A 72,089-nucleotide genomic window follows, 5' to 3' on the forward strand; every position below is an offset into this window, starting at 1 on the left:
CAAATCTATCAAGGTGTCTGCCTGGAGAGAGTCTCCTCCATGAATGGGGAAGTGGTGTATTTATCCTGGGAGACACCGGGCCCAGGTGTCTCCCATGTAGCTGACGACCCTCCCAACTCCGCCCACCGACATCCTAATAAGGAAACAAGAACAAAGAGAGAATACGGCAGACAGAGTGGGAGGGTCGTCACATTGCCCCCCATAAAACCGGGGACCAACAAGGACCCCGGAACAACGTACCAGCCTCTGCGTCCCAAATTGATGAGGGGTTACGTGCACACTTCCAATTTGCCCCAGCCAACCTCCTCCTCCCCAGACCTCAGCAACCTTTGCGCACGGGAAGCAATATTTAAGAGGAAAGAAGACTCCCCAGAGTCTAAGCCTACCGCGTTAGCTGCGCCAGTTCATCAGTTCACTCATGACTCATTGCCTCAGGTCCAGGAGCATTTGAAAGTACATATTGATCCAGACTATTTACCTTTCATTACGGAAGGTTTTGTGTCTATGTTAGGAAGTAAGGACCTAGTGCCAGTGAAGATCCTGAGAGACACAGGTGCCTCTGAATCATTTGTGTTGGAGTCTGTGTTACCCTTTTCTGCTGAGACTGATTCAGGAAATAGTGTTCTAATTAGGGGAATAGGTTTGAACACTCTGTCAGTTCCATTGCATAAACTGATGTTGGATTGCGGGCTGGTGAAGGGTGAAGTTGTTGTGGGAGTGCGTCCTTCGTTGCCTATTGAGGGTATCAACGTTATCCTTGGGAATAACTTGGCTGGTGATCGTGTGTGGCCTGTCGAGGTTCCATCTCTAGTTGTTTCCATAAAGCCGTCAGTTGTTGAGATTCCTGATGAGAGTGTACAAAGCTCCCCAGAGATGTTCAGTGCGTGTGCAGTGACGCATTCTATGAGCCGCGGCGAACTGGTCACTGTGCCGAATAATGAGAATAACACAAAGAAGTATGCCACTGCTTTCCCTGTTATTCCGTTATCTGTTACCCACTCAGATCTAATCAATGCGCAACAGACTGACCCCACATTAGAAGAGTTGCGTGACCAAATTGTGCCTGTGGAACAGTTGGGAGATGTTGCCCATGGCTATTTTCTCCAAGAGGATGTCCTGATGAGAAAGTGGGTGTCTCATGGTAGTTGTTTTCTGGGGGAGGCGATTAGTCAGGTTGTGGTACCAGTAAAGCTTCGTGAGTTGGTGTTGACAACTTCTCACAATGATGTTGCTGGACATATGGGTGTGAGGAAAACATACCATCGCATATTAAGACATTTCTTTTGGCCTAGATTAAAGAGGGATGTCTCTGATTTCATCAAAACTTGTCATACCTGTCAATTAACTGGTAAACCTAATCAAGCTATTAAGCCGGTACCACTGTTTCCTATTCCTGTACTCAGCCAACCTTTTGAGTATCTGATCATTGACTGTGTGGGTCCTTTGCCTCGTTCTAAAAAGGGAGAAATGGCTAAAGAGAAGTTATCATCTTCACAGGAGAGGTTGAAGGGCATATTTGATCGCCGAACTGAGCCTCGTCAGTTTACTCCGGGTGATCAGGTTCTTGCTCTGCTGCCAATTGTTGGTTCTCCTTTTCAAGCCAAGTTTCAAGGTCTATATACAGTGGTGCGTCAGTACACTGAGCAAAATTACCTAGTTGCCACTCCAGAACGGAGGAAAGCACACCAGCTGTGCCATGTAAATTTGTTAAAACCCTACTATGCACGTTCCTCTGAGATTGAACAGTGGGAGTCTACAGAGGACGGTAAACCTGTTATTTTGGCTGATACCGTTGTTTCCTTGGGCTCTTATCATGCTAGATCTGTGCATGAGGAGGAAGATGTGCCTGGTCCTGACTATGGTATATTGCAGGGTAGATTGAAATGAGTAGTCTGTTACGTTGGGAAGTGGCTATGAATCGTTGGGAGTTGTTAAAAAATTAAGGACCTTGTTCTTTTCGTTGGAGTTTGTAGCTGATGTGGTCTCGTGCGCCCTGTTATTGAATGGTTGTATTGTCTGGTTCTGTCTTTCCTGTCTGTTCCCTCCTGGTCTTGTATTCTTCTTTCCTCTTAAAAGTTGCTTCCTGTGCACTAAGGTTGCTGAGGTCTGGGGAGTCTTTCCTCTTAAATGTTGCTTCCTATGCACTAAGGTTGCTGAGGTCTGGGGAGTCTTCTTTCCTCTTAAATAGTGCTTCCCGTGCGCAAAGGTTGCTGAGGTCTGGGGAGGAGGAGGTTGGCTGGGGCAAATTGGAAGTGTGCACGTAACCCCTCATCAATTTGGGACGCAGAGGCTGGTATGTTGTTCCGGGGTCCTTGTTGGTCCCCGGTTTTATGGGGGGGAATGTGACGACCCTCCCACTCTGTCTGCCGTATTCTCTCTTTGTTCTTGTTTCCTTATTAGGATGTCGTTGGGCGGAGTTGGGAGGGTCGTCAGCTACATGGGAGACACCTGGGCCCGGTGTCTCCCAGGATAAATACACCACTTCCCCATTCATGGAGGGACTCTCTCCAGGCAGACACCTTGATAGATTTGTTTGTGTTTCTTGGTGGTTTTTTGGTTGTTTGTTTTAGCATCTTTCAACACCCTGCATTATCACATTCATGCATGCAAAACACTCACTTACACTACTGATTACTGATTACACACACCATTGTATATTATACTTAGTTACTTTAGTTAATAAATATATATTTTGTTACTCCTTTTCTCCACGTTGTCTCCCTTTTGTTACGGGCTTTGAGCCGGTTAATAAAGCAACTAAACAGAAAAGGTAAAACAATGATCAGAGATATGTACTCAATACATGTGCTTATGATACTGTAATAAAAGTACACATGTAACAGAGTTGAATTGGTAAATCTCACTCCTCAGCTTGAAATACCACCACACACGCATCGAACTGTTAGCTTTTTGGTGACGCAGCTGACTAAGAAGTTGTCAAGAGGGCGGTCTTGTGTGTTTAAGAGACAGAGGATCCATGACTCACCAACAATGAGTTGAATGACGGTTTCATGAATTAGACTGTTCGGTTCCTGAACTAGAATGTAACACATGTAGTTGCCTTCATCAGAGAGTTTCACTCTGGACAGTTTTAAGGAGACGTTGCCATTCTTCAGTTCTTTAAACAATGACGTCCTTCCCCTGTAGGATTCATCCTGATCCACATTGGAGTCACGAGCGTCACGGTAAAAATGGACAACCTTGTCTCTCCCAGTTGTGTCTTTCAGGTCGGATCTCGACCATTTCACTACCAAGCCAGCACTCTTGGTGAAATTCAACAGGGAACATGGTAGAATGACATCATCAACAGCAACAACGGGATCAGATGAAACAACATGAGATGTCTCTGAAAAGATTAAGAACAAATCACATCATAGGATACTTTAAAATTAACATATTTACAGTCACTCTGTCAAGTAGGCCTGCCTTTAACTGTGATTGTTATCTATAAGTAAATCATTGGGTAAAAACTCAATTAAATAATGATTCAACTTAAAATAAACAGCAAACAGCACAGCGTGCCAAAAAAATATGTGAAGTAAATTTTATTCTAAGATATAAACCATGCTTCTAAAACCTGTAGCCTACATGTCACGTTCTGACCTTAGTTCCTTTTTTATGTCTTTATTTTAGTTTGGTCAGGGCGTGAGTTGGGGTGGGCATTCTATGTTGTTTTTCTATGTTTTGTTCTATGGTTATATTTCTATGTGTTTGGCCTAGTATGGTTCCCAATCAGAGGCAGGTGTCAGTCGTTGTCTCTGATTGGGAGCCATATTTAGGTAGCCTGTTTATCATTGGTTTTTGTGGGTGGTTGTATCCTGTGTTAGTGTTTTCACCATACGGGACTGTTTCGGGTTGTTTGTTCTTTTGTTATTTCGTTCAGTGTTCTGTTTGATTTATTAAATATATCATTATGGACACTTACCAAGCTGCGTATTGGTCCGATCCTTGCTACTCCTCGTCAGACGAAGAGGACGAAACCCGTTACACTACAGCAGGCCCTACACGCATTACATTATATTGATTTAGCTCGAAAAGCCGCTGCTTGCCGTCGTTTCATCTTTGTGCTACTGGCAGAATACTAGCCATAAACTTAGGCTCTACAGTGCACTCGGAAAGTATTCAGACACATTCACTTTTTCCACATTTTGTTACATTACAGCCTTATTCTAAAATTAATTAAATACATTTTGTCCTCATCAATACCCAATAATGAGTTTCTCCCATTCTTCCTTGCAGATCCTCTCAAGCTCTGTCAGGTTGGATGAGGAGTGTTGCTGCACAGCTATTTTCAAGTCTCTCCAGAGATGTTTGATCGGGTTCAAGTCCGGGCTCTGGCTGGGCAACTCAAGGACATTCAGAGACTTGTCCCGAAGCCACTCCTGCATTGTCTTGGCTGTGTGCCTAGGGTCATTGTCCTGTTGAAAGGCGAACCTTCACCCTAGTCTGAGGTCCTGAGCGCTCAAGCAGGTTTTCATCAAGGATCTCTGTATACTTTGCTCTGTTCATCTTTCACTCCATCCTGACTAGTCTCCCAGTCCACATTGCTGAAAAACATCCCCACAGCATGATCCTGCCACCACCATGCTTCTCCGTAGGGATGGCGCCAGGTTTCCTCCAGACCAGACGCTTGGCATTCAGACCAAAGAGTTCAATCTTGGACCAGAGAATCTTGTTGTCTGAGTCCTTTAGATGCCTTTTGGCAAATTTCAAGCGGGCTGTCATTGTCAAGGATCCCTCCGGTACTGTTGCTCATTCCGTGCACCAGTTTCGGAGGTCTACGTCACCGGCCTCTAGAAACTGAACTGTCATTACGCACACCTGGTCCCCATATTCTCCCCTGATTAGTAATTGTATAAGTGTGCCCTTTGTTCACCATTGTCTTGTTGATTATTGTTCCAATGTCCTTTGGTCGTGTGAGTACCTGTGCTGTGTTTTGGCTTTCGTGCCGCTTGTATTGCGCAGATGATTACGGGTCTCGTCCCGTGTGGTATCATTGTGTGAGTGTATGTTACGGGTCTCACCCCGGTGTATTTATTCGAGGTACTCCTCACTCTTTTGTTTGGGTTTCAACCCTGTGTTTTGTATACGTGTTTTTTTGGTCTTCGCCCCGTGCCTTTACATGGCACGCTGTAATTTGGGTAAATAAAAACCCCTATTACGCATTCCTGCTCCTGACTCCCGATCCCTTTATACCAGCGTGACAGTCATGTGCCTTTTACTGAGAAGTGGCTTCCTTCTGGCCACTCTACCATAAAGGCCTGATTGCTGGAGTGCTGCAGAGATGGTTGTCCTTCTGGAAGGTTCTCCCATCTCCACAGAGTAACTCTGGAGCTTTGTCAGAGTGACCATCGGTTCACCTCCCTGACCAAGGCCCTTCTCCCCCGATTGCTTAGTTTGGACGGGCGGCCATTCTTGGTGGTTCCAAACTTCTTCCATTTAAGAATGATGGGGGCCACTGTGTTCTTGGGGACCTTCAATGCTGTAGAAATCTTTTGGTACCCTTCCCCAGATCTGTGCCTCAACATAATCCTGCCTCGGAGCTCTACGGACAATTCCTCCGACCTCATGGCTTGGTTTTTGCTCTGACATGCACTGTCAACTGTTAGACCTTATCTAGAAAGATGTGTGCCTTTCCAAATCATGTCCAATCAATTGGATTTGCCACAGGTGGACTCCAATCATGTTGTAGAAACATCAAGGATGATCAATGGAAACAGGATGCACCAGAGCTCAATTTCGAGTCTCATAGCAAAGGGTCTGAATAATTATGTAAATGGGGTATTTGTTTTTTTGTTTTAATACATTTGCTAAAATTTCTGAAAACCCGTTTTCGCTCCGTCATTATTGGGTATTGTGTGTAGATTGATGGGAATAAATTATAATTGAATCAATTCTAATAAACTCCCCATTTGTATTCTAGTTGTGCTACTGGTGCGTGTTTTGTTATTGAACTTGGTGACGTGGAAACCCCACACCCTTGAGCCTGCTACAGGCTGTAATGAAATGTGGAAAAGGTCAAGGGGTCTGAATACATTGTATATCACATCATTGTCCCATTATGGCATCTGTAAGAGCACGGGCAGGGCCATTGAGGCCATCTTCATGAGTTGGCAAACATTCTGAAAGGGTACATACTGCCACCTGGAGTGTGTCGTTTTAACAGGTATACAGCCAAGGTTGGCGATTTACTGCCACCTGCAGTAATGGAATATTTGCTCACAAGTATAATTCATTGGCTGATCCCTCCTGGTGACCTGGATGGAATTATGTGATCTTCCTTAACCCATAGGAAGTCCCACCCAGTTGACTAGCCTAAATCCTCAATGGAAATGCCCATGCTAAATCAGGCTTTTCGATCTCTATGATACTAGCTACTGTCGTGACTCGGGACTACGGGTTTGTTGGTAAATTCCAGAGGTGGGACCAAGTCATTGTTTTACAAGTCACAAGTAAGTCTCAAGTCTTTGCACTCAAGTCCCAAGTCAAGACAGGCAAGTCTGAGTCAAGTCTCAAGTCAAGACCGTTAAGTATCAAGTCAGGTCTCAGGTCCTAAACTTTGCGTTTCGAGTCCTAAACAAGTCATAATGTGCTCTTCACCAAATGTAATAACATTTCATATTTAACAAGAGTAATAGTATATTAAATTTACGCAAATCATAAATGCTTTAAAAATATATATTTATTACTTTCCAAATAAACTTTATATTTCCATGGAAATACATGGCTAGCCATGAGAAAGACACATCAATATGACAACAAAAACAAAATATTGTAGTGCTCTCTCGCTCTCTCTCCAGATATACTCTAGACACCTAAAACAATCCTGCCATAAAGTTACAATCATTTATTAAAAGGTACATCAAATCAACTGATACTGAACTGAGGCCTACAATTTGAACACTGGCCTGAATGTCTGAGAAAAAAATACAGATCCCAAAGATGGGAGATAAAACCTGAACATGGAGACTACGTGTGTGTGTGTGTGTGTGTGTGTGTGTGTGTGTGTGTGTGTGTGTGTGTGTGTGTGTGTGTGTGTGTGTGTGTGTGTGTGTGTGTGTGTGTGTGTGTGTGTGTGTGTGTGTGTGTGTAATGCATGAACAGTTTCATTTTTTCTCTTATCTCAGGGCCCTATGATGCATTGCATTTGCAAAAGACCAAATTCGATAAAGGTCTGTCAGTCATTTGTGCACGATGAGGCCGCAGTATGATGCCACCATGGCTGAAGACACGCTCCACCGGCGCACTGGAGGCACTGCCAAGACCCTGATGGCCGCTTGGGACAGTGAAGGAAGAGCCTTCCTGTTCATTGCCCAGAACAAGAGGGCATTTTGTCCTTTGCATATGTCAAGGTAGTGACTTAGCTGTAGTGCTGGAGTGGTCCCAACAGCTTTCTTCTGCCTCTTACAGTATGCTGCAAACAGCCCTTCTTCTTGTCCAAGACTATGGTCCTCTTGCTCTTCCTCATCAACAAGAGGCACAGCTTGCTCAGTCCCTGCAGCATCTTGCAGAATCAGCTCTGGCAAAACATGTAAAAGCATAGCAGAAACAAAAAGGCCGGTATTAGAGTATTGGTGATGCAGTGGGTTAAACTGAAAAAGTATTATTGTTGCAGTCAATTGGATTAAATTATGAGAAAAAGTTACATTAAAATCAATAATATTTACCTTTCACTCTTTGTGCCACCTCCTCCTTGACCTCCTCCTTGACCAGCACATGGTGCTCCACCCACATCAGAGAAAAAGGCGGATCCAAGGCAGCTGCTTTGAGGTAGACTGGATCTGAAAAGAGGGCAGTGATTCCATCTTGTGTCCTGGCCATTTTCACATTGATGAAGATTCCAAGAAATCTTTTGTTCAGGGATGCCTGGAGACTTCTGACCAGGCCGCTCAAGAAATGGACTTGAGGCTTCCGCTGCTCCAGGTGGTGATTCAGGGACAGGACCGAGGGAACAACAGAACTGATTGTGACTATCTTCTCCTCCTGTGTCATATCTGTTGCTCCAAATGGCTTCAGGATGTCCACCAACTCCTTCAACTTATTCCACTCCCGTACTGTGAACAACAACTCCTTGTGCCCAGCCTTTTCTAGAACATGACAGAGCTTTCGATGGTCACATTGGATAACTGCCTTCACTTGTCTCAGTGTTGAGTTCCATCTTGTGTTGACAGCAGCAGGGATGCCTCTTTCCCCAAACTCAGCCTCAAACACCTCTTTGAATGTTCTGCTTGTATGTAGCAGTGAGCTGATTTTTGATAACTTTGAAAGAGGAGTCATCACCTTTGTTTCTTTCAAGCCGTCTCCCACCACCAGCTGGAGAATGTGGGCAAATCACTGCAAGTGCTGTTTTTTGCAATAGCAGCATCCACTGTTTGCTGGTCTTCCAGGGTTAGGTTATTCCAGAGCTCTGGGTCATCAAGGTGATCTTCGTCATGTACTTCATCTTCTTGTTCAATGGGGAAGCACACCGTGAATGATTTTCTCATGTAGGCAGCATTGTCACTAATGATATAGTCCAATTTATCTTTAGCGCTGTACTCACCACATATGGCCTCAAATTGCTCACAGATTCTTTCGGCCGTGTGTGGGCCTTTGAAGCGGTCACAGGCCAAGAGATTGGACTTGAGCTGAATCCTCTCTCCATCTTTCTCCATACAGTGCACAGTGACACCAAGGAACCCCCTCATCTTTCGGTTGGACCAAATGTCCACTGTGACTGAAACATGGTCTGTGTTGCTCAACTGAGTTCTCAGTTTTGAACGTCTCTCTGTAGCGAGGTTCTCTACTTTTGATGTCAATGTTCTACGACACACTGGGCTGTACTTCCTGTCAACCACTGACAGAGAGTGACGAAAACTCTTGTTTTCCACAATAGACAGAGGCAAGTTGCAATCGATAACCAGGTCGGACAGTATTGCATTGTTGATCGCTTTCTGCTGTGCACTTGCAAACTCCTCATCATGGAAGTATACAAGTGCACAATTTGGGAGAAGGGAGGAGAATCGGTCATAACTCAGCAACATGACAGTAACTCTGCAACAAGTCCAATTCATTTGAGTACTGCCTATGAGGAGAAGGGGTGCTTCAGACACTGTCTGTGTATGACACAATCACTGCTAAGTAATGACAGGTAATGACTTGCAAAATACAGTACAGTATCTACCTCTATGCTCGCAACCTCTGCCTCCTATCTATACATGTAGTAGTACCCAATATGGATGTTTACTTGTACATGTCCTACATGTGCTCATTGCTCAGTGAAGATGCCCTCCAGTGTTGTCCGCCTCTACTCTCCTGCAGTCACATATGGAACTCCTAAACAGACAGATGGCCACAGACATGCTGAGACAGACTGACTGAGAGACACACACACAGTGTGAGAGCTGGGCCTAAAAAAAGAAACAAAACCTAAAGCAACATTACACTAACAACATTACACTATATAGTCTGATAGTTTCAGATGCTTTCAGATAGGTCCTTTGTTTTTGAAGTCACATACCATTACTGATCCCTTCTAGAGTAACTTTAGTGCATCATAGCTTGATAGTCATCTGTGGTAGAAAACAAATAACCATGCTAGCTATTCAGCTAATTGTTTCAATGCAAACAAGAAAATCCACGTATTGTACCTAAAGGTGTTCTACGATGTCTTGTTGTGACACTAGCCAGTAGTGCCTCTTCATAGCCATCTAGCGATCTAACCTACCGATAGATCGCTACTTATAATAGCCAATTAGCCTTATTAGCTACCTACTAGTAGCTCCCTGTGTCCCCTCCACTGAGCTTTATAGTCCCCTACAGCGAACTCCTCGCACACACTGGCTGTTCTTTTTCTTCTTCTGTGTGACTACACACTGGCTGTTCTTCTTCTGTGGGACTATACACTGGCTGTTCTTCCTCTGTGGGACTATACACTGGCTGTTCTTCTTCTGTGGGACTATACACTGGCTGTTCTTCTTCTGTGGGACTATACACTGGCTGTTCTTCTTCTGTGGGACTATACACTGGCTGTTCTTCGTCTGTGAGACTACACACTGGCTGTTGATCTTGTTCTTCTTCTGTGGGACTATACACTGGCTGTTGATCTTGTTCTTCTTCTGTGGGACTACACACTGGCTGTTGATCTTGTTCTTCTTCTGTGGGACTACACACTGGCTGTTGTTGCCAGGACAGCCTAAAAAGTGAATGTTGCCAGAGTCTTCGTCTTGGATGAGGTTTAACGGCGGTTGGCATCCAATAAATGTTGCATTACCGCCAACAAATAAACTGAAGTATAACTCCCTTCTACTTTGCTTTAAAAAAGGACAATAAATCAAATACCCTACCATCTAACCCTACACTCATTTAAAACTCACCACCCTACTCCACTAAATCTATATAGTCGTACCTCAGGCCAACAGCACAAAAGGACGGGACACCACCACTCAACACACCCTGTAACTCTTCTGACGTCAAATCTCATACACCCAAACACTTCTCTGCAGCTGCCACCACAACCTCTATTTTCTGTGACTTACCTTCCATCCCTGCAGTACAGTTGATAACCATTGCTATGAACGCTAAAAAGCCAATCTTACTGAAGCATATACAGTTGAAGTCGGAAGTTTACATACACCTTAGCCAAATACATTTAAACTCAGTTTCTCACAATTCCTGACATTTAATCCCAGTAACAATTCCCTGTTTTAGGTCAGTTAGGATCACCACTTTATTTTAAGAATGTGAAATGTCAGAATAATTGTCACGTTCCTGACCTTATTTTCCTTTGTTTAGTCTTTATTTAGTTGGTCAGGACGTGAGCTGGGTGGGTATTATCTATGTTGTCTATTTCTATGTGGGGTTTTCTAGTTTGGCCTGATATGGTTCTCAATCAGAGGCAGCTGTCATTCATTGTCTCTGATTGGGAACCATATTTAGGTAGCCTGTTTTCACTGTTGGTTTGTGGGTGTTTGTTTCCTGTGTCAGTGTTTGTGTTTGTGCCACACGGGACTGTTTTGGTTAGATTTACTTTTGTTATTTTGTATTGTGTCTTGTTCAGTTGATTATATTAAAACTATGGACACTTACTACGCTGCGTCTTGGTCCGATCCCTGCTACACCTCCTCATCAGACGAAGAGGAGGAAATCTGCCGTTACAATAATAGTAGAGAGAATGATTTATTTCAGCTTTTTATTTCTTTCATCACCAGTGGGTGACAAATGGGTCAGAAGTTTACATACACACAATTAGTATTTGGTAGCATTGCCTTTAAATTGTTTAACTTAGATCAAACGTTTCGGGTAGCCTTCCACAAGCTTCCCACGATAAGTTGGGTGAATTTTGGCCCATTCCTCCAGACAGAGCTGGTGTAACTGAGTCCGGCTTGTAGGCCTCCTTGCTCGCACACGCTTTTTCAGTTCTGCCCACAAATATTCTATGGGACTGAGGTCAGGGCTTTGCGATGGCCACTCCAATACCTTGACTTTGTTGTACTTAAGCCATTTTGCCATAACTTTGGAAGTATGCTTGGGGTCATTGTCCATTTGGAAGACCCATTTGCGACCAAGCTTTAACTTCCTGACTGATGTCTTGAGATGTTGCTTCAATATATCCACATAATTTTCCTCACTCATTTCGCCATCTATTTTGTGAAGTGCACCAGTCCCTCCTGCAGCAACGCACCCCCACAACATGATGCTGCCACCCCCGTGCATCACGTTTGGGATGGTGTTCTTCAGCTTGCAAGCGTCCCCCTTTTTCCTCCAAACATAACGATTATGACCAAACAGTTCTATTTTTGTTTCATCAGACCAGAGGACATTTCTCCAAAAAGTACAATCTTTGTCCCCATATGCAGTTGCAAACAATAGCCTGGCTTTTTTATGCCAGTTTTGGAGCAGTGGCTTCTTCCTTGCTGAGCGGCCTTTCAGGTTATGTCGATATAGGACTCGTTTTACTTTGGATAAAAATACTTTTGTACCTGTTTCTTCCAGCATTTTCACAAGGTCCTTTACTGTTGTTCTGGGATTGATTTGCACTTTTAGCACCAAAGTACGTTCATCTCTAGGAGACAGCGTCTCCTTCCTAAGCGGTATGGCGGCTGCGTGGTCCCATGGTGTTCATACTTGCGTACTATTGTTTGTACAGACTAACGTTGTACCTTCAGGCGTTTGGAAATTGCTCCCAAGGATGAACCAGACTTGTGGAGGTCTACAATTATTTTTCTGAGGTGTTGGCTGATTTCTTTTGATTTTCCCATGATGTCAAGCAAAGAGGCACTGAGTTTGAAGGTAGGCCTTGAAATACATCCACAGGTACACCTCCAATTGACTCTAATTATGTCAATTATCCTATCAGAAGCTTCTAAAGCCATGACATAATTTTCTGGAATTTTCCAAGCTGTTTAAAGGCACAGTCAAATTAGTGTATGTAAACTTCTGACCCACTGTAATTGTGATACAGTGAAATAATCTGTCTGTTAACAATTGTTGGAAAAATTACTTGTCATGCACAAAGTAAATGTCCTAACCGTCTTGCCAAACCTATAGTTTGTGAACAAGAAATGTGTGGAGTGGTTGAAAAACAAGTTTTAATGACTTCAACCTAAGTGTATGTAAACTTCCAACTTCAACTGTATTTTCATAATTTATACTTTTTAGCTTTCTTTGGATGATGACATGTTGGATGGGTGGGGTTGGGGGAATGGGATGGGAGATTGTGAGTGGAGGCTCACTTCCTTTTGGTTATTTTCCCTTACGTACTAAATCTATTATAACTTTTTAGCTCTGTAATGATCAAAATGATCAGTACTTTGTATACTGAACAAAAATATAAATGCAACATGCAACAATTTCAAAGATTTTACTGAGTTACAGTTCATATAAGGAAATCAGTCAATTTAAATAAATTCATAAGGCCCTAATCTATGGATTTCACATGACTGGGAATACAGATATGCATCTGTTGGTTACAGATACCTTTAAACAAAGTTAGGGGTGTGGATCAGAAAACCAGTCAGTATCTGGTGTGCACAGACTGTTTTCTCTGCTACTGCACGGCAAGCGGTACAGGAGCGCCAAATCCATGTCCAAGAGGCTTCTAAAACAGCTTCTACACCCAAGCCATAAGACTCCTGAACTTCTAATCAAATGGCTACCCAGACTATTTGCATTGCCCCCCCCCCCCCCCCTTTTTCTACGCTGCTGCTACTCTCTGTTATTATCTATGCATAGTCACTTTAGTAAGTCTACCTACATGTACATGTTACCTCAATTACCTCGATTAACCGGTGCCCCCGCACATTGACTCTGTACCGGTACCCCCTGTATATAGCCTCGCTATTGTTATTTTACTGCTGCGCATTAATTATTTGTTACTTTTATTTGTAACTTTTTTAAGGTATTTTCTTAAAACTGCATTGTTGGTTAAGGGCTTGTAAGTAAGCATTTCACTGTAAGGTCTACCTACACCTGTTGCATTCGGGCATGTGACAAATAACATTTGATTTGATAGAGTTCATCAGGCTTGTGTCCTGTGGAGTGTTGTCCCACTCGTTTCCAATAGCTGTGCGAAGTTGCTGGATATTGGCAGGAATTGGAACACGCTGTCGTACACGTCGATCAAGAGCATCCCACACATGCTCATTGGGTGACATGTCTGGTGAGTATGCAGGCCATGGAAGAACTGGCACATTTTTAGCTTTGTTTCAGAACATTAAATCCTCTGGCAATTCAATTGCACACTCCCTCAAAACTTGAGACATCTGTGATATTGTGTTGTGTGACAAAACTGCACATTTTAGAGTGGCCTTTTATTGTCCCAAGCACAAGGTGTACCTGTGTAATGATAATGCTGTTTAATTAGCTTCTTGATATACCACACCTGTCAGGTGGATGGTTTATCTTGGCAAATGAGAAATGTTCACTAACAGGGATGTAAACTAATTGTGTGGACAAAATTTGAGAGAAATACGTTTTTTGTGCCTATGGAACATTTCTGGGATCATTTATTTCAGCTCATGAAACATGGGACCAACACTTTATATGTTGCGTTTTTATTTTTGTTCTGTGTATTTATGTACGGTACCTTCAAAAAAAAGTTTACAGGTACATATATGTGGAAAATAACAAATGGAAAATAATAAATGGAAACTGAATTAACTGAATATTAAATTATGTTAATTTGTATATTGTATCTGTGACCCCCCCCCCCCCCCCCGCCCCCCAACACCACACTGAAAATAATTTCAAAAATTACATGATTATAAATTAATCATTTATTTGTTGTAATGTTGTAATAATGGTGTTATAATTCCATAACATTCCCACTGGGGTCATGTATGTATGATACTTTAAATATAAGTTTAACCTAACAACAGCTCTAGGATCAGATTACTCTACCTACAATCCTGACCTGAACCCTGCATTAGAGGGATGATAAATATCTGACCCTGTTTTCAGGGTCAACTACCTGAAGCTGAGGGTAATTAGCAAAGGCTGGTAGGTAAATAGCACCATCTGGTAGTGATCAGGAGTATGGCAGCGAGAAGGCAGAGAGATAGCTAACCCCCATGTGAAGACCATTAATTCACCAAAACGCGAATACTGTAGTCGGACCCTTCTCTGCATGCCACTCTACCTGCTATGCATGAGCAATACCAATATGTGGCAGCTCGATTTATCCTCATCTGACTCTGATTTATATTTAATCAAATATGGACTTGATTGCCATTTCTGTCATATTGTGATTTTTTAAATAATGAAGCTGTAGCTGGATGGATACGTATACTTTTACTTTCCACACATTTTAAACAGCTACATTCTTGATCGTTGTGAAACTTACCTCATATCGCATCTCATAACAGAAACACTTCCCATTTTTGTATCACACCATTGATTCACATTTGGGAGGGGGTTGTAAACTAGGTTCTCGATATCAGACGTCTTTATTTATCAATAAAAGTGTATACCACTAAATATTGTAAATCTTTAAAAGATAGCCTACTGTTTTTAGCAAAGTTGTAACTAAATGACCCGTAAAAAACATTATAGATCATAAAAACATTCGGAAAAACACCCCTTGTCTACTTTTTGAAACATCCCAATTAGGTTCAGCAAGTGCGTTGGGCGTGACTTTTTGACAGTCATTAGTTTCAACTTTTTTTTTCGTGCACTTGAAGCGGGGAAAGTTTGCGCGGCAGTGTGTTTAATTTATTCTGTTTTAACGGTTTTAGAAATGGTGAGTATTTAGCTAAGTCTGTGTTTTGGCAATGATCCAACCACAATATTTATATATGTTAGTGAACAAATGAATGAATTGCCCGGCCTCTACTACGTCTAGTGAACAGTTTGCTGAGACGCGGATAATGTTAGCGAACTGATATTTTTTTAGCTGTCCAATTTCTCGCACAAGCGAGCTAAAGTTCCCTGACTTTAGCGAACTTGTAAACTACAAGTGTAACATTTCTAGGTCATTATCTAAAAGACTAACTAGCATGCTTGATTAAAACCAGCTGATATGCCAGTTTATTACAAGGTTAACTATGTTTATAGCTAAGTAGGTAGTTGACATGGCTAGCTGCCAGCTCTGGTGATGGTGGTTGCCTCGTGCCTCCTAGTCTAGCTAGCCAGGGCCCTGGCACTAAAATATAATCGTTCATAAGCTGTCTAGCCAGCTAGTTGATGTGTCGAAGTTGTAGTTAGCACAGATTAATACAAATTTGTTAGAACTAATCAGTTTTTCTATTAAGTGGTTGGGAACTAGCTACCTAGCCGGGAACTGTCGGACAATATCCTGATTGCTGAACTATGATTGTCAACGATTTCCCGCTTGCCTTTTTGAAATTCTATTAGAGTGAATGAGCTCATGATGAGCTATCCAGGATATTAGCTAGCTAACGCCTTTCATCTGTGACTGAACTAGCTAGCTAGGTCAGTAGATTAAAGTTATCTATCTGATGATTGACGCCTACTCTGGTACTGGCCACAATAGATGCCTACATTAGTTGGCTAATATCTTTCAGCTAACTTCTTCAGCAGGCTGTTGTGGTTGTTTATAGAAAAGTGGCAGGCAAATGAACTAGTGACCAATTAAATATTTACTTTATTCTCTTTATTCCAGGATATTCAGAAACAGAGAGATGGATTTCAGACATCCCTAAATTTGAAGCTGTCAAATGGTTATATTTTACCTGAAGGTAGAATGACACCAAACACACTTTTTGTTGGAGGAATCGACATGAAGGTGAATAACTAACTGCTATAGTGTATATTCTTGTTCTTTCTGCTGGCATTTCCATTTTCGATTTTTTAATATTTTTTATGCATACTTTTATTGACTTTTTAATATTGATAATTTTTTATTTAAATTTTTTATATTTTGATATTGACCCCTGCACTGAGCTTGCAAGTAAGCATTTCACTGTACCGTTGACACCTGCTGTATCCTGTGCAAGTGAAAAATAAACTTTGATTTGATTACTTATTATGCAGAGCCTCCACATGGGGAAGTCTATGATTAAGTGTGCTTTGGAGGGGGTGAGAATGTTTCACTGGGATAGTCTCTGTTCATTTGGCCTGCTCACTGGAATTAAACTGATCCTTAACCAAAAATAATTCCCTAATGGATACAATAAAGTCAACATCTAACTTGCTCATATGGCCCTTTTTTTTAGGTGGATGAGAATGAAATCCGGGACTTCTTTGCGAGATTTGGCGCGGTGAAAGAAGTGAAAATCATCACTTACCGCGGAGGCATCTGCAAAGGGTGAGTCACAAATTAGTAGGCTGTAGTCAAGGCAATTGGATCCATCCAAATAAACCTTGCCTTATATGGAACAATGTCATTCTTTGTGTAGATATGGATTTGTTTACTTCAATGAAGATGTCGACATCCAAACCATCGTTGAAGTAAGAACCATTTATTTAACATAATGCATCTTAAATGGAGTCAAGTCTTTAAAACTTTGCCTTCATTCTAATCACAAGCGAATGTTTCCTCTTCACCGTGTTTACTCTGCAGCAACAGATCAGTTTTAAAGGACGGAAACTGAAGCTGGGTCCAGCAATCATGAAGGAAAGGAGCTCACGTGAGTGTTGCTTCACTTATGTTCATTTTTTTAATCTGTGTGTTTGTAGTAGCTATTTTACCTTGTCTTTTGTACTCTATTGCCACTGCTGAAGTCTGGGTTCTGGCTAAACATGTACCAGTTCAACTACATTGCAGATGTTGCATAGCATCAACCAATGGTGGCGTGCCAGGTCATCGACTGCAGTCAGACATCAAAATTGCTACATCAAATGATGTGGTTAGCTGACCACATCAAAGCATTGTGAGATCTGGCATTCTGTTTATTTGTTTGCCCCGCCCAGGTTCCATGCCGTCTCACCTGGTTGGTCAGGTCCCCTGGATGAGCCCCTCCCAGTACATCTACTGCACCTGCTGCTCTCCTATGGGAGTGGGCGTGGCTCAGCCCTCACCTGTACTCAACGGGGGCAATCCCTACATCCAGGTAAGGCCCTGTCATCACCCCAAAGCCACTGTCTGGGTCCCAAATGACACCCTATTCCCTATATAGTACACTACTTTTGACCAGGTCCCTGTGTGCCTTTAAGAACACAGACACTGTTGCAAGATAGCGCCAAAGAACATGGCTAATGTTTTACATTCTTTTAACCAATTGTGCTATTTTGTTCGTTTTTTTGCATTTTGTGTAACTTATTTTGTACATAATGTTGATGCTACTGCCTCTTATGACCGAAAATAACTTCTGGACATCAGAACAGTGATTACTCACCTTGGGACTGGAAGAAACTTTTTCCTTTAACGAGTTCGACGAGAAGGATATACTGCTTTCACTGGAACAGGCCCAGATCCCCGTAATTTGCTTGAAGAAAAGACGCAGGAAAGGGGGCCGCAGATCAGGCTGCTTTCTGAGAATCGGTAGGCGAGCGAGTAAACTCCCACTGCCATCCGTTGTTCTTTGCTAACGTGCAATCATTGGAAAATAAAATTGATGATTTAAGATTATCCTACCAACGGGACATTAAAAACAGTAATATGTTTCACCGAGATGTGGCTGAACGATGATACGGATAATATAGAGCTGGCGGACTTTTCCATGCACCTGCAGAACAGAGAAGCTACGTCTGGTAAGACGAGGGGTGGGGGTGTGTGTCTTTGTCAATAACGGCTAGTGCGCGATGTCTAATATTAGGGGAGTCTCGAGGTATTGCTCGCCTGAGGTAAAGTACATTATAATAAGCTGTAGACCACACTATTTACCAAGAGTTCTCATCTATATTATTTGTAGCTGTCTATTTACCACCACAGAACGAAGCTGGCACTAACACCGCTCTCAACCAACTCTATATAAGGCCATAAGCAAAGAAGAAAATGCTCACCCAGAAACGATGTTCCTAGTGGCTGGGAACTTTAATGCAGACAAACCTAAATCAGTTTCACCAAATTTTTACCAGCATGTCACATGTGCAACCAGAGGAGGAAAAAATCCTAAACCACCTTTACTCCACACACAGAGATGCATACAAAGCTCTCCCCTGCCCTCCATTTGGCAAATCTGACGATAATTCTATTCTCCTGATTCCTGCTTACAAGCGAAAACTAAAGCAGGAAGTACCAGTGACCCCCCTCAATACAGAAGTGGTCAGATGATGCGGATGCTACACTACAGGACTGTTTTGCTAGCTCAGACTGGAATATGTTCCGGGATTCATCCAATGGCGCTGAGGAGTACACCACCTCAGTCTTCGGCTTCATCAATAAGTGCATCGACGACGTCGTCCCCACAGTGACCGTACGTACATATCCCAACCAGAAGCCATGGATTACAGGCAACATCCGCATCAAGCTAAAGGCTAAAGCTGCCTCTTTCAAGGAGTGGGAGACTAATCCGGACGCTTTTAAGAAATCCCGCTATGCCCTCAGACGAACCATCAAACAAGCAAAGCGTCAATACAGGATTAAGATTGAATATTACTACACCGGCTCTGACGCTTTTCGGATGTTGCAGGGCTTGAAAACTATGGACTACAAAGGGAAATCCACACACGAGCTGCACAGTGACGCGAGCCTACCAGACGAGCTAAATACCTTCTATGCTCGCTTCGAGGCAAGAAACACTGAAGCATGCACGAGAGCACCAGCTGTTCTGGATGACTGTGTGATAACGCTCTCGGTAGCCGACGTGAACAAAACCTTTAAACAGTTCAACATTAGGAAAGCTGCTGGTCCAGATGGATTACCAGGATGTGTACTCAAGGCATGCGTGGCCCAACTCAAGTGTCTTTACTGACATTTTCAACCTCTCCTTGACCGAGTCTAATACCTACATGTTTCAAGCAGACCACCATAGTCCCTGTGCCCAAGGAAGCGAAGGTAACCTGCCTAAATGATTACCGCCCCGTAGCACTCACGTCAGTAGCCATGAAGTGCTATGAAAGGTTGGTCATGGCTCACATCAACAGCATCCTCCCGGATACCCTAGACCCACTCCAATTCGCATACCAGCCCAACAGATCCACAGATGATGCAATCTCACTCCACATTGACCTGTCCTACCTGGACAAAAGGAACACCTATGTGAGAATGCTGTTCACTGACTACAGCTCAGCATTCAACACAATAGTGCCAACAAAGCTCATCACTAAGCTAAGAACTCTGGGACTAAACACCTCCCTCAGCAACTGGATCCTGGACTTCCTGACAGGCTGCTCCCAGGTGGTACGGGTAGGCAACAACACTTCTGCCACGCTGATCCTCAACACTGGGGCCCCTCAGGGGTGTGTACTTAGTCCCCTCCTGTACTCTGTTCACCCACGACTGCGTGGCCAAACACGACTCCGACACCATTAAGTTTGCTGGCGACACCGACAATGACGAGACGGCCTATAGGAAGGAGGTCAGAGAACTGGCGGTGTGGTGCCAGGACACCAACCTCTCCCTCAAAAGGCGGGCCGAACAAGCCCCCACTAACATCGAGGCTGTTGTGGAGCAGGTCAAGAGTTTCAAGTTTCTTGGTGTCCACATACAACGAACTATCATGGTCCAAACATACGAAGACAGTCGTGAAGAGGGCAGGACAAAACCTGTTCCCCTTCAGGAGAATGAAAAGATTTGACATGGGTCCCCAGATCCTCAAAAGGTTCTACAGCTGCACCATCGAGATCATCCTGACCAGTTGCATCACAGCCTGGTATGGCAACTGCTCGGGATCTGACCATAAGGTGCTACAGAGGGTAGTGTGTACTGCCCAGTTCATCACTGGGGCCAAGCTTCCTGCCATCCAGGACCTACAGTTGAAGTCGGAAGTTTACATACACCTTAGCCAAATACATTTCAACTCAGTTTTTCACAATTCCTGACATTTAATCCTAGTAAAAATTCCCTGTCTTAGGTCAGTTAGGATCACCACTTTATTTTAAGAATGTGAAATGTCAGAATAATAGTAGTCTTATTTCTTTCGTCACATTCCCAGTGGGTCTGAAGTTTACATGCACTCAATTAGTATTTGGTAGCATTGCCTTAAACGTTTGACCCAAGTTTAAATTGTTTTGGGTAGCCTTCCACAAGCTTCCCACAATAAGTTGGGTGAATTTTGTCCCATTTCGCCTGACAGAGCTGGTGTAACCGAGTCAGGTTTGTAGGCCTCCTTGCTTGCACATGCTTCAGTTCTGCCCACAAATTTTCTATAGGATTGAGGTTTGGCCACTCCAATACCTTGACTTTGTTGTCCTTAAGCCATTTTGCCACAACTTTGGACGTATGCTTGGTGTCATTGTCCATTTGGAAGACCCATTTGCGAACAAGCTTTAACTTCCTGACTGATGTTTTGAGATGTTGCTTCAATATATCCACATAATTCCCCTTCCTCATGATGCCATCTATTTTGTGAAGTGCACCAGTCTCTCATGATGCTGCCACCCCAGTGCTTCACGGTTGGGAGGGTGTTCTTCGGCTTGCACGCCTCCCCCTTTTTCCTCCAAACATAACGATGGTTATTATGGCCAAACAGTTCTATTTTTGTTTAATCAGACCAAAGGACATTTCTCCAAAAAGTACGATCTTTGTCCCCATGTGCAGTTGCAAACCGTAGTCTGGCTTTTTTATGGCGGTTTTGGAGCAGTGGCTTCTTCCTGGCTGAGCAGCCTTTCAGGTTATGTCGATATAGGACTCATTTTACTGTGGATATAGATACTTTTGTACCTGTTTCCTCCAGCATCTTCACAAGGTCCTTTGCTGTTCTGGGATTTGCACTTTTCGCACAAGTACGTTCATCTCTAGGAGACAGAACGCATGTCCTTCCTGAGCGGTGTGACGGTTGTGTGGTCCCATGGTGTTTATACTTGCGTACTATTGTTTGTACAGATGAACATGGTACCGTCAGGCGTTTAGGAATTGCTCCCTTGGAGGTCTACAAATTTTTTTCTGAGGTGTTGGCTGATTTCTTTTGATTTTTCCCATGATGTCAAGCAAAGAGGCACTGAGTTTGAAGGTAGGCCTTGAAATACATCCACAGGTACACTTTCAATTGACTCTAATGATGTCAATTATCCTATCAGAAGCTTCTAAAGCCATGACATAATTTTCTGGAATTTTCCAAGCTGTTTAAAGGCACAGTCAACATAGTGTATGTAAACTTCTGACCCACTGGAATTGTGATACAGTGAAATAATCTCTGTTAACAATTGTTGGAAAAATGACTTGTCATGCACAAAGTAGATGTCTTAACTGACTTGCCAAAACTCTAGTTCGTGAACAAGAAATGTGTGGAGTGGTTGAAAAACAAGTTTTAATGTCTCCAACCTAAGTGTATGTAAACTTCTGACTTCAACTGTATATAATAGGCGGTATCAGAGGAAGGCCCATAAAATTGTTAGACTCCAGTCACCCAAGTTAGACTGTTTTCTCTGCTACCGCACGGCAAGCGGTACCGGAGCGCCAAGTCTAGGACCAAAAGGCTCTTCAACAGCTTCTACTCCCAAGCCATAAGACTGCTGAACAATTAATAAAATCTCCACCGGACTATTTACTTTGACCCCCCCCCTTTTGTACAGTGCTGCTGCTCGTTGTATATTATCTATGCATAGTCACCTCACCTACATGTACAAATTACCTCAACTAACCTGTACCCCCGCACACTGACTCAGTACCGGTACCCCCTGTATATGGCCTCATTATTCTTATTGTGTTACTTTGTATTTATTTTTTACTTTAGTCTATTTGGTAAATATGTTAACTCTTTTTGAACTGCACTGTTAAGGGCTTGTAAGTAAGCATTTCACTGTAAGGTCTACACTTGTTGTATTTGGCGCATGTGACAAATAAAGTTTGATTTGAAGATGGGCTTGGATCAGTTCACACTTTTGGACTAATAGTGGTCCCAAAAGTGCACCTGCCCACCATGTTCAGTAGGCAGACACTGGACGTTGCAAATAGAAATGTCCTGAATAGAGCTGACGGGATTCCTTATTCTAGATATGAGGCATGTTTTTTTTCAATATAACATTCCACAACGCTGTGCTCTGCTAAACATGGCCCAAGAAAACTACACAAGTGCTCCTAAAATTACACCAGATTGACAGACTATATATATATATTCGTTTTTTCCCTCTTTTCTCAGCCTTACTCATATAACGGCCTTCAAGGAGTCATGATGCCACAGATGCCCATGAGCTACTCACAAACCGCCTACGCGTACCAGGTAAACACATACTTGTACAGGCAGAGAACGTATTAATGAAACAACTTTTTTGTCCCCTGGGGAAAACACACAATACAACATGACACATTGAGCATCAACAATTATAATATACTAAACTAATATACATGCGTTAAATGCTAGATGCATAGACCACCCACATACCTCTGACATACTGTACCATAGCATGATCGACAGTCCCACCTGCTCCACATATTCCCAGTGGAGGAATAAAAGGATGCTATGTGTTCCTGTATGTCTGACCTTTGACCCCCTGCTCTCCTCCCAGTACGCCTCACCACACTGGACCGGGGAGCAGAGGACACGGCTTGTCAACCAGGTGACGCTCACGTCTTCTGAATTACTGTCTATACCTTTTGGTTACTGTTAAGTATGCATGACCAGATATGTCATTTTATTTGAACTGATTGGAATGTTTGTACCGTCTGTGTTGTCGGCTGGTCAAGTAATGGCCACTGGGTGGCAGTGTTTGGCAAAGCTTATATTGTGTTGGTGTGAGTCCTTTGAGCGCACAAACAGTACCATCCGCCAGTCTATCAGTAATTCATGTGTAGGCTAAGGATGACTGATTTTCTCCAAGGGTGTTTTTGCGGTATTAGCTCCTGTGTTAAGGTTCACTGTGGTTGTTTCAGCCGGCTCATTATTTGATGTGATGTGGTGCCCCGTTTCCAGAACTTTGTGGACTGTGGAGTCCAGACTCTGCTGACTCTGCTGTAGCACACTGACCCTCCTGTACCAGGTGAGCACACACCCTGACCCTCCCAGTGTACCGGGTGAACACACACCCTGACCCTCCCACTAGGGTTGTCAACGACAAAAGAAAACCTTGGTTGACCGAGTCGTCCTGTTCTTTTGATCAATCGATTGGTCTTTTTTAAAACTTATTTTTCCATATAGACAACCCTATGTGTTTGAATAAGACCAACTACATATGCACCTAGATTGACTGAAGCTTTGATTAAATAACTGAGACAAATTACTCAGGGCCCGATGGTCACACTGTTAAAAAATAAACAAGGGTCTGTGTGACTGGCGCACGTTGTCTCGCACTCCTCCCTACTGCAGTGAAAAGGCACCACAGCACAGGAAGTGTTTATTGCGCTCTCTGTGCTGAAGCTGCTACATCATTTCAGCCATTTAGTTTCTTGTGTCTGACTGAAAGGTTCTGTTACCGAAATCCCTAATTTGTTTAGGAAAAACATTCCCTCAACCCTTGCTCTCTTTACGTGAAACATGTAAGCATCGCATGCATGTGACCAATAGGGCTCCCGAGTGGCACAGCGGTCTAAGGCACTGCATCTCATTGCTGGAGTCGTCACTACAGGCCCTGGTTTGAAATCGGGCTGTATCAAAACCGGCCATGGTTGGGAGTCCCATAGGGCGGCGCACAATTGGCCCAGCGTCGTCCGTGTTAGGGGAGGGTTAGGCCGGGGTAGGCCGTAATTGTAAAATAATTTGTTCTTAACTGACTTGCCTTGTTAAATAAAGGTTTTAAAATTTAAAAAAAAATGGGACTGACCTATAGCCTATTAATCACATCAATTAATTGGCTATAACAAACTCCCAACACAGTAACACGTGACAGCAAAATGGATGGAGAGGACGTGAAAAATAAACTGGAAATGGGCGAATGTTTACTGGTTGCTCAGGGGAAGTCAGATCTGTGGAAGACATTTGACTTAGTTGTGGAAACTACTGGAGATAAAGAAAAAGCAGGGTATAGGATGGAGGTCGACCGATTATGATTTTTCAACGCCGATACCGATTAATCAGCCGTTTTTACATATGAAATAATGACAATTACAACAATAGTGAATGAACAATGAACACTTTTATTTTAACTTAATACATAAATAAAATCTATTTAGTCTCAAATAAATAATGAAACACGCTCTATATGGTTTAAATAATGCATAAACAGTGTTGGAGAAGAAAGTAAAAGTGCAATATGTGCCATGTAAAAAAGCTAACGTTTAAATTCCTTGCTCAGAACATATGAAAGCTGGTGGTTCAATATTCCCGGTAAAGAAATATTAGGTTGCTGTAATTATAGGAATTATGACGTGTCGACTATTTCTCTCTATACCATTTTGTATTTCATGTACCTTTGACTATTGGATGTTCTTATAGGCACTATAGTATTACCAGCCTAATCTCAGGAGTTGATAGGCTTGAAGTCATAAACAGCGCTGTGATCAAGAATTGCTAAGAGCTGCTGGCAAACGCAGTAAAGAGTGAATGAATGCTTACGAGCCTGCTGCTGCCTACCACCGCTCAGACTGCTCTATCAAATCATAGGCATAATTATAATATAATAATCGCACAGATACGAGCCTTAGGTCATTAATATGGTCAAATCCGGAAACTATCATTTCGAAACTGAAACGTTTATTCTTTCAGTGAAATACGCAACCTTTCCGTATTTTATCAAACGGGTGGCAACCCTAAGTCAAAATATTGCTGTACATTGCACAACCTTCAACGTTATGTCATAATTATGTAAAATTCTGGCATTCGTTTGCAACGAGGCAGGCGGCCCAAACTGTTTAATATACTCTGACTCTGCGTGCAATGAACGCAAGAGAAGTGACACAATTTCCCTAGTTAATATTGCCTGCTAACATGAATTTCTTAACTACATATGCAGGTAAAAAAATATACTCCTGTGTATTGATTTTAAGGCAAAAGATGTTTATGGCTAGGTACATTCGTGCAACGATTGTGCTTTTTTCACGAATGCGCCCTTGTTAAATCATCACCCGTTTGGCGAAGTAGGCTGTGATTTGATGATAAATTGATTATATGCAACGCAGGACAAGCTAGTTAACCCAGTAATAGCCTCAACTATGAGTAGTTAACTAGTGATTGTGAAGATTGATTGATTTTTATAGGATAAGTTTTATAGGATAATGCTAGCAACTTACTTTGGCTCCTTGCTGCACTCGCGTAACAGGTGGTCAGCCTGCCACGCAGTTTCCTCGTGGAATGCAATGTAATCGGCGTCCAAAAATGCTGATTACCGATTGTTATGAAAACTTGAAATCGGCCCTAATTAATCGGCCACTTCCTCTAGTATAGGAGGAAGTGTTGCGTGAGTATTGTGTGCCAAACAGTTGCTGTTAGATTACAATACTTTGTCTGACCATTTGGAACAGTGTAAACAACACTAAGTAAATAAGTGTACCAGTCTGTTCTAATAAAAAAATATATAAAGCCTTTATTACAGCAGACAGAAAACAGGCTAATTATTCAAAGCTTGCTTTGTTTAATTTTAAAACAAAAATACTTGATTGCGTTTCAAAGCATGAATGCTCTGTGATGGCATGAACGAATGATTGATACAATAGCCTATATATTGAAATATAGACCTAAGTAAGTTACGGTATTAAGACTAAACAGGATGTGCTCCTACAGCTCGCTGGTGGTTATACAAGGCTGTTATACAAAGCCTACTAATGATAACATTACTTATTATTATGATCATAATAAATCCTAAATCAATCATTATTACAGCATAGCAAAGATTTATAAACAAATCTGTGAAATTGCTTTATCTGGCATTTAGCCGTTGCATGAGGCTTGGTGCTCATGGAATCAGTAAGCTCTTAAACAAACACTCAAACAGGCAACAGAAGCAAGATCTGTTTTATTTCTGTAGATATATAGGAATTATTTATAAAGCCAGGCACATTTTAAGTTGGGCAATTGATTATAGACCTAATTTAAGTTGGTTTCCTCTCCTCAATTTTCTTAGACAATTAGGCTAAGTCAAGGGCTGTTCCTTCTCCGCTGCTGCTGCCTCCGTCGCATTGTTCTCAATCCCAATATGCTGGGTAACTTTGCTAATATGCATTTAGCAACATAGGGAAAGGCGCCGATTCTGCGGCGCACTGAAGATTATATTTCAGAACCGCGGACAGTGACCGTATCCAATGCAGGAAAAAGCGCATTTGTTATAAAATATTAGATTTGTTACTGTTGCACCATTTATTTTTACCAAATATAACCATATACAATTCCAGTATCACATGTCTTGTTGATGGACTGTGCCATCTCCAAGGCCTCCGCAATGGATTTGTCCACCGAGACAGGTGCGAGTCAGACAGGTGTCCTGTGCACCATGATTTAAACATTTTTTTTTATTGCTACTGCTCAACTAAAGAAATCTTGGTCAGCCTATCACCCAAACAATCGACCACTTGACTAAATGTGGTCAGGCCAAGTGAGCACACACACACTGACCCTCCCCCCCCCCTGCTGTACCAGGTGCTCATACACACACTGAGCCCCCCCCCCCCCCGCTGTACCAGGTGCTCATTAACACACTGAACCCCCCCCGCTGTACCAGGTGCTCATACACACACTGCCCCCCCCCCCCCCCGCTGTACCAGGTGCTCATACACAAACTGATCCCCCCCACGCTGTACCAGGTGCTCATACACACACTGACCCCTCCCGCTGTACCAGGTGCTCATACACACGCTGATCCCCCCCCCCCCGCTGTACCAGGTGCTCATACACACACACACACACTGACCATCCCCCCCGCTGTACCAGGTGCTCTCGCCCCCCCCCGCCCTGTACCAGGTGCTCACACACACTGACCATCCCCCCCCGCTGTACCAGGTGCTCTCACCCCCCCCCCCCCCCCCCCCCCCCTTCTTACAACTGTTCTCTACCTCTAGTCTACAGTGATTTCTTCTCACAAAGATTTTAGTATTTAGTTATTGTGGTGTTCAGTGCTGATTTGAATGCTCAAAGTGAATTGTCTGCAATTCTTTTTTTAAAGAAGCAATGTCTGTAGATTGTCATCATCCATAACAATCTGTCCATCCTGGAGAACCTTCTATCCTCTTTCCTCTCGTTGTCAGACTGTGGACAGTCCTAGTATCTCAATTTGTCTTCCCGCGATTACTCGCTTCTTTCTCAACTGTATTGGAGGAGATGGACCCAAGGTCGTTCTGAATGCAATTCGAGGAGAGAGAATGCGAGGAAGTGAGAAGACCAATTGAGATACTAGAACTGTCCAAACAGTCTGACAACTAAAGGAAAGAATCGCCTACTTCTCAACCCATTGGCTTGGACGGTCAGAGGGGAGGGACATCTGACCGTCTCATCCAATGGGTCTTGAGAAGGTGAGAGGACGCAAGGAATCAAAAAATGGAATTGAAAAAGCCCTATAATCCTAGCTGATGGTTTGCTGAATGCTTGTCTGTTTTCTGTCCACCACAGGGGGTGATGTGTGCCAGTCTGCACTATGACAAGATGACATCCTGGCCTTTGGAGCGCTAGAAGCAACAGAAACTTAAAAAATATACATTACCTGGATGCTTTCTCTCCCTGACATCCCTCGCTCGCTTTGAGACCCATTTTAACACACCGACCGTGGCGGCTCAACACTTGCACCTGATGGGCGTGGCCACTGTGACTGCTCCATGATTGGCTTGGCTAGGACCACGGTCCTGGGGTTTAGACCGCTTTTAAACCACCTCAACCACTGTCACGCAGGGAAGAGAGGAAGTAATTTTGGTGCTTCAGCATTCTCATAACACAAGGCAATGTGTGGTGTCACTTTTTTTTTTTTCCTTTGTGGTTTGTGTTGGGTTTTTTGATTGTCCCAAACCAAAAAAAGACTTTTACGCTCACCTGTGTATATTTATATTTTATTTTTTACTATTTATGTTGAAATTATTTTAATGTCGGTTTGTTTGGGTTTAAGCTTTTAGCGGGGCCTCTCTGTACATAGATTTGTAATACAGTAAATTAATCTTTAGAATAGTGAGATCGATTAACTTTCCCTTTATTAATTCACGTTCCATCCCCATACTCCTTCCATTTAAGATAAACTAGTGCGTTGAATTATTATGAGGGCAGCATTGGGCACAACTCTAACACATTTTTCAGGTACTATTTTTTTTGTTCCTGTCTTAATAAGCTACTTTAGTCACCATTTTATTTAGTTTTCCATCACTGAATTCCAATTGCCTGCCTGCTTTTCTGTTATGAGGGGTTTATTGAAAATATTTTTGTTTATTTAGATTTGAGATGCACTGATATCTTGAGTGTTGCTGTTTCCAAAGTTATGGATCATTTTATTGTGGCACCGGTCAATGTTTCTTAGGTTACGTCCCAAATGGCACCCTGTTCCCTATTTAGTGCACTACTTTTGACTAAGGCCCTGATCAAAAGTAGTGAACTATATGGGGTGCCATTTGGGGAGTTGACTTGGACTGTTCCAGCTCTTCCTCTTCCAAGAGGAAAATCACTGTCAATTTCCCCTGAAGGTGTTGATAAACTACTTTTATAATGCAGCCTGGGTCGGGAAACCAGTTTTTTTTTATTCACTCAAATTAAGGACATAACTAAAAGCAATGTGTTCCATCACTACAGTTTGAAGTTCACTTTATTGAGAGAAATTGTTGCTCTGATTTTTGTTCAGTGTGTTTTATAAGTTGTTGTTTTTTCGAGGTGGTGTCATTTAGATTTCATTAATGAAAACCCTGATGTAATCACGTTTCAGGCCGATGAGTTAACTGGGTGCATTTAAATGGGATAACAATATTTGGATACATCGGGTCATGGGTGGGATTTCATATCAGTAACCATCCAGCGGTTTGCCCAGGTGTATATGGACTAGATCTCTTGGTTTAGTTTTCTTTGTCAAGTCTCCTGCTGTTACCCATGCTGTTTTGTACCTAAGCTTGTTTAAAATGGCACCCTATTGCTTACAGTGCACTACTTCTCTGGTCGAAAGTAGTGCACTATAGGGAATAACATTTGGGATGTAACCTAGCCATTGATCTTAAAGGAATCTAATCATGTTGATGGGAATATGATGGTTAGAGCTTTTCTAGATCACTGTACTGGTTTAAGTTGGGTTCTTGTTGAGGTGTTCTTGTTGAGGTGTTCATGTTGACAATTTAAGGTTTGGTTTTTGTTTAAAAAAAAAATATATATACAAATAAATTTGAATTAAGTAATCACACAGTCGTACTTTACTGAAAGCTGTAATTGTTTCTTGACTGTTATACTGTATACCATCAGTCCAATTTTCAAATGGACATTTCTCCCCCAGTTTCAATCCATGACCCTTGGAGCTTTATTTCTCAGATGAGTCCAGTTTCTGAAGTATTTTTCTGTCTTCACTGTGGACTGGTTGCCATCTGAAATTGGTTGTTGGTCAAGACCCAGAGTGTGATCCAAAGAGCAGACATGCCCTACAATTCCTTTATGGTCAAAGCTAAATTGATGTATGAAGCTGGACCTAACTTAAGTCAGCTTTGGGGAAGGTACGCTGTTTGATCTATTCCACACAATTTGTGACCCGGGGTGGTTTTGTTAGTGCAGACTTAGCAAAATGCTTAGCAACATAAACTAGCATTTATTATTGGGCAAGTTCAGGTTAGTCCTTCCCTGATTTGGCATACACCCCAAAAGTGGCTGCTGGTTGGTCACAGCTGCTTTTCTGTCAAGGCAAATCAGACTTCTGGTCACAGACCATTTTGTTAGACAGCAGTATGCTGGTGTACCTATGCTCCCTGGGGGGACCTGCCCCCTTCACAGACAGGCTGCTCTGAGTTATGGAGTAGTCTAATAGGCTTTATGAAATATGAATTTATAAAGGTGATCCACGCCTAACACAAACTTCCATACAAACCCATCAACATGCACATGCTTTGAGTCTGTCAACAACTCTTCTGTCCATGACTGACTGAACACAGACAATGCCCCACACACTCAATTTCCAGACAGACATAGTGAAATAAAGGACTAAAGCAACCTAACGTGCTCCTTATAGTCCAAGGACTTTACATGTTCTGTGACTGACATAACAATAGAAAAACTTCTGATGCTCAACCAATTTTCGACCTTGCACCTTGTGTATTCAAACTCAACAGTAAGTTGACCCTGAATTCCCCCCCAAAACGTATGTCCAGTGGCGATTTTAGCATGTAAATCTTGGACGGGAAAACTCAGAAAAAAAAAATATTTTTTTATGCGACAAAGCCACTACACAAAACAATACATTAATTGCACTATAACTATGACAAACGGTGCCCACAAACTGTTAGGTCCTACATAAAGCTGTCCCAACATTTTACCACTGCTACACCTGGCTATCAGCGGAGCATTGTCTGGCAGGGAAACAGTTAATTCAACCTCATTTACTGCCTTTAAAAAAATCATAGCTGATATGGCTGACTTGCTTGAACACGTGGTTTCTACTGACAATTGAGATGTACACACTATGGCATAAGGGGACGACAAGTTGATAAGAGGCAATTCGTGATTTATATTAAGATATTATTGAGCGAGCTAGGACAGACGTAGTCAATATTACTATTTGTTCAGAACTTTTGAAATGTACAGCGACAGAATTCAGAACATGGCACGTTCTTACTGTATTATCGCTGTATGTCACTTATGCCTGGAGACCCCTCAAAATAAGGAATATTATGCTTCCAAACCCTTCCAGAACCAATGCGTATTAATGTTCAGACGGAGTGTTGGGGCTCAAAACTCCCCTCTACAGACGCCTTTGTCCAGTGACACTTATGTGTAATGAAACAGAGTCATGATCAAGTGCTAAAACAGACCTACAGCACTTGCTATAACATGCCCTTATGACATTTCTAATTGAGTAATTGAGCTTGCCATTTTATTCACTCTTTGTGGCTTCCTCTTCACTCATACTATTGCGCTTCCTTCCCTGCTGGTTAAATCAGCCTTCTGCAACTGTAGCGAAGGTTCAATAAGCAAGGGGAGGAGAGAAGCATAAGGGTAGACCGTGCTGACGCTCTCAAACACACACATAGAGGGAGATATAATTGGAGGGAGTGAGCGGGGAGAAGAGAACGGAGTGTGTGTGAGGAGTTGATATCACGGGCTTAGGGAGGGATACAGTACTGTACAGTTGTCAGAGGGAGGATTCGGATATCCGGTTAGCGGAGCAGCATGATCTTAACTGCGGGTAGTGCCTCTTCAACCGCGATGATCTCACCGACAACTGTGGATTGACAGATAGGCGCACAGAGAAACATACCGAGGACACATTTACCCCAGAAAGAGTGTGAGGGTTTGTTTGTGTGTTGGTGTAACCACATGAGCTCATTGCTTGCCCATGTGTCCTGACTGGGTTCGACTTCTCTGCCCGTGATAACATCCAAACGGGTATGTTTATGTTTTGTTGTTTGTCTCAGCTCTCTGAAAACGAATGACATTTGTGTATTAAGATGGAATGGAAATGTAGGGCAAGGTTCACGGGTGTTGTTCTTATCCTAGATGAAACGACAAGTATTCTCATCACTTAGATGTTGCCAGTAGACCTACAACATTAATATCTGGGGCCTCTATGATAAAATAAACTCTTGGGAAAGATTGTTTATGAGACGTGTGTAGGCTCAACTGTACAGTGTACACTTTTTGGAAAGAGAGGGGAGAAGTTATGAATTGTCTATAGAAGGATCCCTTACATGGGTTCGTTTTTGGCCACAGCACAAGTTCTGGTCACAACAGTTAAATAACGGTTAATTAACACCCGACCAATGTTCTACAATAGGTTATACGTTCTGCCAAGACCTGTAAACGATTCTTATCCGCTGTATGATATTGATTTTGATGTCTGTGCCAGCGACTATTTGTGGATAGTATTCCAATCACGCCACACTCTCTGGCAGGACTCAAGCCGAGATATGCGTGACAGAGTAAATTGTGTCAAGCGCAGCTGGAGAGATGGAAAGAGAGCAGAGAAATGTGCGAGAGTGTGATTCGGTGCGTAAGCGATCTGTATTTTCCTGTTTGCTAAACTGCCATTGTTATAACGGGCACCAGCAGTTCGCCACGTGCCCTGAGCATGCAGGAGGGCAAGGTGCACAAAAAACCCACAGGCGCACGCACGTTGGCCCCCTTTTGGCGTTTTTTTTTTATGTAGCATACATTTGTTTGTAAATCACCACAAATAAAATTAAAAAAAATTTCATAGGGTGTTTGACAATATTTCTGGTGTAATTATTGGAAAGTAGACTAGATTCAGGCTACCCATTGAAATGAATTGGATGACAATGTTTGCAGGCAATTCATCAACGTCAAACAGGTGTGTGAAATCGTATTCATTATAGCTTATACCCATTTAGGTTTCTTTTATTTCTTCAGGGATCATGCCTCCCTCGGAGAACATTGACACTCTCCCATGCTCTTTCTAATCCCCTTTTAAATTTTTGTTCTTCTTCCTGCGTCCCCTTCCATATATAGTGCGAATCTTTTCATCCGCGTGCATCTCGCGCTCTCCCTCCGCGGAAGATGAATGGCGTTTCTCCGTGCATTTGCGCTCCCCAGAAGAGTTCCAAGATAGCGGTGCCACAGCACAGACGGATTATCCTCGCGTGTAAACCGCGTTTGGTTGCGCTGTCATTTAAAATAACTCAGTTAAAAGAGCTGCTTTAATGAGATGCCCTCCTCTGTCTCTCTCCAGCTCGTCTCTCTTTCCTCATACCGCCTTCCTTTGCTCATTTAACTTCTAAGGACTCTGTATTTTTTTGTGGTGATTTAGATGCCTCACTTTAACCGTGTGGTAAGATTATGATGATGATGCCAATGGGTAAATGATCACCACAGGTAGTGCTGAGCAGTTCTGATGGGACTGCAGTTCATCATACAAACCCAACTCTTCAAACCACACAGGTAGCAGAACTAGTTAAAAGCTTCAACAGTAGAACAAGTTAAACGCTTGGAACAGTAGAACCAGTTAAACGCTTCAACAGTAGAACCAGTTAAACGCTTGGAACAGAAGAACCAGTTAAACACTTGGAACAGAAGAACCAGTTAAACACTTGGAACAGTAGAACCAGTTAAAAGCTTGGAACAGTAGAACCAGTTAAACGCTTGGAACAGTAGAACCAGATAAAAGCTTGGAACAGTAGAACCACTTAAGGTCTTCAACAGTAGAACCACTTAAAAGCTTCAACAGTAGAACCAGTTAAACGCTTGGAACAGTAGAACCAGTTAAAAGCTTGGAACAGTAGAACCAGTTAAAAGCTTGGAACAGTAGAACCAGATAAAAGCTTGGAACTGTAGAACCAGTTAAAATCTTCAACAGTAGAACCAGTTGAAAGCTTCAACAGTAGAACCAGTTAAAAGCTTGGAACACTAGAACCACTTAAGGTCTTCAACAGTAGAACCAGTTAAGGTCTTCAACAGTAGAACCAGTTAAGCTCTTCAACAGTAGAACCAGTTAAAAGCTTGGAACACTAGAACCACTTAAGGTCTTCAACAGTAGAACCAGTTAAGGTCTTCAACAGTAGAACCAGTTAAGCTCTTCAACAGTAGAACCAGTTAAAAGCTTGGAACACTAGAACCAGTTAAGGTCTTCAACAGTAGAACCAGTTAAGGTCTTCAACAGTAGAACCAGTTAAGCTCTTCAACAGTAGAACCAGTTAAAAGCTTGTCTCATCCTGCACCACTTTAACCTTAATGTTCTCCCTCTGTGCTAGCAGACAGTGTGTTTAATACAAGCCTAGGGGACAGTGTGTTTAATACAAGCCTAGCAGACAGTGTGTTTAATACAAGCCTAGGGGACAGAGTATGTTTGTAGTTTATCTGTGTGTTCTAATAACGGAAGCAGTCTCTTTTACAGGATTAGTGGAAAATGTGGTTGGACTACTTTATGGGAAAAGCATTCTCAGCAGGGGACATTCTTCTGCTGCTAGAGCAATAAGAGAAGTGAACAGAAGGCCCCCACTACCGTCTGTCTACACAAGGGGAGAATGACTGCACCCTCATTGAAGCCACAGAAGTTCAAGGCCGACCGCAGTGCTGCAGGCATTGTTTGCAGAAAACAGGATCCCCATTATAGTGAATGGGAAAATGGCAATCTTCGTGGTCAATCTTCATGTAAATAAACATATTTTTTTAAAGAAAATAATGGTAACAATATAATTGCTTCTAATACACCAGATGTATGTCCTGGAAACTATTCATTTAAAATCGCACACAGAAGAAGTTATAAGGATAATTTAGTTCTAATGGCAGCCTGCAGTACCCCAGTCGGCCTTCAACTTGAGTTACTTAGTGAGAGGGGGCGGCACTGAGCTAGCCTGCAACATCACTTCCGGGAGTAGCTCAAACTGTGCATTTTATGTAAAGGCAATGCTACCGAATACTAATTGAGTGTATGTAAACTTCTGACCCCCTGGGAATGTGATGAAAGAAATAAAATCATTCTCTACTATTATTCTGACATTTCACATTCTTAAAATAAAGTGGTGATCCTAACTGACCTAAGAAAGGGAATTCTTACTAGGATTAAATGTCAGGAATTGTGAAAAACTGAGTTTAAATCTATTTGGCTAAGGTGTATGTAAACTTCCGACTTCAACTGTATAACATTAAATAGACTGGTTGGTTGTTTAGCAACAAACCGATGTGTGCACAACTATGGGGCAAAACAGATGGGTTGGCTTAGATTGTTGACAACATCTAAACTATATTTAGTCTCCAATGTTTATTGGGCACTTGTCTCTCAAATACATCGTTACAGTTGTTGGTTAGTTGCCTAGTGGATTTTAGCTAAATTAGCATAGATGTGACATCAGTCAAAACACCTCAAAACAAGACATGGTATCAAGAACAAGATAAAACTAACTGAAACGAGCCACTTACGATTCCCCACATGGAGTTTATTGTCATTGCTGCTAGCTATCTGGCCATCCAGACTCACAACACACGGCCTTCCGCACCATTGAAGCGTGTGCATCGTTTTTTGTGACATTCTCAGCTAACCCGTCTATAAATATTGTACTTAATATCCGATTTGGACTTCAATTTTTTAACAATGAGGAATGAGGAATCCAAAGAAATTGTCAAAAGCCAACCACAGAACCACACCCCACGCCAATCCCACCTCAACATCAATAATGTAGTATGGAGCTGTGGCTCTGAGTATTTTCTTCATCCTATGGAATGTATTCTCAGTGATTTTGGTGATGTTTTTTCCCCTGTTCAGAGAAATTAGTCATTGAAGTTGTTGGGTTTATGTCCCTTCCTACATCCTGATATTACCACGTTCTTACCACTAGATGGTGCTGTTCCTGCTAGTAGGTTATTGCTTCTTTTTTGAATCCCCCACATTGTTAAAGGGGTAGTTCACCCAAATTACAAAATTACATATTGGTTTTCTTACCCTGTAAGCGGTCTATGGACTAGTGCTAATTTTGTCAACAAAAATAGTGACAAAAATGTTCATCAAACCTATTTTTCAGTTTCAAATGACGAGACTATAACTGACTAAATAGACCCAGAAAAAACTATAACTTAATGAAAAAGATTTTTCATTTCAGTTGACTAAAACGAGACAAGACAAAATTCTCTGTAACTAAAATCGGACTACTAAGTGGACTGTTAATAATATGAATAAAATATAAAATAATATGAATAAAATTAATATTAGCAGCACAGATGCACAGCGCAGTTCTGTTCAGTAGTGGGAACGACGCGCCACACCCGAGACACACACACCCTACATCAGCTGGTGAGCTGCGGGGAGCAAGCAATGAGTGTGGGCAGACAGGCTTCCGATTATACACATCGCGTAGGTGACTCACTTGCTTCCCCATAGCTAACCAGTCACTACCAGCCTTCTAGTTAGCTACCCTGGTTAAGAAACACAAGCTGCTTCATGAAAGTAAAAACAATAGCAGTCTTGAGTTTAATTGGAAAACAAAAGTCTAGCCATATTTTTCCCTCCCTTGAGTATAGAAAAGTAGGGTGTCTTTGAATTTGTAGTCTCGCCCGAACCTTCCCACGTTCCCTACTGCATTTCATAGCCAGGTTCTGTAGCCACAGTAGCCAAGTCTCCCTCTTTTTCTTAGTGAAAAGGGCTTGAGAGATTACAGTTCCAAAGATATGACACATAATACCGGCGCTAAGTTTTTTTTTGTGCGTTGGTGTACCACATTTTACATTCATAAAACATATTGCAGGCCGGTCTAAAACTAGGCTACTTGCGCACCGGATCATTAACCATTTGTTAAGGCTACACCTTGTTCAGTTTATTGACTAAATTCCTCTTGCCACTACACTATCTCAGTGGGTAAATAACTTTATTTTGAGTTAATGTGGACTCAGACTTGAGCACATGGACCAAGATTTGAGCCAAAAGTAACACTCCTATGGACCAGGTATGACAGCACCCCATGCTTTGGTTTTGTTTACCTGGCCACTGTTTCAAATGCTTTTTAGTATTTTTGTCCCAAATCCAATGCCAGTCGATTGTGACTATATTAGCATTTTTTCACTTTATGTCTAAACCATCCTAAAGTATAAAAAAGGGTTGTGTAACTCAGTGATGTTACTTATATACTGAACAAAAATATAAATGTAACAGTTTAACTTTAGTCCGTCCCCTCGCCCCGACCCGGGCGCGAACCAGGGACCCTCTGCACACATCAACAACAGTCACCCACGAGCATCGTTACCCATCGCTCCACAAAAGCCGCGGCCCTTGCAGAGCAAGGGGAACCACTACTTCAAGGTCTCAAAGCGAGTGACGTCACCGATTGAAACGCTATTAGCGCGCACCACCACTAACTAGCTAGCCATTTCACATCGGTTACATAAACGCAACATATAAAGTGTTGGTCCCATGTTTCATGAGCTGAAATCAAAGATCCCAGAAATGTTCCATATGCACAAAAAAAGTTTACATCCCTGTTAGTGAGCATTTTTCCTTTGCCAAGATAATCCATCCACCTTACAGGTGTGGCATATCAAGAAGCTGATTAAACAGCATGATCATTACACAGGTGCATCTTGTACTGGGGACAATAAAAGGCCACTCTAAAATGTGCAGTTTTGTCAAACAACACAATGCCACAGATGTCTCAAGTTTTGAGGGAGTGTGCAATTGGCATGCTGACTACAGGAATGTCCAACAGAGCTGTTGCCAGATAATTAAATGTTAAGTTATCTACCATAAGCCGCCTCAACGTCATTTTAGAGAATTTGGCAGTATGTCCAACTGGCCTCACAACCACAGACCATGTGTAACCACGCCAGCCCAGGACCTCCACATCCAGCTTCTTCACCTCGTCTGAGACCAGCCAGGATCGTCTGAGACCAGCCACTTGGACAGCTGATGAAACTGTAGGTTTGGACAACCAAAGAATTTCTGCACAAACTGTCAGAAACCGTCTCAGGGAAGGTCATCTGCGTGCTCATTGTCCTCACCAGGGTCTTGACCTGACTGCAGTTCGGCGTCGTAACCGACTTCAGTGGGCAAATGCTCACCTTCAAAGGCCACTGGAATGCTGGAGAAGTGTGCTCTTCATGGATGAATCTCAGTTAATCTGCGTTGTTTTCGGAGAGTGGTTTGCTGATGTCAACGTTGGGAACAGAGTGCCCCATGGTGGTGGTGGGGTTATGGTATGGGCAGGCATAAGCTGCGAACAACGAACACAATTGCATTTTATCAATGGAGCTTAGAATGCACATGATACCGTGATGAGATCCTGAGGCCCATTGTTGTGCCATTCATCCACCGCCATCATCTCAATGTTTCAGCATGATAATTCACAGCTCCATGTCACAATGGATCTGTACACAATTCCTGTCCCAGCTCTTCCATGGCCTGCATACTCATCAGACATGTCACCCATTGAGCACGTTTAGGATGCTCTGGTTCGACATGAATGACAGCTTGTTCCAGTTCCTGACAATATCCAGCAACTTCGCACAGCCATTGAAGAGGAGCAGGACAACATTCCACAGGCCACAATCACCAGCCTTGTCAAGAAGGAGATGCATGAGGCAAATGGTGTTAACACAAGATACTGACTGGTTTTCTGATCCACGCCCCTACCTAAAAAAAGAAGATCTGTGAACAACAGATGCATATCTGCATTCATTAGATAAATATTTCAGCAAAATAATTTTTCTGTAACACTTATCTGTTTATAACTACTAATTTATCTGTTTCTAACTACATAAACTATTTCAGAACAATCTGAGATGGTGGGTGTCATGGCTTGCTGAAACGACCCGTCTCTGTGCAACGATGCTTGTCGACTGGAGAGTCTGGAGGTTTCTCTCCCCCTCCTCTCATTCTCTCCCATACTTTCAACATGTATACCTACTGTATATGCTCTCTTGCCTCTCTCTCTCTCTCTCTCTCTCTCTCTCTCTTTCTATTTTTCTATTTCTCTGTCTCTCTGTCTCTCTCTCTCTCTCTCTCTCGCTCTCTCTCTGTCTATCTCTCTCTGTCTCTCTTTCTATTTCTCTGTCTCTCTCTCTCTCTCTCTCTCTCTCTCTCTCTCTCTCTCTCTCTCTCTCTCTCTCTCTCTCGCTCGCTCGCTCTCTCTCATAGTTTCCTCTTATGGTTAATGAAATTGAAGGCATGTTCTCCACGAATGTACCTGAATGGGTAAGGAGAGAAAACAGTCTGGAGGAAGAGGGAAGATGAATTTTGTAAACGCATCCATTATGTTGTTCATTGGAAGTTTTGAACTTTTAGAGCATGTTGCTCTCTGCTGGAGACACTTGGTCACCACCAGGCTATTTGATGTAAATCTTTGACTATGCAGTCTCTTAGACTCGTTAGTTGCGATAATGTCTGTGTCTGTGCTGCTGTGGCCCTAAAGGGACTTGGTGTCATTATACACACTGATCACACACATTTACACACCCGGCTTGGCTGCATTAGTCCCCATTACCCTCACACACACACACACACACACACACACACTCACCTGAGAGTTGTCATACACCTTTCCATATCGGCTCAATGTGACTTAAACTACACATACACGTTAACACACACACAGTCAGAGGTGTCACACATATTTCTGTGTTGGCTCAGTGTGACTTAAACCACACACACACACACACACACACACACTGTCTTCTCCTTGCGGCTCTAACCAGCCGTATCTGACAGGGATTTTAACGGTAACCGCGGAGACGGTCATATCGTAGCGACAATGTCACAAGGGATTAGCCTGACGACGCTCCACTCCACCCAACTGACTTCTGGATCCTCCGCTCCTCTCTTTCTCTCCTCTTCTTCTCTCCCGTTTCCTCAGAACCCCATGTCCCTTGTCCTCCTTTCTAAACCCTCTCTTACTCTGTTCCTCTCCTCCTCTTGTCTCCTCCTTTACTTCCTTGCATCCTTTCTTTTACTCGTTTTCTTTTTCCTCTTCCTCTATTTCCTCTCCTTTTCATTCTGACCCTCATCTCCTCTCTCCTCTTCCTCTATTTCCTCTCCTTTTCATTCTGACCCTCATCTCCTCTCTCCTCTTCCTCTATTTCCTCTCCTTTTCATTCTGACCCTCATCTCCTCTCTACTCTTCCTCTATTTCCTCTCCTTTTCATTCTGACCCTCATCTCCTCTCTCCTCTTCCTCTATTTCCTCTCCTTTTCATTCTGACCCTCATCTCCTCTCTCCTCTTCCTCTATTTCCTCTCCTTTTCATTCTGACCCTCATCTCCTCTCTCCTCTTCCTCTATTTCCTCTCCTTTTCATTCTGACCCTCATCTCCTCTCTTCTCCTCTTCCCTAGTTCCTTATTTTTGCATTATTTTCCTCTCCTCCTCCTCCCTACCTTCCCTCCTCTCCCCCTCCTTTCCTTCTCTCGTCTCCTCCAGTGCCAATGTTGTCATGGTCGACAGGGCAGGAAATCTGAGTTTCATTTCTGCTTTAATTCATTCTGATCAAACATGTCGCTCCCAATCACCCAGATTTGATTAGTGAATGCCCGTATCTGAGGCCACCAGCCATGTAATGGTTGACACATTCATATTCCTGTATTATTGGTGTGTGTACGTGTTCATGGTTGTGTGTGTGCGAGCTGTGTGAGTGTTGTGACACATTATCCACCATAGTTTCTCACGGCAGACAGAGGCAGGGTTTAATACTATAATGCAACACCTGTGACGGGTTTATATTTAGAAACAAGTTTATCTTTATGATAATTATTTTTCTCTTCCCTCTCACTCCATCTCTCCATCTCTCTCCTCTCTCTCCCGGTCTCCTTCTCTCCATCTCATTCTCTTCATCTCTCTCTTTCTTACTTGGCTTTCTCTCTTCCTTTCAATCTAACTCCTCTCCCTCCCTGCAGAGGGATGGGCTGCAGGCTTCCTAAACTGCGGAGGACTGGGGAGGAGAAGAGTCCCGGGAAGATCTACTCCACCCTCCGACGACCGCAGGTGGAGACCAAGGTGGGCGTGGCCTACACCTACCACTTTCTGGACTTCCTGCTGGGGAAGGAAGGTAGGGAATATGGACAGGCACACACACACACACACACACACACACACACACACACACACACACACACACACACACACACACACACACACACACACACACACACACACACACACACACACACACACACACACACTTCTAGCTCCAGTAGTGAATTCTAATTCAACCCCTAGCCATCATAAAGGATTAGACAGGAATCCATTTGATTTATCCAGATCTATATGTCACCTGACCAAAGCACTGGTATATTCCAATCCAAGTGCCAATGAGATTTATCAAACTCCATGCGTTTACATTTGTTGAATGACATGAAAATAGAGCTCTTTGGTGACGCATACCAGTGGTCAGTTTGGCATAAAAATGAGAATGCATGAGCAGAAAAGAACCTCATACCTACTGTAAAATATGGTGGTGGATATTTGATGTTATGGGGCTATTTTGATTCCACTGGTCCTGGGGCCTTAAGGTCAACATCATGAACTTTACCCAGTACCTGGACATTTTTGCCAAAAACATGGTTGCCTTTGCCAGGAGGCTGAAACTTGGCCACAAGTGTGTCTTCCTGCAAGACAATAACCCCAAGCACACATACAAATCCACAAATAAATAGTTAATTGGTCACAAAAGAAACATTTTACAATGGCCGTCTGTCTCCGGACTTGAAATCCATTGAAAACCTGTGGTTTATATTGAAGAGGACAGTCCATAAGCACATACTAAGGATATCAAAGATCTGGATAGATTGTGTATGGAGGAATGGTTTAGATCCCTCCCAATGCGTTCTCCAACTCATAAAACAGAAAAAACGTCTCAGTGGCTTTATCCTCACGTGCGAGGTAATTAAAGGTATTAAAAACAGGAGTGTCAATCATTTTGACTCCTACCTTTTTAGGAGAAAAAAGTAGTACTTGTTAAAATATATATTTTTACCTTAATTTCACCTTTATTTATACAGAACAAATTCTTATTTAGAATGATGATCTGTCTTTCTCTGAGGAATTGTGCTAGTATAAAATAATATAATATCCCAATTTTTTTAGCATACAATATAGCTCGGTATTTGAATTATTTTATACTGTCATTTTTGCTCATCTTTATCAAGGGCGTCAATAATTTCAGACCCCACTGTATATGAAGTGGCTAGAAGTCTAATTTGGAATTCTGTAGCTCTTCAAGACCAAGGTTTGTAACCAGGGTGTATATTTCAAGATAATCTCTGTGTGAGTAGGCATCCCACAGTACCAAAGATTCAGCTGTACAGTTCAGACTAATCCACGCCCTCTTCCTACCTCTGAAAACGAGAGGGAGATGAGAGAGGACTGTAGTTGATGTTCTGCACAGTGTTTAGAGAATGAAGTGTGTGTGTCTTTGTGTGTGTGTGTGTGTTCTGCGCAGCAGTATTTTGGGAGTGTTTGATGAGAAGTCCCATGAGGCTGCTGGGTTCTAAATATACTAATTCTGCTATTGTGACAGAACAGAAGAGATTGTGCAGAGAGAGTAAAAAGAGAGAGTTGGGGAAAGAGGGAGGGTGTGATAAAGGGAGATGTTTCTGGATTTTTAAACCTCACTTTGTCCATGTTAAAATGAACTTTCCCTCACACTGTGTTTAGGAATGGATGCAGGAAGTTGAGTCAGTCAGTTGTTGAATTTGCTACATACTCAGAACATTCAGCAGCCAGCCCAATACAGACAGTGGTTGAATTTGCTACGTACTCAGAACATTCAGCAGCCAGCCCAATACAGACAGTGGTTGAATTTGCTACGTACTCAGAACATTCAGCAGCCAGCCCAATACAGACAGTGGTTGAATTTGCTACGTACTCAGAACATTCAGCAGCCAGCCCAATACAGACAGTGGTTGAATTTGCTACGTACTCAGAACATTCAGCAGCCAGCCCAATACAGACAGTGGTTGAATTTGCTACGTACTCAGAACATTCAGCAGCCAGCCCAATACAGACAGTGGTTGAATTTGCTACGTACTCAGAACATTCAGCAGCCAGCCCAATACAGACAGTGGTTGAATTTGCTACGTACTCAGAACATTCAGCAGCCAGCCCAATACAGACAGTGGTTGAATTTGCTACGTACTCAGAACATTCAGCAGCCAGCCCAATACAGACAGTGGTTGAATTTGCTACATACTCAGAACATTCAGCAGCCAGCCCAATACAGACAGTGGTTGAATTTACTACGTACTCAGAACATTCAGCAGCCAGCCCAATACAGACAGTGGTTGAATTTGCTACATACTCAGAACATTCAGCAGCCAGCCCAATACAGACAGTGGTTGAATTTACTACGTACTCAGAACATTCAGCAGCCAGCCCAATACAGACAGTGGTTGAATTTGCTACATACTCAGAACATTCAGCAGCCAGCCCAATACAGACAGTGGTTGAATTTACTACGTACTCAGAACATTCAGCAGCCAGCCCAATACAGACAGTGGTTGAATTTGCTACATACTCAGAACATTCAGCAGCCAGCCCAATACAGACAGTGGTTGAATTTACTACGTACTCAGAACATTCAGCAGCCAGCCCAATACAGACAGTGGTTGAATTTGATACATACTCAGAACATTCAGCAGCCAGCCCAATACAGACAGTGGTTGAATTTGCTACATACTCAGAACATTCAGCAGCCAGCCCAATACAGACAGTGGTTGCATCCCAAATGGCACCCTATTCCATACACAACAGGAACTAGGTTGCTTTTTATGGTGCACTATAAACGGACTAGGGCACCATTTGGAACTCTAGCAGAGGAAGTCATGACCAACCAGACAACAGCTCTGAATTCAGCCTCCTCCATTTCTGTTAAGCTTATCATGAGCTGGATGGGAGCCTGCTTAGAGCAGCACACATGCCCATGCTGTACTGTAGACGCAAATGCGTACACACACATTAAAAAAACTCAACTCATCAAATCAAATGTATTGGTCACATACAGGTGTTTAGCAGATGTTATTGCGGGTGTAGTGAAATGCTTGTGGTGTAGCGAAATGCATACACTCAACCTCACTTTAGTGCGTACACACACACACACAAGCATCAGGCTAGGGACTATTGTCATCTTGTCTCTAGACAGACAGGCAGGTCATTTATATGGTAAATTCCTTGATGCCACATGAGCTCCTTACGTCTGCATAGCAGTGCTCTGCTGAGGGGATCAAGGAAGATACTCCCAGTATTGTTTTTGTGTGTGTACATATTTTTGTGTGTGTGTCATGGAGAGAGACCAAGAGAGCGAGTGAAGGATTCCTGAAGGATTATCTGATTGTTTGTGAAGATTGAGACTTCATTCCCAGCAATGGGATTTGTGTGTGTAGACGCATGTGTGTATGAGACAGAGATGTGGTGTGTGTGAGAGAAACAGTGTGTGTGTGTGTGTGTGTGTGTGTGTGTGTGTGTGTGTGTGTGTGTGTGTGTGTGTGTGTGTGTGTGTGTGTGTGTGTGTGTGTGTGTGTGTGTGTGTGTGTGTGTGTGTGTGTGTGTGTGCATACGTCCAGTGAGGAATCGGTCTGTCTCTCAGGCTGACATTGAAGAGAACCCACGGTCAAATTTACGGTTTAATTTAATTTAGTTTCCATTATTAATATTATTTCTCCCTCTGTGACTTCATGACTCCCACAAAGTAATGAAAAATAAATAACCATGTCTGTCTACTCATTTCCATTCAGAGACTATCTATATCTAGTCACAGTTGTTAATTCACTCAGATACATGGGCTTGGCTTTGGATTCAACGTTTTCTCCTTCAAGGCATAGAGCAGGGATGGACAACTGGCGGCCCCCCTTTTTGAAGGCCTTCTGATCAATAAAAAAAATATATATATATATATATATAAAATGGAGTGTAATAAGAGTGTACCAAAGCTGTCATTAAGGCAAAGGGTGGCTACTTTGAAGAATCTCAAATATAAAATATATTTTGATTTGTTTAACACTTTTATGGTTACTACCTGATTCCATATGTGTTATTTCATAGTTTTGATGTCTTCACTATTATTCTACAATGTATAAAATAGTAAAAACTAAAGAAAAACCTATGTATGAGTAGGTGTGTCCAAACTTTGACTGGTACTGTATATATATATATTTATATTTATATTGCCTTCAGAAAGTATTCACACCCCTTGTCTTTTTCCACATTTTGTTGTGTTACAGCCTGAATTTAAAAGTGATTACATTGTGATTGTTTTTATCTTTGCCCTACGCACAATACCCTTATAAATTCAAAGTGGAATTATGTTTTTAGAAATTTTGACAAATTAATAAAAAATTTCAAGCTCAAATGTCTGTAGTCAATAAGTATTTAACCCCTTTGTTATGGCAAGCCGAAATACAGTTGAAGTCGGAAGTTTACATACACTTAGGTTGGAGTCATTAAAACTCGTTTTTCAACCACTCCACACATTTCTTGTTAACAAACTATAGTTTTGGCAAGTCGGTTAGGACATCTACTTTGTGCATGACACAAGTAATTTTTCCAACAATTGTTTACAGACAGATTATTTCACTTATAATTTACTGTTTCACAATTCCAGTGGGTCTGTGCCTTTAAACAGCTTGGAAAATTCCAGAAAATTATGTCATGGCTTTAGAAGCTTCTGATAGGCTAATTGACATCATTTGAGTCAATTGGAGGTGTACTTGTGGATGTATTTCAAGGCCTACCTTCAAACTCAGTGCCTCTTTGCTTGACATCATGGGAAAATCAAAAGAAATCAGCCAAGACCTCAGAAAGAAAATGGTAGACCTCCACAAGTCTGGTTCATCCTTGAGAGCAATTTCCAAACGCCTGAAGGTACCACGTTCATCTGTACAAACAATAGTACGCAAGTATAAACACCATGGGACCACGCAGCCATCATACCGCTCAGGAAGGACACGCGTTCTGTCTCCTAGAGATGAACGTACTTTGGTGCAAAAAGTGCAAATCAATCCCAGAACAACAGCAAAGGACCTTGTGAAAATGCTGGAGGAAACAGGTACAAAAGTATCTATATCCACAGGTAAACAAGTCCTATATCGACATAACCTGAAAGGCCACTCAGCAAGGAAGAAGCCACTCCTCCAAAACCACCATAAAAAAGCCAGACTACGGTTTGCAACTGCACATGGGGACAAAGATCGTACTGTTTGGAGAAATGTCCTCTGGTCTGATGAAACAAAAATAGAACTGTTTGGCCATAATGACCATCGTTATGTTTGGAGGAAAAAGGGGGAGGCTTGCAAGCCGAAGAACACCATCCCAACCGTGAAGCACGAGAGTGGCAGCATAATGTTGTGGGAGTGCTTTGGTGCAGGAGGGACTGGTGCACTTCACAAAATAAATGGCATCATGAGGAAGAAAAATGATGTGAATATATTGAAGCAACATCTCAAGACATCAGTCAGGAAGTTAAAGCTTGTTCGCAAATGGGTCTTCCAAATGGACAATGACCCCAAGCATACTTCCAAAGCTGTGGCAAAATGGCTTTAGGACAACAAAGTCAAGGTATTGGAGTGGCCATCACAAAGCCCTGACCTCAAGAAAAATTGTGGGCAGAACTTAAAAAGTGTGTGCGAGCAAGGAGGCCTACAAACCTGACTTAGTTACACCAGCTCTGTCAGGAGGAATGGGCCAAAATTCACCCAACTTATTGTGGGAAGCTTATGGAATGCTACCCGAAGCGTTTGACCCAAGTTAAACAATTTAAAGGCAATGCTACCAAATACTAATTGAGTGTATGTAAAATCTGAAATAAATAATTCTCTCTACTATTATTCTGACATGTCACATTCTTAAAATAAAGTGGTAATCCTAACTGACCTAAAACAGGGAATTTTTACTGGGATTAAATGTCAGGAATTGTGAAAAACTGAGTTGAAATGTATTTGGCTAAGGTGTATGTAAACCTACGACTTCAACTGTAAGTTCAGGAGTAAAATGTGCAAGTCCCTTAATAATAAGTCACTACAGACCCTGGTTCCAGACTGCATCACAATCGGCCATGATTGGGAGTCCTATAGGACAGCATATAATTGGCCCAGCGTCGTCCGGGTTTGGCCGGGGTAGGCCGTCATTGTAAATAAGAATTTGTTCTTAACTGACTTGCCTAGTTAAATAAAGGTTAAATAAAAAATAAGTTGCCTTGACTCACTCTGTGTGCAATAATAGTGTTTAACATGATTTTTGAATGACTACCTCATCTCTGTACCCCACACATACAATTATCTGTAAGGTCCCTCAGTCGAGCAGGGAATTTCAAACACAGATTCAATCACAAAGACCAGGGAGGTTTTCCAATGCCTCGCAAAGAAGGGCACCTATTGGTAGATGGGTGAAAAAATAAACAGACAATAAATATCCCTTTGAGCATGTTGAAGTTATGAATTACACTGGATGGTGTATCAATACACCCAGTCTCTGCAACCTGATTTCAGAGCATTTCGTAATATTCTGTACGTATATCCGAGACTCTCCGTTTAGTATGATATGTTACTAATTACAATTCGTATTATGTTCGAATTTCCAAAACGGACAATATTTTAAGAATTTGCAAAACGTATATGTTACATGTGCTAAACAGTAGTTTAGCACAGTAAACAACCAAAGATTTCAAGACTAAAAGTGGTGAAAGTAGTAGCCTACAACAAGGAAATACTCCAGGTTAAAATACACTTTATCTAATCCTTGGCCCATATCCTAATCTGACTTTGGTGCAGGTCATGTTGTTCTTCACATTGCCGTGTCTGGTAAACACACACTATATCAAATCAAATCAAAGTTGATATGTCAGATGCACAGGATACAGAAGGTACAGTGAAATGGTTACTTGCATATTTGTATTACAGCAATATCAAAACTAGAATGTGTCCAGATATTTTAGAATTATTAGATTACCCAGATACACTTGTCTAAATCGCTAGGTCATGTGAAAGAAATGTTTTAACTACCCCCTAGCCACATCTAGCTAAGTGGATGGGTCACTATTGTCTAGACATGAAATACAATAGATGGCTGTAATCACCCCCGACAAACCTGGCTAACTTGATCGGTCATGTAATCTGGTGAAGTGGAGTCTTTTGTTTAGACATTTAGCTAGCTAGCTAAACAATGAACCATAATCCCAACCCATAGCTAAAGTACAAATGGATTGTCATAGCTAGCCACCATGCATGAAATGCTGTAGTAGAAATATGCAGATAGCTAAAGCTAACTAAATCAGTTCAATGTTAGCTAGCTAGCTGACATTAGACTATAACTAGCAATGCAAATGTCTTTCTGAGATACTAATAACATTTGAACACAGATCATACATGTAACGAGCCAGCAAGCTAACGTTTGCGACCTAGCTAACAGTACACTTTAACTTGCAATGAAAACAACTTTCTGACAAATTTAGAAACGTATAATATCTGAAAATGTAGCTTGACTCTTTCCCGTATAAATGAATGAACGCTTCACGGCAGCGTGTCTTTTCCGTTTGGTTTGTAGCAAATCCAATACAACACATTACTGAGTACCACTTTCCATATTTTCAAGCGTAGTGGTGGCTGCATCATCTTATGGCAGTGGAGGCTCCTCAGAGGAGGATGGGGAAGTGAAACATGAAAGATATCCTTTTTAGATAAAACTATACTAAATATTTTCACATCACCAAATAATTGATTAAAACAGACTGTTTTGCAATGAAGGTCTACAGTAGCTTCAACAGCACTCTGTAGGGTAGCACCGTGGCGTTGCCGGAGGACAGCTAGTTTCCGTCCTGCTCTGTGTACTCATGGAGGCTCATGGTTCTCATGGTTCTCACCCCCTTCCATAGACTTACACAGTAATTATGACAACGTCTGGAGGATGTCCTCAAACTTTGCAGCATGAACTGACGTGTTGTTCACCCAATCAAAGGATCAGATAATGAATCTAGTACTGAAAGAATTAGCTACAGCTAGCTAACACTGCATTGTATAAAATGTGGTGAGTAGTTGACTAAAAGATAGACAATAGTTGAACAGTTTTGAACAAATGCATTTCTTCGAGAATCAAGAGAGAGCGTGAGCTAGCTATTTTCCGTTTTTTTTCACTTGAATTTGTTCAAAACTGTTCAACTATTGTCTTTCTCTCTTTTAGTTAACTACTCACCACATTTTATGCACTGCAGTGCTAGCTATATATATTTAGTATAGTTTTATCTAAAAAAGGTAACTTTAATGGTTCACTTTTTGAAATGTTTCACTTCCCCTTCCTCCTCTGAGGAGCCTCCACTGCCATAACATGATGCAGCCACCAATATGCTTGAAAATATGGAGAGTGGTACTCGGTAATGTGTTGTATTGGATTTGCTCCAAACATAAAACTTTGTATTCAAGACATTTTTGCACTATTACTTTATTTGTGATGGACTACTTTCTGCACACGGCCAGTGTGAACCAGATTGACTTGACACAACTGGCCAAACAAGCTGCAGCTAGCTACAAATCAAACGGAAAAGACACGTTGCCATGAAGCGTTTATTAATTTATATGGGTAAGAGTCTAGCTACATTTTCAGATGTTATACGTTTCTAATTAAAATGAAAGAGAAGCAAGAGATAGCGAGAGATAGCTATATTTCGTTGTATTTTTTCACTTAGCTAGCTAGTTTAGCCTACTCAAACACCCGGCTCACACATAGAAGGATGCTATGTTAGCTAGCAGGCTATGGCTATCCACACTGGAACTTTTCCAAGTCAAGGTATGTTTTTGGTTTGATTAATTTATTGCAACCAGGGGCCCGCCGGTGTAACTGCTAAACTGCTTGCTGACTGTACACTGTACTGCATAATTGTAGCGGGTTTACTAGCTGGTTAATTCTAGTAGCTATGTTGACAATGATGTAGGCTGTGTGTAGCGGTTATGATATGACGGTTTGACTTGGAAAGTTTTTTTGCCTGGTCACAATTAGCTGATGTGTTGTGCACTGAAGTCCACAAGCGAAGGGAAAAGGTGAGAGAAGGAGAGCGCGTAGATGCGAGAAGGAATTGTTAAATGAACAAAGTGATCATGCTGTTTGTATGTGGCTGCAATGTAAGGGAACTGTGTTTGTGTGTGATCAGGGGTGTATTCATTCCACCGATTCCGTTGGATTTTTTTTTTAAATATCATAAACGGAAGCAAACAGAACAGAATGGGTATAAACATACCTGAATTTGTCCAATAGAAACTCTCGTTTGCAATTGTTAGACTAATGCAGGGTTTCCCAAGCTCGGTCCTGGGGACCCCATGGGGTACATGTGTTTTTTTCTTCTTCAAAGCACTACACACCTGATTCAAATAATCAACTAATCATGAAGCTTTAATTATTTGAATCAGCTGTGTAGTGCTAGGGCAAAAACTAAGTGTGCACCCCTTGAGGTCCACAGGACAGAGTTTGGGAAACGCTGGACTAATGATTGCACCCTAGATCAGCTAGATGCAGGCAAGAGTGTGCAATGTAGTATTGAATGTGTCACTTTCTGTCACCTTGATTACTACAAATTTTCTCTCGACCTGTGCACCTACGTTATAAACTTTCATTCATAGGCTAGGTTGTAGCAACCTCATGATGGGTATAGGAAAAATGTGAGTATCATGTAGTAGCCTAAACCTGTCAATGTTACATTGAGCTGGGTGACTGGAATGTGTATATATATTTTTTCATTTAACCTTTATTTAACTAGGCAAGTCAGTTAAGAACAAATTCTTATTTGCAATGACGGCCTAGGAACACTGGGTTAACTGCCTTGTTCAGGGGCAGAACAACATATTTTTACCTTGTCAGCTCGGGAATTTGATCTTGCAACCTTTCGGTTACTAGTCCAATGCTCTAACCACTAGGCTACCTGCCGCCATATGTTGGAAATCGGGTGCAATTTGGGAGGCAGACAATCTGTGGGGGTCGGAGTTTTGGAGCATTCTTAGTACAGGAAATGCTTGACTAAGTGCACCGAGTTCGGATGAACTGACTGAAAACACCCCAAGACATTTCTGTAGTCTGGAGAGTAGAATATTGCTCGGTCTGAATACTGACTACACCAGTCACGTTTAAAATTCTATCAGTAAACCTCTTCATGCGTTTTCTACAGAGCTTAATATTAACACCTTACACACATTTTGATAGATTCACACAACACATGCGATCTCCTAAATCACTCATTCTGATACCTCAATACATAATGTGTTTTGATAGCCCAATATATCATCTGTTTTGATAGCTCAGTATATCATCTGTTTTGATGGCTCAATATATGAGTTTTGATAGCTCAATATATCATCTGTTTTGATAGCTCAGTATATCATCTGTTTTGATCGCTCAATATATAATCTGTTATGATAGCTCAATATATAATGTGTTTTGACAGCTACATTCAACAAACAATCTGAATAGCTGAATACATCAAACTTTGGCAGCTATATGCATCTTGGTCCCTGGCACATATGGGCGCACACAAAAGATCCACACCGCCTGAAGTTCCTATTCTGATTGACCTGCTTTATAGCCTTCATGGTCGTCACCAGTCAGAATAAGAACTGTGTTTCTTTCTCTACAGTGTCTCTAAAACTCATCAGCTGACTTCAGAGCCCCAATGTGTCAGTTGAGGAGAGAAGCTTTAGTCACTGTGTGATCACACCTGACTCATTTTCCCACCCTCACTCTCCTCCTCTCTCTCCTTTTCTAACACCTTTTCGCGCCCACTCTTTTTCTCCTTCTTTAATGGCCTCTCCCTCCCTTTATTCACTCATATAAATGCAATATGCAACAACTTCAAAGATTTTACTGAGCTACATTTCATAAAAGAAAATCAGTCAATTGAAATAAATGAATTAGGCCCCAATCTATGCATTTCACATTACTGGGAATACAGATATCTTTTTTTTTTTTTAAGTAGGGGCGTGGATCAGAAAACCAGTCAGTATCTGGTGTGACCACCATTTGCCTCATACAGTGCGACACATCTCCTTCGCATAGAGTTGATCAGGCTGTTGATTGTGGCCTGTGGAATATTGTCCCACTCCTCTTCAATGGCTGTGTGAAAGTTGCTGGATATTGGCAGTACCTGGAACACGCTGTCGTACACGTTAATCCAGAGCATCCCAAACATGCTCAATGGGTGACATGTCTGGTGAATACGCAGGTCATGGAAGAACTGGGACATTTTCAGCCTCCAGAAATTATGTACAGATCCTTGTGACATGGGGCCATGCATTATCATGCTGAAACATGAGGTGATGGCGGCGGTGAATGGCGCGACAATGGGGCCTCAGGTTCTCGTCATGGAATCTGTGCATTCAAATTGCCATTGATAAAATACAATTGCGTTCATTGTCCATAGCTTGTGCCTGCCCATACCATAACCCCACCACCACGGGGCACTCTGTTCACAATATGGACATCAGCAAACTGCTCGCCCACACAATGCCATACACATGGTCTGCGGTTGTGATGCCGGTTGGAGGTACTTCCAAAAAATGTTCAATGACGTTGGAGGTGGCTTATGGTAGAGAGATTAACATTCAATTCTCTGGCAACAGGTCTGGTGGAACTTCCTGCAGTCAACATGCAAATTGCGCGCTCCCTCAAAACTTGAGACATCTGTGGCATTGTGTTGTGTAACAAAACTGTTCATTTTAGAGTGGCCTTTTATTGTCCCCAGCACAATGTCCACCTGTGTAATGATCATGCTGTTTAATTAGCTTCTTGATATGCCACACCTGTCAAGTGGATGGATTATCTTGGCAAAGGAGACATGCTCACTAACATGGATGTGAACAAATTTGTCCACAACATTTGAGAGAAATAAGCTTTTTGTGCATATGTAAAATCTCTGATCTTTTATTTCAGCTCATGAAACATGGGACCTTTAAATGTTTCATTTATATTTTTGTTCAGTGTATATATACATACATACATACATACATACATACATACATACATACATACATACATACATACATACATACATACATACATACATACATACATACAGAAAGTATTCATACCCTTTGACTTATTCTACATTTAGTTGTGTTACAGCCTGAATTCAACATTCACCCATCTACACACAATACACCATAACGACAAAGTGAAAACATGTTTTTAGAAATCTTAGCAAATTTATTGAAAATGAAATACAACATTTTCATTTACATAGGTATTCAGACCCCTAAGTCAATACTTTGTAGAAGCATCTTTGGCAGCAATTACAGATGTGAGACTTTCCACACATATTGTGCAACATTTGCCCATTATTCTTTTCAGAATTCTTCAAGCTCTGTCAAATTGGTTGTTGATGATTGCTAGACAACCATTTTTAGGTCTTGCCGTAGATTTTCAAGTAGATTTAGGTCAAAACTATAACTCTGCCACTTAGGATCATTCACTGTCCAGTGTAGATTTGGCCTTGTGTATTAGGTTATTGTCCTGCTGAAAGGTGAATTCATCTCCCAGTGTCTGGTGGAAAGCATACTGAACCAGGTTTTCCTCAAGGATTTTGCCTTTGATTAGCTCCATTCCAGTTATTTTTTATCCTGAAAAAGTCCCCAGTCCTAAAGTTTAAAAGCAAACCCATAACACAGTGGCAGTCGCTGCCGTTTAAGATGAGGGAGGACAATCATTTTTTTTATGAGCATAGCCTTATTTCTGGATGTGGTTAGAGTGTTGGGCCAGAAACCGAAAGGTTGCTAGACTGAATCCCCGAGCTGACAAGGTAAAAATATGTTGTTCTGCCCCTGAACAAGGCAGTTAACCCACTGTTCCTAGGCCATCATTGTAAATAAGAATTTGTTCTTAACTGACTTACCTAGTTCAATAAAGGTAAAATAAAAAATACAGGGCAATATGGGTACTGGTCAAAAGTAGTGCTGTAAGGAATAGGGTGTAATTTGGAATACATCCTGTGTGTTACGACCCTGACAGTCTAACCCACAGGCTCTTTCCTCATACCTCAGCGTTGTGTGTGTCTGTGTGTCTCATACCTCAGCGGTGGGAAACTCTGGGCTTTCAGTAGAGTATTATTTTATAGTCAGTGGTTGGCACGTATATCTCTGCTCAACTCTGCTAGTCATTAAAAGATACTGAGGAAATGTCAAGGAGGTATAATATGTCCTGGGGAGGGAGTAATCATCCCCACCATCCACTTACTCTTCACACACACAGACCCTCACCAGTCAGGATTACAGGAGCATTGGGAGCTCAAGGTTCTATGTGGAGAACCTAGAGCTTGATAACTCATAATTCTGATTCCAGAATTCAATATTCCCATTCTGGAGTGTAGCGGTTCTCAATGGTGAAGTGCTGATTAACACCTGGACCGTAAATTTCACCTTCCTCCGTCCCTCCATCTGTCCCACCGGTCAAGACTTCCGGAGTCAAGAGGAGTGGGTATCCAACATTCCCACTGGCAGAACCTGGCATCGTAAACTTCCAGAGAGTGTTCTCATGGCAGAGCGGAATGATAGCCCTCTTAAAGCCAATGTGGTAAATGTATAAATGAAATGACTCCTCCCTACCCCCTCCCTATTTCACTGCAGGGGGGAATTACCCTAATATGTTGTGTATGTCTTGCTGGTTAGTGTAATAGGAGTGTTAAGATAATGATGCCTAAATTACTGTTTAGTGACACAATCATATTGTATCCATCTCCCCTGTTATTATGACCAGAGGGAGAGAATGAGGAGAGGGGAGGTGGGTTGAATCCCTATAGATTCAGGGTTTTAGTATGAGATTTTAATGTTAGAAAAAAAGCTTGTTTCCATGTGATGAGTATGTGTGGTAGATGTGTTTGTGTGTGTGTGTGTGTGTGTGTGTGTGCATGCTGGTGTATGTACATGAACACTGGTATCACAGGAGGTTGGTGGCACCTTAATTGGGGAGGATGGGCTCGTGGTAATGGCTGGAGTGGAATAGTGGAAAGGTATCAACAACATCAAACATATGGTTTCCATGTGTTTGATGCCATTCCATTTGCTCCATTCCAGCCATTGTTATGAGCCGTCCTCCACTCAGCAGCCTCCACTGACTGGTGTGTGTGTGTGTGTGTGTGTGTGTGTGTGTGTGTGTGTGTGTGTGTGTGTGTGTGTGTGTGTGTGTGTGTGTGTGTGTGTGTGTGTGTGTGTGTGTGTGTGTGTGTGTGTGCGAGCAGGCCAGATGATGATCTGGGGAACAGATTGAGAATGAGATGGCTAACACATCTCTGTGAGGCTCAGTTAATTTATTCAGCCTAGTGTCTCTCCAGGCCCATGCAAATGAGATGGAATGGGAGAGGATGACAAGCATACAGACAGGCTACACACACACACACACCTCAATACACACACACCTCAATACACACACCTCAAACATGCACGCGCACAAACTCCATACACACACAGACATACTGTAGTCATATACTGAGACCAGCCACCCGGACAGCTGATTAAACTGACGAGTATTTCTGTCTGTAATACAGCCCTATTGTGGGGAAAACGAATTCTAATTGTCTGGGCTTTGCTCCCAAGTGGGTGGGCTTATGTGCACCCTTGACCATGTGAAATCCATAGATTAGGGACTAATGAATTTATTTCAATTGACTGATTTCCTTATATGAACTTTAACTCAGTAAAATCGTAGAAATTGTTGCATGTTGTGTTTATATTTTTGTTCAGTATAAAATGCATCTCATGGTATATTTTAAGCAATAAGGCCTGAGGAGGTGTGGTATATGGCCAATCTCTCTCCATTGTGTCCTGATGGCTCCTCTCTCTCTCCATTGTGTCCTGATGGCTCCTCTCTCTCTCCATTGTGTCCTGATGGCTCCACTCTCTCTCTCCATTGTGTCCTAATGGCTCCTCTCTCTCTCCATTGTGTTCTGATGGCTCCTCTCTCTCTCCATTGTGTCATAATGGCTCCTTTCTCTCTCTCCATTGTGTTCTGATGGCTCCTCTCTCTCTCCATTGTGTCCTGATGGCTCCTCTCTCTCTCCATTGTGTCCTGATGGCTCCTCTCTCTCTCCATTGTGTCCTAATGGCTCCTTTCTCTCTCTCCATTGTGTTCTGATGGCTCCTCTCTCTCTCCATTGTGTTCTGATGGCTCCTCTCTCTCTCCATTGTGTTCTGATGGCTCCTCTCTCTCTCCATTGTGTCCTAATGGCTCCTTTCTCTCTCTCCATTGTGTTCTGATGGCTCCACTCTCTCTCCATTGTGTCATAATGGCTCCTTTCTCTCTCTCCATTGTGTTCTGATGGCTCCTCTCTCTCTCCATTGTGTTCTGATGGCTCCTCTCTCTCTCCATTGTGTCCTGATGGCTCCTCTCTCTCTCCATTGTGTCCTAATGGCTCCTTTCTCTCTCTCCATTGTGTTCTGATGGCTCCACTCTCTCTCTCCATTGTGTTCTGATGGCTCCACTCTCTCTCCATTGTGTTCTGATGGCTCCACTCTCTCTCTCCATTGTGTCCTGATGGCTCCTCTCTCTCTCCATTGTGTTCTGATGGCTCCTCTCTCTCTCCATTGTGTTCTGATGGCTCCTCTCTCTCTCCATTGTGTCCTGATGGCTCCACTCTCTCTCTCCATTGTGTTCTGATGGCTCCTCTCTCTCTCCATTGTGTCCTGATGGCTCCTCTCTCTCTCCATTGTGTCCTGATGGCTCCACTCTCTCTCCATTGTGTCCTGATGGCTCCTCTCTCTCTCCATTGTGTTCTGATGGCTCCACTCTCTCTCTCCATTGTGTTCTGATGGCTCCTCTCTCTCTCCATTGTGTTCTGATGGCTCCTCTCTCTCTCCATTGTGTCCTGATGGCTCCACTCTCTCTCTCCATTGTGTTCTGATGGCTCCACTCTCTCTCTCCATTGTGTTCTGATGGCTCCTCTCTCCATTGTGTTCTGATGGCTCCTCTCTCTCTCTCCATTGTGTCCTGATGGCTCCTCTCTCTCTCCATTGTGTCCTGATGGCTCCTCTCTCTCTCCATTGTGTCCTGATGGCTCCTCTCTCTCTCCATTGTGTCCTGATGGCTCCTCTCTCTCTCTCCATTGTGTCCTGATGGCTCCTCTCTCTCTCCATTGTGTCCTGATGGCTCCTCTCTCTCTCCATTGTGTCCTGATGGCTCCTCTCTCTCTCCATTGTGTCCTGATGGCTCCTCTCTCTCTCCATTGTGTCCTGATGGCTCCTCTCTCTCTCCATTGTGTCCTGATGGCTCCTCTCTCTCTCCATTGTGTCCTGATGGCTCCTCTCTCTCTCCATTGTGTCCTGATGGCTCCTCTCTCTCTCCATTGTGTTCTGATGGCTCCACTCTCTCTCTCCATTGTGTTCTGATGGCTCCTCTCTCCATTGTGTTCTGATGGCTCCTCTCTCTCTCCATTGTGTCCTGATGGCTCCTCTCTCTCTCCATTGTGTCCTGATGGCTCCTCTCTCTCTCCATTGTGTCCTGATGGCTCCTCTCTCTCTCCATTGTGTTCTGATGGCTCCTCTCTCTCTCCATTGTGTCCTGATGGCTCCTCTCTCTCTCCATTGTGTTCTGATGGCTCCTCTCTCTCTCCATTGTGTTCTGATGGCTCCTCTCTCTCTCCATTGTGTTCTGATGGCTCCTCTCTCTCTCCATTGTGTCCTGATGGCTCCTCTCTCTCTCCATTGTGTCCTGATGGCTTCTCTCTCTCTCCATTGTGTTCTGATGGCTCCTCTCTCTCTCCATTGTGTTCTGATGGCTCCTCTCTCCATTGTGTTCTGATGGCTCCTCTCTCTCTCCATTGTGTCCTGATGGCTCCTCTCTCTCTCCATTGTGTTCTGATGGCTCCACTCTCTCTCCATTGTGTCCTGATGGCTCCACTCTCTCTCTCCATTGTGTTCTGATGGCTCCTCTCTCTCTCCATTGTGTTCTGATGGCTCCACTCTCTCTCCATTGTGTTCTGATGGCTCCTCTCTCTCTCCATTGTGTTCTGATGGCTCCACTCTCTCTCTCCATTGTGTTCTGATGGCTCCTCTCTCTCTCCATTGTGTTCTGATGGCTCCTCTCTCTCTCCATTGTGTCCTGATGGCTCCACTCTCTCTCTCCATTGTGTTCTGATGGCTCCTCTCTCTCTCTCCATTGTGTTCTGATGGCTCCACTCTCTCTCTCCATTGTGTTCTGATGGCTCCACTCTCTCTCTCCATTGTGTTCTGATGGCTCCTCTCTCTCTCTCCATTGTGTTCTGATGGCTCCACTCTCTCTCTCCATTGTGTTCTGATGGCTCCACTCTCTCTCTCCATTGTGTTCTGATGGCTCCACTCTCTCTCTCCATTGTGTTCTGATGGCTCCTCTCTCTCTCCATTGTGTTCTGATGGCTCCTCTCTCTCTTCATTGTGTTCTGATGGCTCCTCTCTCTCTCCATTGTGTTCTGATGGCTCCTCTCTCTCTCCATTGTGTTCTGATGGCTCCACTCTCTCTCCATTGTGTTCTGATGGCTCCTCTCTCTCTCCATTGTGTTCTGATGGCTCCTCTCTCTCTCCATTGTGTTCTGATGGCTCCTCTCTCTCTCCATTGTGTCCTGATGGCTCCTCTCTCTCTCCATTGTGTCCTGATGGCTCCTCTCTCTCTCCATTGTGTCCTGATGGCTCCTCTCTCTCTCCATTGTGTCCTGATGGCTCCTCTCTCTCTCCATTGTGTCCTGATGGCTCCTCTCTCTCTCCATTGTGTCCTGATGGCTCCTCTCTCTCTCCATTGTGTCCTGATGGCTCCTCTCTCTCTCCATTGTGTCCTGATGGCTCCTCTCTCTCTCCATTGTGTCCTGATGGCTCCTCTCTCTCTCCATTGTGTTCTGATGGCTCCACTCTCTCTCTCCATTGTGTTCTGATGGCTCCTCTCTCCATTGTGTTCTGATGGCTCCTCTCTCTCTCCATTGTGTCCTGATGGCTCCTCTCTCTCTCCATTGTGTCCTGATGGCTCCTCTCTCTCTCCATTGTGTCCTGATGGCTCCTCTCTCTCTCCATTGTGTTCTGATGGCTCCTCTCTCTCTCCATTGTGTCCTGATGGCTCCTCTCTCTCTCCATTGTGTTCTGATGGCTCCTCTCTCTCTCCATTGTGTTCTGATGGCTCCTCTCTCTCTCCATTGTGTTCTGATGGCTCCTCTCTCTCTCCATTGTGTCCTGATGGCTCCTCTCTCTCTCCATTGTGTCCTGATGGCTCCTCTCTCTCTCCATTGTGTTCTGATGGCTCCTCTCTCTCTCCATTGTGTTCTGATGGCTCCTCTCTCTCTCCATTGTGTTCTGATGGCTCCTCTCTCTCTCCATTGTGTCCTGATGGCTCCTCTCTCTCTCCATTGTGTTCTGATGGCTCCACTCTCTCTCCATTGTGTCCTGATGGCTCCACTCTCTCTCTCCATTGTGTTCTGATGGCTCCTCTCTCTCTCCATTGTGTTCTGATGGCTCCACTCTCTCTCCATTGTGTTCTGATGGCTCCTCTCTCTCTCCATTGTGTTCTGATGGCTCCACTCTCTCTCTCCATTGTGTTCTGATGGCTCCTCTCTCTCTCCATTGTGTTCTGATGGCTCCTCTCTCTCTCCATTGTGTCCTGATGGCTCCACTCTCTCTCTCCATTGTGTTCTGATGGCTCCTCTCTCTCTCTCTCCATTGTGTTCTGATGGCTCCACTCTCTCTCTCCATTGTGTTCTGATGGCTCCACTCTCTCTCTCCATTGTGTTCTGATGGCTCCTCTCTCTCTCTCCATTGTGTTCTGATGGCTCCACTCTCTCTCTCCATTGTGTTCTGATGGCTCCACTCTCTCTCTCCATTGTGTTCTGATGGCTCCACTCTCTCTCTCCATTGTGTTCTGATGGCTCCTCTCTCTCTCCATTGTGTTCTGATGGCTCCTCTCTCTCTCCATTGTGTTCTGATGGCTCCTCTCTCTCTCCATTGTGTTCTGATGGCTCCTCTCTCTCTCCATTGTGTTCTGATGGCTCCACTCTCTCTCTCCATTGTGTTCTGATGGCTCCTCTCTCTCTCCATTGTGTTCTGATGGCTCCTCTCTCTCTCCATTGTGTTCTGATGGCTCCTCTCTCTCTCCATTGTGTTCTGATGGCTCCTCTCTCTCTCCATTGTGTTCTGATGGCTCCTCTCTCTCTCCATTGTGTTCTGATGGCTCCACTCTCTCTCTCCATTGTGTTCTGATGGCTCCTCTCTCTCTCCATTGTGTTCTGATGGCTCCTCTCTCTCTCCATTGTGTTCTGATGGCTCCACTCTCTCTCTCCATTGTGTTCTGATGGCTCCACTCTCTCTCTCCATTGTGTTCTGATGGCTCCTCTCTCTCTCCATTGTGTTCTGATGGCTCCTCTCTCTCTCCATTGTGTTCTGATGGCTCCTCTCTCTCTCCATTGTGTTCTGATGGCTCCTCTCTCTCTCTCCATTGTGTTCTGATGGCTCCTCTCTCTCTCTCCATTGTGTTCTGATGGCTCCACTCTCTCTCTCCATTGTGTTCTGATGGCTCCTCTCTCTCTCCATTGTGTCCTGATGGCTCCTCTCTCTCTCCATTGTGTTCTGATGGCTCCTCTCTCTCTCCATTGTGTCCTGATGGCTCCTCTCTCTCTCCATTGTGTTCTGATGGCTCCTCTCTCTCTCCATTGTGTCCTGATGGCTCCTCTCTCTCTCCATTGTGTTCTGATGGCTCCTCTCTCTCTCCATTGTGTTCTGATGGCTCCTCTCTCTCTCCATTGTGTTCTGATGGCTCCTCTCTCTCTTCATTGTGTTCTGATGGCTCCTCTCTCTCTCCATTGTGTTCTGATGGCTCCTCTCTCTCTCCATTGTGTTCTGATGGCTCCACTCTCTCTCCATTGTGTTCTGATGGCTCCTCTCTCTCTCCATTGTGTTCTGATGGCTCCTCTCTCTCTCCATTGTGTCCTGATGGCTCCTCTCTCTCTCCATTGTGTCCTGATGGCTCCTCTCTCTCTCCATTGTGTCCTGATGGCTCCTCTCTCTCTCCATTGTGTCCTGATGGCTCCTCTCTCTCTCCATTGTGTCCTGATGGCTCCTCTCTCTCTCCATTGTGTTCTGATGGCTCCACTCTCTCTCTCCATTGTGTTCTGATGGCTCCTCTCTCCATTGTGTTCTGATGGCTCCTCTCTCTCTCCATTGTGTCCTGATGGCTCCTCTCTCTCTCCATTGTGTCCTGATGGCTCCTCTCTCTCTCCATTGTGTCCTGATGGCTCCTCTCTCTCTCCATTGTGTTCTGATGGCTCCTCTCTCTCTCCATTGTGTCCTGATGGCTCCTCTCTCTCTCCATTGTGTTCTGATGGCTCCTCTCTCTCTCCATTGTGTTCTGATGGCTCCTCTCTCTCTCCATTGTGTTCTGATGGCTCCTCTCTCTCTCCATTGTGTCCTGATGGCTCCTCTCTCTCTCCATTGTGTCCTGATGGCTCCTCTCTCTCTCCATTGTGTTCTGATGGCTCCTCTCTCTCTCCATTGTGTTCTGATGGCTCCTCTCTCCATTGTGTTCTGATGGCTCCTCTCTCTCTCCATTGTGTCCTGATGGCTCCTCTCTCTCTCCATTGTGTTCTGATGGCTCCACTCTCTCTCCATTGTGTCCTGATGGCTCCACTCTCTCTCTCCATTGTGTTCTGATGGCTCCTCTCTCTCTCCATTGTGTTCTGATGGCTCCACTCTCTCTCCATTGTGTTCTGATGGCTCCTCTCTCTCTCCATTGTGTTCTGATGGCTCCACTCTCTCTCTCCATTGTGTTCTGATGGCTCCTCTCTCTCTCCATTGTGTCCTGATGGCTCCACTCTCTCTCTCCATTGTGTTCTGATGGCTCCACTCTCTCTCTCCATTGTGTTCTGATGGCTCCTCTCTCTCTCTCTCCATTGTGTTCTGATGGCTCCACTCTCTCTCTCCATTGTGTTCTGATGGCTCCACTCTCTCTCTCCATTGTGTTCTGATGGCTCCTCTCTCTCTCTCCATTGTGTTCTGATGGCTCCACTCTCTCTCTCCATTGTGTTCTGATGGCTCCACTCTCTCTCTCCATTGTGTTCTGATGGCTCCACTCTCTCTCTCCATTGTGTTCTGATGGCTCCACTCTCTCTCTCCATTGTGTTCTGATGGCTCCTCTCTCTCTCCATTGTGTTCTGATGGCTCCTCTCTCTCTCCATTGTTGGCTCCTCTCTCTCCATTGTGTTCTGATGGCTCCTCTCTCTCTCCATTGTGTTCTGATGGCTCCTCTCTCTCTCCATTGTGTTCTGATGGCTCACTCTCTCTCTCCATTGTGTTCTGATGGCTCCTCTCTCTCTCCATTGTGTTCTGATGGCTCCTCTCTCTCTCCATTGTGTTCTGATGGCTCCTCTCTCTCTCCATTGTGTTCTGATGGCTCCTCTCTCTCTCCATTGTGTTCTGATGGCTCCTCTCTCTCTCCATTGTGTTCTGATGGCTCCACTCTCTCTCTCCATTGTGTTCTGATGGCTCCTCTCTCTCTCCATTGTGTTCTGATGGCTCCTCTCTCTCTCCATTGTGTTCTGATGGCTCCTCTCTCTCTCCATTGTGTTCTGATGGCTCCACTCTCTCTCTCCATTGTGTTCTGATGGCTCCACTCTCTCTCTCCATTGTGTTCTGATGGCTCCTCTCTCTCTCCATTGTGTTCTGATGGCTCCTCTCTCTCTCCATTGTGTTCTGATGGCTCCTCTCTCTCTCCATTGTGTTCTGATGGCTCCTCTCTCTCTCTCCATTGTGTTCTGATGGCTCCTCTCTCTCTCTCCATTGTGTTCTGATGGCTCCACTCTCTCTCTCCATTGTGTTCTGATGGCTCCTCTCTCTCTCCATTGTGTCCTGATGGCTCCTCTCTCTCTCCATTGTGTTCTGATGGCTCCTCTCTCTCTCCATTGTGTCCTGATGGCTCCTCTCTCTCTCCATTGTGTTCTGATGGCTCCTCTCTCTCTCCATTGTGTCCTGATGGCTCCTCTCTCTCTCCATTGTGTTCTGATGGCTCCTCTCTCTCTCCATTGTGTTCTGATGGCTCCTCTCTCTCTCCATTGTGTCCTGATGGCTCCTCTCTCTCTCCATTGTGTTCTGATGGCTCCTCTCTCTCTCCATTGTGTCCTGATGGCTCCTCTCTCTCTCCATTGTGTTCTGATGGCTCCTCTCTCTCTCCATTGTGTCCTGATGGCTCCTCTCTCTCTCCATTGTGTTCTGATGGCTCCTCTCTCTCTCCATTGTGTTCTGATGGCTCCTCTCTCTCTCCATTGTGTCCTGATGGCTCCTCTCTCTCTCCATTGTGTTCTGATGGCTCCTCTCTCTCTCCATTGTGTTCTGATGGCTCCTCTCTCTCCATTGTGTCCTGATGGCTCCTCTCTCTCTCCATTGTGTTCTGATGGCTCCTCTCTCTCTCCATTGTGTTCTGATGGCTCCTCTCTCTCTCCATTGTGTTCTGATGGCTCCTCTCTCTCTCTCCATTGTGTTCTGATGGCTCCACTCTCTCTCTCCATTGTGTTCTGATGGCTCCTCTCTCTCTCCATTGTGTTCTGATGGCTCCTCTCTCTCTCCATTGTGTTCTGATGGCTCCTCTCTCTCTCCATTGTGTTCTGATGGCTCCTCTCTCTCTCCATTGTGTTCTGATGGCTCCTCTCTCTCTCCATTGTGTTCTGATGGCTCCTCTCTCTCTCTCCATTGTGTTCTGATGGCTCCACTCTCTCTCCATTGTGTCCTGATGGCTCCACTCTCTCTCTCCATTGTGTTCTGTAATGGGAGCAACTAGGAGCTGATCCTGGTAGCTATAACCATTAATACTGACGTCACAGCTAATCCCTGCTATCCCAATGCCAGAGGAGAGAAAGACTGCTCGCACACACACTCACAGGAAAACACAAGAACACACACACTCACAGGAAAACACAAGAACACACACACTCACAGGAAAACACAAGAACACACACACTCACAGGAAAACACAAGAACACACACACTCACAGGAAAACACAAGAACACACACACTCACAGGAAAACACAAGAACACACACACTCACAGGAAAACACAAGAACACACACACTCACAGGAAAACACAAAAACACACACACTCACAGGAAAACACAAGAACACACACACTCACAGGAAAACACAAGAACACACACACTCACAGGAAAACACAAAAACACACACACTCACAGGAAAACACAAGAACACACACACTCACAGGGAAACACAAGAACACACACACTCACAGGAAAACACAAAAACACACACACACTCTGCACTGTGGGAGAGTTATTGTACATACCCTCTGGAAGAACGAAGCACATGTAGTTTGGTTGTGTGTGTGTGAACTAAACAAAAGCCAGACAGTGTTAAGCTGTGGTTTGAGGCTATGAGTTCCGGTTTAATTCAAACTATAATATCTAAATAATTATCTTTCTCTCTCTGACCCCCCCGTTCCCACTCCTCTCTCTCTCTCTGCCCCCCGTTCCCACTCTCTCTCTCTGCCCCCCGTTCCCACTCTCTCTCTCTGCCCCCCCGTTCCCACTCCTCTCTCTCGCACTCTGCCCCCCCGTTCCCACTCTCTCCCTGCCCCCCGTTCCCACTCCTCTCTCTCGCCCTCTGCCCCCCCGTTCCCACTCCTCTCTCTCTCTCTCTCTCTCTCTCTCTCTCTCTGCCCCTCGTTCCCACTCTCTCTCTGCCCCCCGTTCCCACTCTCTCTCTCTCTGCCCCCCCGTTCCCACTCCTCTCTCTCTCTCTGCCCCCCCATTCCCACTCCTCTCTTTCTCTCTCTCTCTGCCCCCCGTTCCCACTCTCTCTCTCTGCCCCCCGTTCCCACTCCTCTCTTTCGCTCTCTGACCCCCCCGTTCCCACTCCTCTCTCTCTCTCTCTCTCTCTCTCTCTCTCTCTCTCTCTCTCTCTCTCTGCCCCCCCGTTCCCACTCCTCTCTCTCTCCCTCTCTTTCCCTCTGTCTCTCTTTCCCTCTCTCTGTCCCCCCGTTCCCACTCCTCTCTCTCTCCCTCTATCTTTCCCTCTGTCTCTCTCCCTCTCTCCCTCTCTCTGCCCCCCGTTCCCATTCCTCTCTCTCTCCCTCTCTCTTTCCCTCTGTCTCTCTCCCTCTCTCTCTCTCTGCCCCCGTTCCCACTCCTCTCTCTTTTCTCTCTCTCTCTCCCGCTCTCTTTCCCTCTGTATCTCTCTCTCTTTCCTACATACAGATCTTGTGATTTATTTCTTGCTCACACACTTGTCCTCCCGAAACCTTAACCCTCTCTAACCATAACCCTCTCTAATCATAACCCTCTCTAACTGTAACCCTCTCTAATCATAACCCTCTCTAACCATAACCCTACACCCTCTCTCCCTATATACTACTTTGCTTTCTCACTCACTCATATTCCCCTTATTTTCTTCCTCTTTGTCTTTGTGTGTCTCTACCACTCACACCCACCCACCCACTCACACTCCTCCACACACCCCCACACACCCACCCACACACCCACACACCCACACACACCCACAACCACACACACATCCACACACACACCCCCCACACCCACCCATACCCAACCACACATACCCCCCCCCACACACAACCACACACACACACCCCACACATACACTACCCCACACCCCCCACACTCACACATACACCCCCCACACACACATACACACACAACCACACACACAGCCCCACACCCACACACACAACCACACATACCCCCCCACACACTTACTCACTCTCTCACACACGTTCTATTTCTCTCTCCAGAGGTGTCTGTGTCCTCAGTACTGTGTCTGTCGTCAGTGAGAGAGTTACCAGTCCAGGTGAGGGAGCTGTATGGTCAGGGTTTTGTCCTGGTGGCTGTCCATCCCTTTGTCCACCCTTGTGGCCCCAGGCCCGCACGCATCCAACGCCAGCTACACAGAGCCGTCCTCATCAGAGAGACACACAGGTACGGAAACACACACACACACACACACACACACACACACACACACACACACACACACACACACACACACACACACACACACACACACACACACACACACACACACACACACACAAAGGTACGGAAACATATACACATACACTCTCATTTCCTGCAACCAACGCCTGCTACACAGAACACAGAGACACATAGTTAGGGAATGCCTCTGACATTCTATTTTCACCTGCAGGAGTCTCATCTGAGTTCTATTCTCACCTGCAGGAGCCTCATCTGAATTCTATTCTCACCTGCAGGAGCCTCATCTGAATTCTATTCTCACCTGCAGGAGCCTCATCTGAGTTCTATTCTCACCTGCAGGAGCCTCATCTGAATTCTATTCTCACCTGCAGGAGCCTCATCTGAGTTCTATTCTCACCTGCAGGAGCCTCATCTGAATTCTATTCTCATCTGCAGGAGCCTCATCTGAATTCTATTCTCACCTGCAGGAGTCTCATCTGAGTTCTATTCTCACCTGCAGGAGTCTCATCTGAATTCTATTCTCACCTGCAGGAGTCTCATCTGAGTTTTATTCTCACCTGCAGGAGCCTCATCTGAATTCTATTCTCACCTGCAGGAGTCTCATCTGAGTTCTATTCTCACCTGCAGGAGTCTCATCTGAATTCTATTCTCACCTGCAGGAGCCTCATCTGAATTATATTCTCACCTGCAGGAGCCTCATCTGAATTCTATTCTCACCTGCAGGAGTCTCATCTGAGTTCTATTCTCACCTGCAGGAGTCTCATCTGAATTCTATTCTCACCTGCAGGAGTCTCATCTGAGTTTTATTCTCACCTGCAGGAGCCTCATCTGAATTCTATTCTCACCTGCAGGAGTCTCATCTGAGTTCTATTCTCACCTGCAGGAGTCTCATCTGAATTCTATTCTCACCTGCAGGAGCCTCATCTGAATTATATTCTCACCTGCAGGAGCCTCATCTGAATTCTATTCTCACCTGCAGGAGCCTCATCTGAATTCTATTCTCACCTGCAGGAGTCTCATCTGAGTTCTATTCTCACCTGCAGGAGCCTCATCTGAATTCTATTCTCACCTGCAGGAGCCTCATCTGAATTCTATTCTCACCTGCAGGAGTCTCATCTGAGTTCTATTCTCACCTGCAGGAGCCTCATCTGAATTCTATTCTCACCTGCAGGAGCCTCATCTGAATTCTATTCTCACCTGCAGGAGTCTCATCTGAGTTCTATTCTCACCTGCAGGAGCCTCATCTGAGTTCTATTCTCACCTGCAGGAGCCTCATCTGAATTCTATTCTCACCTGCAGGAGTCTCATCTGAATTCTATTCTCACCTGCAGGAGCCTCATCTGAATTCTATTCTCACCTGCAGGAGCCTCATCTGAGTTCTATTCTCACCTGCAGGAGCCTCATCTGAATTCTATTCTCACCTGCAGGAGTCTCATCTGAATTCTATTCTCACCTGCAGGAGTCTCATCTGAATTCTATTCTCACTTGCAGGAGCCTCATCTGAATTCTATTCTCACCTGCAGGAGCCTCATCTGAATTCTATTCTCACCTGCAGGAGTCTCATCTGAGTTCTATTCTCACCTGCAGGAGCCTCATCTGAATTCTATTCTCACCTGCAGGAGCCTCATCTGAATTATATTCTCACCTGCAGGAGCCTCATCTGAATTCTATTCTCACCTGCAGGAGCCTCATCTGAATTCTATTCTCACCTGCAGGAGCCTCATCTGAATTCTATTCTCACCTGCAGGAGCCTCATCTGAATTCTATTCTCACCTGCAGGAGCCTCATCTGAATTCTATTCTCACCTGCAGGAGTCTCATCTGAGTTCTATTCTCACCTGCAGGAGTCTCATCTGAATTCTATTCTCACCTGCAGGAGCCTCATCTGAATTCTATTCTCCCCCACAGAATCTGTGAAATCTGAGCAGAATCCTATTTTCACACAGAGGATTCTCGGCAGAGATCTGTTCTCACCGTGTAGATAGGGACTGTATACAGCGTGTGGCAGGCCCGTGTGGCAGGCCCGTGTGGCAGGCCCGTATGGCAGGCCCGTATATAGACATGCTCACACTTAGAAATGTAAACTGTTTTTCTCTCACACTTCCACACATACTGTATATGCTTACACAAATACACACACACACACAATCTTTCCCTCATACTCACATGTGTGCGTGCCTACACACACACAGCTGGGTGATCTTGCCAATTGGCATTTGTCACAATGGCGACGACTGATTTCATCATCAACACCCGCCGGAGGGGAACAATGTGCTAGGATAGGGGAACCATGAGGCCTCCTGTTCTCCTTTTATCTCTCCATCACTTCATCTCTCTCCAATCCTCTATCCTCCTCTCTCTCCTCCTTTTATCTCTCCATCACTTCATCTCTCTCCAACCCTCTATCCTCCACTCTCTCCTCCTTTTATCTCTCCATCACTTCATCTCTCTCCAACCCTCTATCCTCCTCTCTCTCCTCCTTTTATCTCTCATCACTTCATCTCTCTCCAACCCTCTATCCTCCACTCTTTCCTCCTTTTATCTCTCATCACTTCATCTCTCTCCAACCCTCTATCCTCCACTCTTTCCTCCTTTTATCTCTCCATCACTTCATCTCTCTCCAACCCTCTATCCTCCTCTCTCTCCTCCTTTCATTTCTCCATTTCCCTTTCCACCATCCTCCTCTTTTACCGTCTTCTATTTGATCCCTTCATCACTTGCATCCCATTTTCCTCTATTCTCCTCTTTTCTCTCCATCATTTCATCTCTCCCCTTTTTTCCAGACTGTATCCTCCTTTTATCTCTCCTCCTCTCATCCCTCCATTATCACCATTCTCATTTCTTCCATTCTCTAAAGCACAATAGATTACTAAGATCCAGAATACAAAACATGATTATCTATAGTTTTATTCAGGCCTTCATCAGTCCTTTCTACACGTTCATGTCTTTCTACACGTTCATGTCTTTCTACACGTTCATGTCTTTCTACACGTTCATGTCTTTCTTTGAGAAGAAAGTAAGTCTGTGTCCTAAATGGCTATTCTCTACATAGTGCACTCATTTTGACCATAGCCCTATGAGCCCTGCAAAAGTAGTGCACTATATAGGGAATAGGGTACATAAATGTCCACTGATATCTTCCTTCATCCCTCTTTCATTTCTCTCTGTCCAGTTCAGAGAACCAGCTGAAGTGGGCGGGGCTTCGCCTGGAGACAGACGTGTGTGTGGCGGGTCAACAGGCCCCTGACCCAGAAGTCATCCAGAACTACGTGAAGAAGGTCAGCCATGCCCATTAGTCCTAATGCACAGATCTAGGATCAGCTTACTACTTACACTCAGCTCCACTCTGGGAGAAGTAACCCATAGACACAGATCTAGGATGAACAAATTCCTCAATTTTTAATCGTAGCCCTTTACTTTCGGGTTGAAAATTACAGATTTGGGCACTAATAAATGTCAGTGTCTGAGTGAGAGAAATGCTGTAAATGAAGAGGAATCTATGTATTTTGAAATATGATATGTTGATGTCATACAAGCAAGCCAAACACCTGTGAGTCACATCACATCTCCAAATCATAAAAGTCATGTCATATGCAGGGTCAAGGTTTCTGATCACTATGTTTGATGTACAGTTACCAGATGACATGTGGTCATACCCTGGGATGTTCTGAACACAATGAGCTTGTGTTTGTTTATTTAAATGCACTCATGACTGCTTTTTATGCGCACCAAAATGACGATCTGTTTCTCTGAATTGCCTTGTGAAAGCCTAACACTGTAAGGTTGTATTTTATAACTTACTAGCAATAGAACACGCTTTCTAATCATGCCCACTTGACACAGATTGCGATTTATAATGGACCGTTTTTGGATTGCTTAAACAACAGTAATTGTGTGATGCAGGGTTGTGTTCCAACTGAAACAACTAAACGTGTGCTTGCTCTAGTCCCTCAATGGCACGGCTAGGAGAGCTCAAAAAGCACCTTCAACTTGAAGACTCTTTGATTCATAAAAGTGCATTGAAATTGCTTCGCAACTGTGCACACTTTCTCACTCAAACCATTTTTTTGTCTTAGGTTGCACCTACCCCACATTTTCCAGGAATAGTCTTATCATGTTACTGAATGTATCCAGAATATTTTCAGATTTCGTTGTCAACAAATGCGGTGAACAGTACAGTAAATGTAAAATGCACCTAAAATCAACAGTGAAATGCTTGAATTCAGTCTTGGGGAACTGTTCAAATAAAATGTTATTTGTCACATGTGCAGACTGTGAAATGCTTACTTACAAGCCCATAAGCAACAATGCAGTTCAAGAAATAGAGTTAAGAAAATATTTCTTAAATAAACTAAAGTAAAAAAATAAATAAAAAGTAACACAATAAAATACCGGTACCGAGTCAATGTGTAAGGGTTCAGGTTAGTTGAGGTAATTTGTACATGTAGGTGACTATGCATAGATAATAAACAACGAGTAGCAGCAGTGTAAAAACAAAGGGGGGGGGGGGTAATGTAAATAGTCCAGGTGGGCATTTGATTCATTGTTCAGCAGCCTTATGGCCTGGGGGTAGAAGCTGGTAAGGAGCCTTTTGGACCTAGACTTGGCGATCCGGTACCGCTTGCTGTGCGGTAGCAGAGAGAACAGTCTATGACTTGGGGGACTGGAGTCTTTGACAATTTTTGGGCATTCCTCTGACACCGCCTAGTATATGTCTAGTTTGAGAAACAGATGCCTCACAAGTCCTTAACTGGCAGCTTCATTAAATAGTACCCGCAAAACACCAGTCTCAACGTCAACAGTGAAGAGGCAACTCTGGGATGCTGGCCTTCTAGGCAGAGTTCCTCTGTCCAGTGTCTGTGTTCTTTTTATTGGCCAGTCTGAGATATGGCTTTTTCTTTGCTACTCTGCCTAGAAGGCCATAATCCCTGAGTCGCCTCTTCACTGTTGACATTGAGACTGGTGTTTTGCGGGTACTATTTAATGAAGCTGCCAGTTGAGGACTTGTGAGGCGTCTGTTTCTCAAACTAGACACTCTAATGTATTTGTCCTCTTGCTCAGTTGTGCACCAAGGCCTCCCACTCCTCTTTCTATTCTTTTTAGACCCAGTTTACGCTGTTCTGTGAAGGGAGTAGTGCACAGCGTTGTACAAGATCTTCAGTTTCTTGGCAATTTCTCGCATGGAATAGCCTTCATTTCTCAGAACAAGAATAGACTGACGAGTTTCAGAAGAAAGGGCTTTGTTTCTGGCCATTTTGAGCCTGTAATCGAACCCACAAATGCTGATGCTCCAGATACTCAACAAGTCTAAAGAAGGCCAGTTTATTGCTTCTTTAATCAGAACAACAGTTTTCAGCTGTGCTAACATAATTGCAAAAGGGTTTTCTAATGATCAATTAGCCTTTTAATATGAAAAACTTGGATTAGCTAACACAACGTGCCATTGGAACACAGGAGTGATGGTTCCTGATAATGGGCTTCTGTACGCCTATGTAGATATTCCATAAAAAATCTGCCATTTCCAGCTACAATAGTCATTTACAACATTAACAATGTCTACACTGTATTTCTGATCAATTTGATGTTATTTTAATCGACAAAAAATGTGCTTTTAAAAAAAAAACAAGAACATTTCTAAGTGACCCCAAACTTTTGAAAAGTAGTGTAGCTCTATCCATATAGGCCAATTCCCACAAATGTAAAAGGTTAAAGTGCCGATCCTTAGTTGGAATCCCCGCCTCTGTTTTGGTAAAAAGCTCAACAATGGGCCTGGAGAAATTCAAATTCATAGACCGAGCTATGGATTCAAGGACTGACCAATCCAAGATATCGAAATTATAGTTTAAAGCATGTTTTGAGGCGCTACAGTGTTTGTTTACGTTTGCATTGTTTACAAACAAGTAAAACAAGCTAATATTATGGGTTCTGATGTTGAACTAAAGTCATTAGGTGTTTATAAGTTACATTCTTCAAGAATCAATAGGTATATATCTTTAATTTATAAGTAAAAAATTTATGTAGCAACTGCAGATTGTCCCTTTAAAGGGACATTACACTATAAAATTCATCCCTTAATTTGAATCTTAATATTTGACTGAAAAATTCTAGTGGCAAGCTCATCCTAATTTCCTTGGATGCCTCCTTACTGGAAGAAGAAGAAGCCACTTTGACTATTGAGATGCCCCCCTAATGTCACTATCAGCTGTGACATCATCGTTTAACAATCACAAACTCTCTCTTAGGCATTTAT

At 43.5% G+C, this 72,089-nt stretch overlaps 1 protein-coding gene across 1 annotated transcript; it reads left to right on the plus strand.

Moving 5' to 3' along the window:
• Positions 1-12,682: 12,682 nt before the first annotated feature.
• Positions 12,683-23,435, plus strand: LOC120022039 (deleted in azoospermia-like). The gene is made up of 9 exons (XM_038965835.1): positions 12,683-12,697; positions 16,100-16,222; positions 16,653-16,744; positions 16,836-16,887; positions 17,000-17,066; positions 17,350-17,489; positions 22,620-22,700; positions 22,987-23,037; positions 23,391-23,435. Exons 1-9 carry the CDS (start codon positions 12,683-12,685, stop codon positions 23,433-23,435), a joined length of 666 nt encoding a protein of 221 aa, XP_038821763.1.
• Positions 23,436-72,089: the final 48,654 nt, after the last annotated feature.

Source organism: Salvelinus namaycush, chromosome 27 (assembly GCF_016432855.1).
Source record: "Salvelinus namaycush isolate Seneca chromosome 27, SaNama_1.0, whole genome shotgun sequence".
Taxonomy (NCBI): Eukaryota; Metazoa; Chordata; class Actinopteri; order Salmoniformes; family Salmonidae; genus Salvelinus; species Salvelinus namaycush.

What these genes read in the sequence shown, in the direction of transcription:
- LOC120022039 (XM_038965835.1), top strand. An exon ending in CGCGGAGGCATCTGCAAAGG is followed by an intron (nt 16,745 to 16,835) that starts GTGAGTCACAAA and finishes TTCTTTGTGTAG; the next exon opens with ATATGGATTTGTTTACTTCA. An exon ending in GGACACGGCTTGTCAACCAG is followed by an intron (nt 23,038 to 23,390) that starts GTGACGCTCACG and finishes CCCCGTTTCCAG; the next exon opens with AACTTTGTGGACTGTGGAGT.